Source organism: Oryx dammah, unplaced genomic scaffold, assembly GCF_014754425.2.
Source record: "Oryx dammah isolate SB20612 unplaced genomic scaffold, SCBI_Odam_1.1 HiC_scaffold_10, whole genome shotgun sequence".
NCBI lineage: Eukaryota > Metazoa > Chordata > Mammalia > Artiodactyla > Bovidae > Oryx > Oryx dammah.
The window spans coordinates 45,484,600-45,556,269 of record NW_024070194.1 but is presented as its reverse complement, the minus strand read 5'-3'; the positions used below and the strand labels follow the sequence as shown (position 1 = coordinate 45,556,269).

Genomic DNA, 71,670 nt, shown 5'->3' with positions numbered 1-71,670 from the left:
TCACGGCACCTCTCAGGAGATCAGGCCCTCATAGGGAGGCGAGAGAGGCAAGGACCTGCCCGGGGCTGTTTCATCCCAGAGCCCTGACTGGCAGAGGGCTCTGCCAGTATTGACCCGCCAGACTTGTGGATGGCAGACAGAAGATGCAGCCCAGGCCTGCCAGGCTCCACTCCAGGCTCTACTCCCTGGGAGTAGTGACGGGACCTGTGGGTGGGCTCTGTCTCTGCCCTGGAGCCCAGCAGTCCTGCCCCGCACTGTGGCAGCTGTGAGCAGCCTCTGCCCCAGTCGGCTGGCAGCGGGCTGGCATTTTGGAAGTGGCTTTGGTGGCTGACCCTGGCAGTCCTGAGGGTGGAGGGCAGCCCTGCATAATGCTACTCCCAAACCCAACCCAGGTCTCCCTAGAGGACATGCCTTCTCTTGCCTGCTGGAGGTCAAGTCAGGATGCGCTGCAGAGAAAGAAGGTGGCTGTCCCAGTCCTCCCACCACCCCCACTGCCATCAGCCACATTGTTGCTGCCATCCTCGCCCATCCCCAGCTTCCAGGGATGAGGGCACACTGGTGGTGCCCACCCCACCCGGGCCCTAGTCCTGGACACTGGCAAACATTCTGCAGGGTCTGTCGCCTCCCAGCTGAGATGCTTGCCCACCCCCTTCCCCCATCCTCACCACGAAGCCCCTGTACCAAGTCCCCCTGCCCCCTCACCCACTGCCATGGAGTAACTGCCATGGCACAGACAATGGGGCCCAATTGATTAGTATAATTCCTGGGCACCTCCGGCCCATCTCCCCGGGAGCTAGGACAATGCAGCTTTGATACACAGAGCAGACTCTCGGCAGGTGCTGGGGCTGGGGGAGCCCTCACACCCCCATTCTCCGCCTCCGCGCCCTTTGCACAGCTAACTCTTCCTGCTCCTTTGCCCAGTTGCAACTTTCTGTGTCACTTTTGCTGGTGTTTGTCCCTCTGGCTGGCTGTGCCTGCCCCTCCCTGGCACAGACCACTCAGCCCCTCTCGCCACCCCCAGTCCTGCCTCCCAGTCTGCCTGGCACCAGACAGCGGGCTGAGCCTCCTGGAAAACGACTGACCTGTTCTGGGGAGGAGGGGTCCTCAGGTCCCTGAGCCGCCGCCATCTTGGGGTGAACACTTGGAGTGGAGAGCGTGCGTCTCCTCCGCTCATTCACACCTCTGCCAGCTCCGGGCAACACTGACGCATCCCCTGCCTCTTCCACTGCCTGCTGGGCAGCATCGATTACTTTCACCTCATCTCCTCCCGAAGCTCTACCGACCCCTCCCCTGGCCCTCCCCCTCCGGCCAGTCCCCATGCAGCCCAGCGTGGATGCTCCACAGCTAGAGTGAGGCGTGGGGCTTGTTGTGTTTCTCCCTGGTTCCCAGCAAGTTGTTGGAACAAAACACACATGCACACACTCACAACCACAGGGTGGGGCAGAGCAGGCACAGAAGAGAGAGAGAGGGTGGCTCATTCCCTTTCTAGAGTGGGGTCTGGGGCCCATATGCTTCTGAGCATACAGGCCTGGCACTTGGTGAGCTCCTGGTAAAGAGGTTGGGTACCACTGGGCACTAGAGATGGTGAGGGGCAGGGAGAAGAGGACCTAGGCACAGGGCACTACCAGAGCATCTCCGACTGCACAGAGTGCTATGGCCTGAGGGTGATGGGCACTGGCGCAATCCCCCCAGGACTTGAGGATCTCCAGCCAGCCAAGATGGTAGAGTGTGTCCTCATAGAAGAATGTGACTGTGCAAGAGTTGTGGCCTGGTGAACTGCGCTGTCACCTGTCTGAAGAAAGACAGCATTAGCCAAGAGGGCAGCTGCAGAACAACAACTCTCGAGGATTAGCACTGTGTCACCTAGAACCTGAGGCGGTCCCTCTGGAAGAGAGTGCTGAGTGGTCTGGGTAGACTGTCACTCAGACCCTCAATCCCTCTTCTCTGAGGCCACACTCACTGGTCAGTCTCCAGTGGGTGCTGGGACACCAGAAACCAGTGACCAGGAAGGTAGGCACGAGAGTTCTGTCGTTGGGAGGACACAACTTCCAGTTTTTAGGAACTGATGGGTGGGCAAAGGGTTTAGTACAAAGTAGGATCTTAGTCACCTAAGATCAAGCATGAATTCTGATGTAAAGGACAGCTTCCCTGTGAGTTTGGTAAGTGTGCTGACGCCAGTGGGAACGTGGCAGGATGATACTATTTTAACCTTTTTTGTTATTATTATTTTTAAAATACTTATTGGGCTGTTTGGGTCTAAGTGCAGCACCTGGGCTCTTGGGTTGTGGTGCACGGGCTCAGTAGTTGCGGTGCAACAGCTTAGTTGCTCCGTGGCACGTGGGATCTTAGTTCTCTGACCAGCGGCATCGAACCCATGACCCCTGCACTGCAAGGTGGGTTCCTAGCCACGGGACTACCAGGGAAGTCCCAACATCATTATTTTTAAAGGGCAAAGTCTTTAGAGTCGGACAGGCCTGGATTCAAACCCCAGCGCTGGTGGATCTCCCTCTCTGTATCTCCTTAGGCAAGTTACTTTACTTGTCCGGTCTTAGTTGGTCTCTAAAATGGGGATCATATCTACCCATCTTTGAAGCTAGTAAGCATTATAAATAATAGTAATAGATAATATATATGAAGTGCTTACTGTGAGCCAGATGCTGTCCTAAACACTTCATATTAATATAAATTAACTCATTTCATCCTCCCAACAGCCCCTCGAGGTGGATATCCTACTATGCTCATTTTGGGAGAGAAGATGGGGAGTGATCTTGGCTCAAGCAAGTCTCCCAAGAGAATGGCCTCAGACCCTAGCGACTGAGCTGCTTCCAGGCCAGCCTCATGCAGCCAGGTCCCCAGACACTCTCTGCTGACTTCTGCTGACTTCCTGCGAGTCCAGACTGAGGGCCAAGCCCCTGGCTGGGCCACCAGCTCCAGGAAGGCCCAGTCACCCATGATGCCCAAATGCTCACTTCCACCCAGGCTGGGCTCTGGGCTTTGGCTGCCCTGGCCTGGACCAGGTGCCTAGAACAGGCAGCCCTGGCTGGACAGCTTTCTCTGGCTCTGGCCATATGAGGACAGCAGACGGCAGCAGTATTGAGGCCTCATTAGTGGGATCCAGCTGCTCTAGCCCCACTCAGGGAGGCTGGCTCCCCCAAGCCCGCCTCTGACTTTTCTTAATAAGAGTGGGCATTCCTCCAGAGGGTCAAGGAGTCGAGGGGCTTTGTTTGCAACCTGTGACTCTGACAGAAGGTCCTGCTGAGGCAGGACTGCAACTGTTGGGGTGGTGGGGCTGCTGGGAAGCTGTGTGAGGGGAGGGGAGGACACAGGGCTGAGTCAGTGGGCTCCAGGGGGGCCGGGGTGGGGTGGGAGGCCAAGTGGAATGGAGGGTAGGTCCTAGGTCCAGAGAGGAAGCCTGAGGAGGTTGGGTCTTTTCCTCTGGATCTAGATACTGTCCATTTCGCTGGGGAGGCTGTAGTTGTGAGTCTAGGATCATCCAGTCATTGTGCAGGCTGGCCTGGCTAGGACAGCACCTCCTCTGTGCTAGTCCTTGTCATATAAGGAGAGTGCCCACTGCGTATTGGTGCCTAAGATAGGAGAAGACCTACTGTGTGTCAAACCACACTAGGATGGCCCAAGCCCAGTGCTGGAAGAGTGCCCACTGTGTGCCAGCCCCATGCCAGGGAGCCCTGGTGGTTTGCTGGGTCCTGCACTAGATGAATGCCCCATGTATGCCAAATTCTGGGCCAGGTGAGGACCCAGGATATGGTCAGCCCTGAGCAGGGTGAGCATGCACTGTGCGCCTGGCACTGTGCTAGGTGAGTGCCCAATGTGTGCCACATCCTACTGGTTGAGCACCTGCCGCATGCCAGGACCCGGGCTGGGTGAGCATCCACTGTGCACCAGGCTCTGTGATGGCTGCTGCAGACAAGAAGTACCTGAACACTTTTGTCAAAGCATAACAGCACAGGTCAGGGTGGGACAGCCCCAGGGGGCCTGTGGTGCTTTCAAAGCCTTCTAGGACAGTTGAGATGCTCCAGCACCTGGAGCCCTAGCCTGGGTGACTCTGCTCTATTCATCATGAGGCTTCCCAGTAGCAGAGGCACCCAGTGCAGCAGAGATGTGGGGAGAGACCAGTAAGACTCACCAAGGCCTATCGGCCCAAGATGCTATACACATGGGGAGCAGGCACAGGGGAGGGGACTGAGTTGGACTTCGTGTGAGACTGCAGGGTTAAAGCTGATCCAGTGGGGCTCTTGGAGAAGGAAATGGCAACCCACTCCAGTATTCTTACGTAGAGAATCCTGTGGTCAGAGGAGCCTGGTGGGCTGCCGTCCATGGGGTTGAACAGAATCAGACACGACTGAAGTGACTTAGCATGCATGCATGCATTGGAGAAGGAAAAGGCAACCCACTCCAGTATTCTTGCCTGGAGAATCCCAGGGAGAGAGGAGCCTGGTGGGCTGCTGTCTATGGGGTCGCACAGAGTCAGACACGACTGAAGCGACTTAGCAGCAGCAGTGGGGCTCTCCTGTCCCGGGCTCCTCTCTACCAGCTCCCTGTCCTCTGAGGCCCAGGAAACCTGGCCCTACATGTGTATAAATAGAGGCACTAGGTCTCCATGAAAGGAACCACCCCCCACACCACCCCTGGTGCCGCCAAGCATCCCAGCTGCTCCAGGCTCGGAAGTGCCCTGGCCAGCTGGGTTCCTGCATGGCCCTGTCCTAGGAGCTGCTGAGGCATGAGGGAGGCAGCTGAGCTGGCCTGGCAGAGACCATCTGGGCTGGGAGTGGTGGGGAGGAACACGTGCGGCAGGCAGTGGGCCTGGGCACAGGCTGGGAAGTGGCTTGCCCTCCACGGGGCACCTGCCACATGGAGAGCCCAGCAGAGGCTCCAAGGGTGACAGTTGGTAGACACTGAGCAGCCCCAGGGGGCCCATGTCTTCACACCCAAGCCTGGGGCAAAGGGAGATGGAAGTGAGGACCTCGTGGCCAGGGCCAGCTGCCTGCTCCCGATACCAGGACACAAATGGCGACAGAAGTCACACACCTGGAGGGTCCAAGTGCCCCTGGTTTACACACATGGCCCTCAGCTCCCTCTGCTCTGCCCCACCGTGGCCTCTAGAGAAGGAGCATCCTTCATGATCTGCCCTTAGGGGACCACGGGCAGCTAATGAACTCCAGGTTAGCTAAGAGGGATGGCGCTCCTCTTAGGGGTTCTGGGATTCAGGCTCTCTGTGCTGCCCACGTGGGCCCCACATCACCCCTGCCTGCCCGCCCCAGTCCTTTCAGGGTCACTCCAGAGAAAGCAGAGCAGCCAGCGAGTCCTCAGAGGGTTTCTTAAGTTTCACGGGACTCAGATCTCCATGGAGGGAGGAGCAGAGCCGCACTCCACTTTCTGCTGCAGGCCCATGGCAATTCCAACACTTCTGGCAAGAAGGAAGCCAGTCTTGATCCTACCATGGCATCTACTCCCCCCTAGCAAGTATGCGGGTCTGGAGACCTCTGTCTCTGCCCACATCTGACCACTCACAAGCTCAGGATGGCTCAGGAATACTTTGAGAAGCCTAATTCATTCAGACTTGTTCCAATCAGGAGTGGGCCAGACCCGAGCAGGCCTGAGGGACTGGATGCTAGAAGTTCAGGACCAGGCAGGAGAGAGGGTCCTCAGCCTGGAGCCCAACTGTTTGGCTCCCTCCCCAACAGCATTTCTCTGAACCAAGGACTTAAGTGTCCCAGAAATCCCTGGTGAGAGACAGGGCTTGTTTGGAGAGGGCTCAGCAAGAGACTCTGGGTCAATCAGACTTTCACTGAATGAGAACAGCAACAGAAGAATCCCTGTGGGGAAGGAAGGAGCCAAGGGGAGGGCCATGCTTAGCCACTGGATTCCTCCAGGCAGCTGCCCAGTCTCACTGGTTCTTGAGGCAATTTCCCCAGAGAAGGAATACAACGACCACCCTTGGGGTATTTTCCTGACTTCTGATTCCAGAGCTGGCCAGCTCTGTCCATCCATGAGCCATCCATCCATGAGCTGGCCCTGCTCTTGCCCTCTGCTTCACACCACCTCTCCTGTGCTCTGAGGCAGGGGGCAGTGAAGAGCCGTGTCTTGGGGAAAGGGGAGAGGGATGTTTCCTGAAAGACCTCACTAGAGGAATCAACATGAAATGTTCTATGCTATTTTTCAAGTGGAAGAAGAGAAAAATCAGTCTCTGAGGACTCCTTGATCAGCCCCTACTGAATGCCCCCCACAGCAGGCAGAGCACAGGATGAGGATGTCAGGGTGTCAGCCACAGGACAGCCCTCCGGGCAGGATCCACTGCAGCTTGATCTCCAGGGTATCTTGTGATGAGGGTGGGGAGTGTGCTTCCTGCCTCCCAGCATGACTTTCAGGCTCTGTAGAATCTGCCTGCTGTGGGCTCCAAACCACACTGGTATCTAACCTCCTGGGTGAGGGGCTGCCTGCCTGAGCCTGCGATAGCCCTAGCACTCAGGAGCCCTGGCAGTGCCAGACTGGGGCCCCATGGAGCCTCCTCGGCCCTCCTGTCGGGGCCAGTAGCTGACAGCAGGCCCCAGAAGGGATGCACGGCGCTCATGACCCCCACCCCCACCTCGAGGCAGTCTGCTCCCTGTACTCACCAGCATCCCTTTGGCACCTTTTCCTACCATGGTGGTGGTGGGTTAGGGGCTCTGGAGTCCGGACCACACTCACAGGCTTTCTTTCTAGCACCTTTCAGAGGCCTCCAGAGCTGTGGAAAGAGCAGAGAATGAGGTGAGGATTTGGCCCGGGGAGGGCAGGGCAGGACATGTGTGGCTCTCCAGAACAGCTAGTGCAGGGCCCAGACCACCTGCTGCTCTTCCCTCCGACTTGTTCCTTTCTGGATGACCCTCAATCCAGTGCCTACCTCACTCTTCTCCCAACCCTTGCCCTGAAACCCTTGGTCTCCAGGCTTCCTGTCCCAATGGGAAAGGTTTATTTTTGATTCCCCAGATACCCAATTCTATAAAAAAATAAAAATAAAAAAATGAACGCAGAACTGGGACAGGGTCCAATTCCTTCATCGTCTGTGTGAATGGCCTTGACCTTTGCGCTGAAGGGGAGTCAGCTTGGATCAGCACATGCTCCCCTACCTCGCCCCAGCCAGGTGGCCAGGATGGGCCTTCCCTATCCTGGTGCCGCTCAGCCTGGGCTCCAGGCATCTGGCGTTACACTGACTTGGACCAGAAGCTCTGGGCACAGCAAACACAGCATGTGCGGCACGCCTCCATGCCCTTGCTCAGGTGGGCCCCTGCCAAACACCTTCCCTCCTGCTCCCCAGGTGAAAGTCTACAAACCCTTTGCGACCCCGCTTCAGTGTCACTTCTCTGTTGCTTTCCCTCACACGGACCCCACTCCACTCCAGAATGAACAAATTGCTTCCTCTTTTGTGTTTTGTGGTACCAGTGTTCCTATCAACTTACTCCAGACATATTTGCTTATGTCTGTCAACTGTGGGTTGGGCAGTTCCCTGAAGGGTTGGATGTGTTTTATCGACCCCTCTGTGCCCTGCTCAGCCTGCCCTCAATCTTTCCCAGCATAAGAGTCTTTTCAGATGAGTCAGCCCTTCGCATCAGGTGGCCAAAGTATTGGAGTTCCAGCTTCTGCATCAGTCCTTCCAATGAATATTCAGGACTGATTGCCTTTAGGTGGACTGGTTGGATCTCCTTGCAGTCCAAGGGACTCTCCAGAGTCTTCTCCAACACCACAGTTGAAAACCATCAGTTCTTCAGTGCTCAGCTTTCTTTATAGTCAACTCTCACATCCATGCATGACTACTGGAAAAACCATAGCCTTGACTAGATGGACCTTTGTTGGCAAAATATTGTCTCTGCTCTTTAATATGCTCTCTAGGTTGGTCATAACTTTTCCTCCAAGAAGCAAAGAAGTGTCTTTTAATTTCATGGCTGCAATCACCATCTGCAGTGATTTTGGAGCCCCCAAAATAAAGTCTGTCACTGTTGCAACTGTTTCTTATCTATTTGCCATGAGGTGTTGGGACCAGATGCCATGTTCTTAGTTTTCTCAATGTTGAGCTTTAAGCCAGCTTTTTCACTCTCCTCTTTCACCTTCATCAAGAGGCTCTTCAGTTCTTTGCTTTCTGCCATAAGGGTGGTGTCCTCTGCATATCTCAGGTTATTGCTATTTCTCCCAGCAACCTTGCTTCTAGCTTGTGCTTCATCCAGCCCAGCGTTTCTCATGATGTACTCTGCATATATATTAAATAAGCAGTGTGACAATATACAGCCTTGACATACTCCTTTTCCTATTTGGAACCAGTCTGTTGTTCCGTGTCCAATTCTGTTTCTTCCTGACCTGAATACAGGTTTCCCAAGAGGCAGGTCAGGTGGTTTGGTATTTCCATCTCTTTAAGAATTTCCCACAGTTTATTGTGCTCCACACAGTCAAAGGCTTTGGCATAGTCAAAAAAAGCAGAAATAGATGTTTTTCTGGAACTCTCTTCCTCTTTCAATGATCCAGAGCATGCTGGCAATTTGATCTCTGGTTCCTCTGCCTTTTCTAAATCCAGCTTGAACATCTAGACATTCACGGTTCACATATTGCTGAAGCCTGGTTTGGAGAATTTTGAGCATTACTTGACTAGTGTGTGAGATGAGTGCAATTGTGTGGTAGTTTGAGCATTCTTTCGCATTGCCCTTCTTTGGGATTGGAATGAAAACTGACCTTTTCCAGTCCTGTGGCCACTGCTAAGTTTTCCAAGTTTGCTGCCATATTAAGTGCAGCACTTTCACAGCATCATCTTTTAGGATTTGAAAGAGCTCAACTGGAATTCCATCAGCTCCACAATCTGTGTGTAGTGACACTTCCTAAGGCCCACTTGAAGTCACATTCCAGGATGTCTGGCTCTAGCTGAGTGATCACATCATCATGATTATGTGGGTCATGAAGATCTTTTTTGTACAGTTCTTCTGTGTGCTCTTGCCACCTCTTCTTAATATCTTGTTTCTGTTAGGTCCATACCATTTCTGTCCTATATGGAGCCTATCTTTGCCTAAAATATTCCCTTGGTATCTCTACTCTAATTTTCTTGAAGAGATCTCTAATCTTTCCCATTCTATTATTTTCCTCTATTTCTTTGCATTGATCACTGAGGAAGGCTTCCTTATCTCTCCTTGCTATTCTTTGGAACTCTGCAGTCAAATGGGTATATCTTTCCTTTTCTCTTGCTTCTCACTTCTCTTCTTTTCACAGCTATTTGTATGAGCTCCTCTGACAGCCATTTTGCTTTTTTGCATTTCTTTTTCATGGGGATGGTCTCAATCCCCGTCTCCTGTACAATGTCACAAACCAGAATGTGGTCCACTGGAGAAGGGAATGGCAAACCACTTCAGTATTCTTATCTTGAGAACCCTACGAACCGTATGAAAAGGCAACAAGATAGGACACTGAAAGATGAACTCCCCAGGTTGGTAGGGACCCAATATGCTCCTGGAGATCAGTGGAGAAATAACTCTAGAAAGAATGAAGGGATGGGGCCAAAGAAAAACAACACCCAGTTGTGGATGTGACTGGTGATATAAGCAAGGTTCAATGCTGTAAAGAGCAATATTGCATAGGAACCTGGAATGCTAGGTCCATGAATCAAGGCAAGTTGCAAGTGGTCAAACAGGAGATGGCAGAGTGAACATGGACATTCTAGGAATCATCCAACTAAAATGGACTGGAATGGGTGAATTTAACTCAGATGACCATTATATCTCCTACTGTGGGCAGGAATCCCTTAGAAGAAATGGACTAGCCATGATAGTCAACAAAAGAGTCTGAAATACAGTACTTGGATGCAATCTCAAAAACGACAGAATGATCTCTGTTCACTTCCAAGGCAAACCATTCAATATTACAGTGATCCAAGCCTATGCCTCAACCAGTAATGCTGAAGAAGCTGAAGTTGAACAGTTCTATGAAGACCTATGAGACCTTCTAGAACTAATAACCAAAAAACATGTCCGTTAGATTATACAGGAACAGAATGCAAATGTAGGAAGTCAAGAAACATCTGGAGTAACAGGCAAATTTGGCCTTGGAGTACAGAATGAAGCAGGGCAAAGGCTAATAGAGTTTTGCCAAGAGAATGCACTGGTCGTAGCAAACACCCTCTTCCAGTAACACAAGACTCTACACATGGTCATCACCAGATGGCCAACACTGAAATCAAATTGATTATATTCTTTACAGGCAAAGATGGAGAAGCTCTATAGAGTCAGTAAAAACAAGACCAGGAGCTGACTGTGGCTGGGATCATGAACGCCTCATTGCCAAGTTCAGACTTAAATTGAAGAAACTGGGAAAACCACTAGACCATTCAGGTATGACCTAAATCAAATCGCCGCTAGGTTCCCTTTGGCCTTTGCCCTGGCCACCAGGTGTCCTGCATAACCTCCTCAGCGCCAGGCAAGGCTCTGACTTGTGGCCGTTTCCCTTCGCTTAGTCACCCAGGCCAGGTTTCCTGCCTCTCTAGACGCCCCTGCTCATGGCTTTGGTCTTCTGGGCACAGGAGAAGAGGGAATGTGCCATACCCTTCTTCTCACTCACCACATCCCTCCCTCCAAGCTTGAACTCTAGACTTATTGTCTTCAAAGCTGTCACTCTTTGGCTAACAAAGAATCGTGACAATGATGACAGTAATGAAGCACAGCCACCTCGTGGCTTGGACATCGTGCCTTCTGGTCAGATGAGTAAACTGAGGACACTCTGTCCTGGAACTTGGCCTACAGGGTGATATCCCTGAGTAATGCAATATGGCCCTTGTGTTCAAGGTGCTTCTCTTTCTCGGTGGAAAAAAGACTGCTTGGCAGCTGCTCCCAGGACAATGAGTTGGGTGCAAAGCTTTGCTCCTTCTCCTGCCTCTGCTGTTTCTGTTAACTGGCCCCATCCATCTATTCCAAAGGTACCACCTGAAGGCCTATGATAAGTCAGGCCCTCTGATAGGGGTTGGGCATCCACATTACCCAGGCACCAAACCTGCCCCTCACCCACCTATGGACCACTGTTGACAAGCTGTCTATGCCATGACGGTCAGAGTCAGGTTGGCTTGTGATGAAGAGCTTGGACACTGGGACCTGGGAGGAGGAACTGACTCTGCCAACTCACTAGGTATGTGATGTCAGGCAAATTACTGAACCTCTCTGACTCTTGCTTTCTCCATCTCGAAGATGGGGCTAATTATACTTCCTTTGTAGCTTTTGAAGTTTCTGGTTAAGTTTCGACTCTACGGGGCCTCCACGTTCTCCTCCCCTCCAATCCATTCATCTCCCCAGTCCTAAAACCCTGATTCCCTCCAATAGTCTTCCACAGCCAACAGGATACGGCCTACATCGTTCAGCAGGCAGTTGGGGCTGGCCACAGTTCAATTCACGTATTCCAGAGATATTTATTTCGGGCTTGCTCTGGGCCAGGCCTGTGCTGGGCGCCATGAACTCGTCAGTCTCTGGCCTCCTACAGCTTCAGGCTGGGTGGAAAACAGAAACCAGTTAAACAGGTGACTCAAATACATATAATCAGAGCCTACGATGAAGGGTGAGAAAGCAAAAGATCCTCTGTAACCAGAGTCTACACCAGTGGGGCCTGGCCTTATCCGCGAGTTACAGAGGACATTCCTGAGGAAGTGATGTTTAAGAGTGAGAGGGGGATGATTGGGCAACAGTGAGCAACAGAAGAGGAAGGAGATTCAAGCAAACGAAATAATACAAAAAAAGACCAGGAGCCTGGGGCTCAGAAAGTGAGGGAGACAGTGCCCAAAGATGAAGGTGGATGCAAAAGTAGGGTCAGGGTCTTTGGGGCCTTGTTTTGATCTTTATCCTGAGGCCAATGACAGGCACTGAAGTCTTGAAACCAGAGTTGTAACTGAGAAGAGGAGCAATTGGTGGTGTGTGCATTTTGAAAACGCCAACCTAGATTAGTATGGAGAAGGGACTGGAGGGAAGGAAGAGGGGAAGAAAGGAAATGGATTAGGACTAGGCCAGGCCCGGCCAGGCCAGAGAGGGCCTGGCTCAGGAAGTGATGACGGGGTGGGGAGAGGTACGCAGAGTTGAGAAAAATATAGAAGGTAAGTTTGGTAGGCCTTGGTGATGCACTGGACTTGGGGGTGAGGGATAAGGAGGGGGTCCCTGGTTTCTAATGGTATAATAGGAAGAAGCCAGTGGCCGTGCCAGACACCAGAGACAGAAACGCTGGGGATGCTGCAGGTTTGCAGTGGGGAGGGGATGAGCTAGGTTGGGTGAGCTGGGTTCAAGTTGCCTGTGAGCCACCCAAGGGAGGATAGGGAGAGGACAGTCATAGGACCTGGTCCATCTTTACTGTCTCACTGCTCAGTCTTCCTCTCCTCCAGACAGGACTGTCAGCTCTATCGATTTTAAGGGTCCCTCTGGGCCAAGCCTTGAAGTCCTTACTGGGGATGGAAAGGTGACAAGGTTTGTTTCCCTGCCTTCAAGAACCTCACAGATTAGGAGGAAGATAGAAGAGGAAGCATAATTTCCCATTCACTGAAAAGGAGGGTGGGGAGGGGCTGTGGGAGTGGGGAAGGGGCCCTTAGTTCTGCCTAGAGCCAAAATCAGCTACCTCTAGCCACTTATGGCTACCTGTGGGCCATGTGGGACTATCCGGCATCCCCAGAGGGTTCTTGCCTTCACTCCGTGGCTTAGGCAATTCCCTCTTCCTTGAGCACCCTTGTCCCCATTTCCTTCTGTAAATACCCCACCCATCTTCAAAACCTGTTCCAAAGCCATTACCACCAAGAAGCCTTCCTTTCTCTTGCCTTTGCAGTCAGTCTTTCCACTGTGCCCCCGGTTACATCCAATGCACGCAGTGTACACCTGATCAACACATTCCTCACACGCAGCCATTGTGGCATGGTTACTTGTGTCCAAATCTCCCTTTCCACCAGCCGGAGAGATCCCAGGGCAGAAGTGTGATTCTTCTGCATCCTTAGAGCTGGGCACTGAGCCACAGTCTCAGTGTAGGCCGAGTTAAGGGGGCGTTTTCTTGAGTTGCTTGGAAACACTTGGGCATGCTCAGTGTAGCCCAAAGTCCCTTCCTAGAACCAGTCCCCCTCGCCCACTACCCTCCAATCTTCTGACACTCCCCCACTTGGGGGTTCGTTAACCTCTCAGGCCCTTCAATCCTTCTCCACTCTTCGGCCCCCCAACCTTTATCTTCTTGCAGCTGTAGCATCAAGCTTGTTTCAGCAAAGAAACAGACCTACGCCTTCTGAGAGCTGTCAGAGAGACTGGGACGCGGCTCCTTTAACAGTGGCCAGCGAGGGGGCGTGGCCTACGGCGAACTGGCCCGAAAGGGGGCGCGGCTCCTTTAAGAAGCGGCCGGTGGTGAGAAGAGGCCTCCGAACCGCAGGAAAAGGCGAGGTTGCTTTCGAAGCTGTAGCACCGCCTGGAGAGCCCGTATTCCTCGAAGCCGGCGCCTTCGTCTTAATCCGGGTGTGAGGTGTCCGGAGCAGCGGTGTCATCAACCGCCAAGTGTGGGCCTCTCAGCTGGGGTGGGGGTGGTAACCTCGCCCCTGGCCCCTGCCTTCGAAAATACCTGGGCGCCCGGGTACCCCCCGCCTTGCCCCGCCCCCGGGCGCGCTTGGGCCCCTCCCAGCCATCCCGGAATGTCCCCTCCGGCCAGAGCCGGCCTCATGGTCAGCTCCCGTCGACCATTGTCTGCGAGGTGCGGGGCTCCGGCTGGGGTGGGCGCCACAGGCTGCTAGGCCCCTACCCTCCCCTGCGGGGTGCGAGGCACCGGCTGGGGTGGGCGCCCCGCGCTGCTAGGCCCCTACCCTCACCTGTGGCCTCCCGGGCCCGCCCTAAGCGCACCTGGAATGAAGGTTTGGGGGATGAGAACGCGGAATCTTCCCGGGAGAGCAACAGCCAGAGGACACCGCGGCCTTGACACTTCCCAAAGCCCGGAGCCGCAGACAAGGGTCCGAGGGCACCGAGACTCCCTGGCACGGCTTCCGAGGACTTTGGGGCGCGCAGCAACCAGCACCCAATCGGCTAGTGGCGGGCAGACAGGGAGGCAGACCGGCTGGAGGTTCCCGGCGTCTGCAGGCCCCCAGCGCGCAGACCCAACTGGCGCCTCGGACACTAGTTGCGGCGCTACCGTTACTGCCACGTGCCCGTCGCTGGGGGCCAAACCGTCAACCGCACGCAGCTCCCCTCCTCCAGGAGCAGCCCCCACCCCCCGCCTCGCTGCCGCCGTTCTGCCTGCCTCAACTCCTTGGTGACAGCGGTGACACCCAGACGCACGCACCTACCAAACCTTTCTGGCGAGACAGACATCTCCACGCCTGTACCCACACTCATCCACAGATGCTCTCATGCATCCACGATCACACACACACACTCGATCGCTCTCTCTCTGGCTCTTCCTGAGGCTCAGCCCCGTGGAGCCACCAAACACCCAGACCAACAGCAGGATAGAGAGAGGCTCTGGCCTCAGCGCCCCCTTCCCTTAGCCCCCTTCCCATGCTGCAACCCCGGCCCAGGCGAGCTGGGTCCCCACCGCGGTGCGCCCAGGTGGCTTTCTTAAAGGGAAAGTTGCATCAGCCTCTTGAGGCTCTGGGCTGCCCCGAGTCTGCCCGCCCCACTGTGCTGCTTGTCGGTCCTCCTGAACTTGTGTTTTGGTTTTCGGGAGGTGGGGGCCACGAGTTTGCTGAAAGTTTGGATAGTGAAGAAGCTCTGGGAGACCTAGCCAAGTCCCTCCCCTCTCCCAGCAGCTCCCCTGGCCGCCCTGCCTGCCCCTGCCACCCCTCCACCCCATTCTCATCCCCAAGCCCACTGACTTCTCAGCCTCCTCCTCCCAGGGAATAAATCTGCAAGTTGCTCCAAGCTTTCCAGAGGTTGGGAGGGGTCCCCAAGACAGCCATGGCTGCCTGCATTCTTATCCCAGGACTTCCACTTTAGGACCTGGTACGTAGTAAGTGCTCATCCTCCTTCCTAGGGAAGGCCAGGATCCTCTCAGGGGCCCACCTGGCCCAGGAGCAGCTCCTGGCTGGCCTGAGCCTTGCAGGGATTTCCAGAATCTGTGCAGCCCCATCCCCACCCCATCCCAGTCTGCACTTGACTCCAGACTCCCCAGGAATCCTGGGCTTCCTGGCAGAGTTTCTTCCAGCGCCCCACACTGACATCTTGGAGCCCTGGTACCCTCTGGTGACAAAATCCATCCATGGCAGGTACAGCCTATCCTTAGGGCACATCTGTCCAGAAAAAGTGCTGTCTTTATGCCTTCCTCACATCATGTTTCCAAGTAGGAACTATCCCCATCTTCTAGAACTGAGGCTCAGGCAGGGTAAATCATTTGCCCGAGGTGAAAGAACTAATGTGGTAGAACCTGAGCTTGAACACAGGTTGGCCAATCTCCAAAACCTATGCTCTCACCCTGCGAACAATATACACCCACGGTCATGTGGTGACCCAGTCAAAGTTTTATGTGCCATACTGATAATTGGAATGCAGCGATGCTTGGGTGTGCGTTCATGGAAATTCTTCAGCTGTGAATACAAAATCGTGTGACTTGGTTTTGAGCACAGTGAGGTTGGGTGTTTGACTATGGAGACGTTTTGCGTGGCTATATGATTGTATTGTGTGAGTATAACCATAGTTAGACTGGTCATTTGTATTGTGTAAAATTAGCCATGGCAAAGTGCACCTCTTTGTATGTGTGTGACTGTTGTGGAGGGGTGTGGCTAGCGAGCAAGATTGTGTGGGGTAAGCTGACTGAGGGCCCCGAGTTCCCATCACCCTTTGCCTTTGTGGTCCCAGGACTATGTGTGCTCACCATGACACACTTGATGGGTGGCTCCACATGGCTGTTACACTCCCTTGGGCCTTGCAGTTCTTAATCCTCCCCTCTCCCCCGACATTTTTTGCAGGAAGTAAGGCAAATAGTGCTGCCCATGGAATTGGCTTTCCGTTTTTCCATAGGATATTTGTGAGAGAATTTAATGAACCTTTGAGTGATAACTCCATTAAAAAATCAATTAAAAAAGAAAAAGTAAATAGAGCTTTTCTAATTCTTTCATTTGAATTCAAGTGTCAGCTCTTATTCAATCTGCAGGTCTTGTTCACAGATCCTTGGGGGTCTCCAAGACCCTTCCAGGGGATCTACAAGGCAAAACTGGTGTTCATAATGCTACCAAATTGTTCTTTTCCATCTTCACTTGGTTGATATTTGCACTGATGACACAGAGCAGCAGCGGGGAGAACTGCTGGCACCCAAATAGGAATCAAGGCGTGGCTCCCAACCGCACCAGCAGGCTCAGTCTCTCTCTTTTTTTCCGTCACTGTGCCAGCTCAGTACCAAAAAAGAAGAAAAGGCCGATTTAGCTGTTGATAAAGCAACAAAATTATAAATTTTATTAAATCTCAAGTGCATCTTTTCAACGTTTCGTGTGACAAAGGAGAAGTGTGCATATAAAAGTCTGATCGTTATCTCCAGGAAAAGCACTCAAAACGATTGAGTTGTGAGCCGAAAGTCACTTTTCTCACCGACTGGCTTCTTTCACTTGAAAGAGCACATGACAAAAATAGTTACTCGGACTTGAGTTTTTGGCGTGATTTTCTCAAGTGGGTGACGTGAGTCTGTCAGTTCAAGGGGAAAAATCTATTGGTGCTTGTGGCCACTGATACAGTTAGAGCTTCCAAGTGAATATTAGAGTTTGGAAAACTTCCACCTGCTATGAGTATGAAAGTGTCCCAAGTTTGATGAGATTGGTAATGACATTAATGAATGTACAGGCTTTTTTGTTTGTTTGGATTTTTGTTTTGTTGGTTGGTTGGTTGGTGGTTATTGTGTATAATGAGATGTGTCAACATTTGGAAGAGCTGATAACTAACTCAGAGAAACAATAGTTTCCGAATGACCACGGTAGGAGTTCCAGAAACACGCCCGGATAAGGGAATCATACAAAAGCAAGACAGACCAATGGATTTTAATAGAGTATTACCAGTTCATTGATATAGTTTCAGATTCCACACTGTCACTAACGTTTAAGAAATGACATCCAATGAGTTTTGGTGTAGTATCAAAGAGGAATAACCACAGCAAACTAAAAGACTATAGTTGTTATTTAGTGGCTCAGTTGTGTCAGACACTTTTGTGAACTTTTTTGACTGTAGCCCTCTAGGCTCCTCTGTCCATGGGATTCTGCAGGCAAGAATACTGAAGTGGGTTGCCATGCCCCTCCTCCAGGGATCTTCCAGACCCAGGGACTGAACCCGGGTTTCTTCCACTGCAGGCAGATTCTTCACCGTCTGAGCCACACACATTTAAGGTGCTATACAGTGAAGGTCCTCAATTACTTTTCAGTGTAAAGGTTCCTAAGCTGAAAAAGTTTGAGAACCACTGAATTCGAGTTTTACTTTAAAAAGGACAAAACTGTGTTGAAAAACTTGCTAAGAAACTAGATCTAATTTGTCTCTATAACAATGATTATAATGATTTTTATTATAATGATTATAATAATTATAATGATGTCTCTATAATAATGATTATGTAAAACAATAGAGACATTAGCTAATGCTACAATGGCTATCACCTTGCAATATATAGATGTATCAATTAATATGTGGTCCCCTTGAATGTACACAGTGTTATAAGTTAATTATATCTCTTTTTTTTTAAAGGGGACTTTATTTTTTCTTGTCTTATTATTAATGTACTATTAGAGAATAAGTTGCTTTTACTGCTTCCATCACAATGCAAAGAAGTCACAGATTTTCAGCATTTTCACAGTGTGCCTGGTGGCATTCTCTCTCCCTTGTGGAATGTTCACCTTGTCACCTTCTCCCTGTACAGCCTGGTCTTCCTTCATGAGAAGAAAAATTGATCCCTCAGGAGCTCCTGCCTCCAGGAGCGCTGACATCGGCCAGTCGTCTGGCTCGGCTGTCTGTAATTACTGGCGCTCCTTCTCGTCCAGTTCCTCCTGTTTCTAAACATCCTTTTAAAAAAGCGATTATTTGTTAAGGACTGTGTTAACTTTATCTTTCTTTTCTCATTTAATCATCACAATGATTCTGCAGGTAGAAACTATGATTCTCCTTTTATAGGTAAGAAAACTCAACCTCAGAAAGCTTAGGAGAACCCTCTAGAAATGGAAATGACTTGAAAGCCCTTTTAATTCACACATTCGTAAAGTTGCCCAGCTGAATTCTGGTACTTCAACAATTGTTCTTAGTAATAAATTACCACTGACGGGAGACATGAGCACAGATCCGAACCCGAGCCCTAAGGATGTTTGGGGTCCGGCCTCTGAGACCCCCTGTGCGGAGAGCATGTCTGAGCCCTGCTGATGATGTCTTGCCTGGACTGTTTCCAGAAGCTTTATGCCGAGCCTTCACCCCCACCTCACCCCCACATCCTCTGCAATGGTCTCTCTGAGCCCTTACCTGGGGCAACCTGCTTGAGCTCCTCTCTGCATCCTGTATACCTGGGCCCTGTCATCCACCATCACATCAGAACCTCACTCCTAGAGCTGAGATCTGGGTGCGTTCAGACTCCAGGATGGCACCTTTTAGGCAGCAGCAGAAGAAGTGGGGGCTGGAGGGTGAGGGGAGTGGGTAGAGATGGAGTGTGAGCTGAGAGAAGCAAGCATGGAGAGGAACCTTGGGCTGTTGGCCCCCAGCCACAGCCAGGAATGTTCCCAGACAGTGCTGACCTCTCACCCCAGCCCTCTTCAGCTCATGATCCACAGCCCCCACCACTCCCACTTCAAGGACCAGCAGCCGCCTCTGGAGCGACTGGCCATCACCATAGCAACCAGGCCAGACAGGATGGGAGTGTGGTGGGGCTGTTTTAAAGTCTTTTATTGCTTCAAAACATAGGCCTGTTCCTCTCATCGTGGTCATGTTCAGGGGCCCTGAGGACTGGGAGATCCAGACCAGCAGGGACCATCCGCTCCCCTCTGTGTCTCTCGACTCAGGGAAGGAAGTTTCTGTGGTCTCAGCCAGGTCCTTGCCAACACAGTCCAAGGGGAAATTCAGGCTCTCTGTCCAGGCCCGCCCCACTCCAGCACCCTGGATGCTGGTGAACGTCTCCTCCAGGCATTCCGGAGGCGGAGCAGGAAGGGAGGCAGGGAGGGGCTGACCCCTTGCCTCTGCCCCTCTGGGCTGAGACGTATTAGGGATAGGACCTTGTCAGCTGAGTACCTGATGGGAGGAGTAGAGGAGTGACTGTGCAAGGCGGGGGCTGCTCAGGGCTCAGTGACCTAGACAGAGGCCTTGTGCAGGCGATGAGCTGTCACGCTGGGCCTAAGCTCCTTGCCCTCGGAACTCGAGCCTCTGCACCCCTAAGGCTAATCCAGAGGTGAGCGGGGGAGGGCCTTGATAGGTCCCCACTGACCCATGTAGCGTAACCAGCTGTGGCCCCGTGGGGGTCAGGCCTCTCTCCGGCCCTGTCTCTGTGAGTCTCTCTGCTTCTGGGACTCCTCTGCCCGCCTTGCCTTGGGTGGTGCCTCTGTGTTTTAGTCTCCCGACTCCTCGTGTATTTCGTGCCTTGTCTTTGTGAAGAGCTCTGTGGCCCTGACTCCCTGAAACCCTGGTGGGTTGACAGAGGGGCACGGACACCACCAGGAAATGGGCTACACAGGCCTCAGGGACAGGGCGTGGGCGACAGCAAGTCTTTGGAGACACAGACTGGTAGGTGATGTGAGGTCCTAGACGGCACAGGGTCTCGGTGGCAACGCGTTGCAGGTGGCCCAGGTTTGAGGGACGTTGGGCTGTTCGTACTTGACACACAGACTGGGTGAGTCTGAGTTTTTGGCTAACACAGGATCTGGTGACTCAGAGCGATTCAAAATGAATTCTTGGGCAGCTGAGCGACAGCAGTGGTTCTTGACTAGGGCAGTTTGTCCCTCCCCTCCAGGGACATTTGGCTGTGTGTGGAGACGCGTTCGGTCATCTCATCTGAGGGGAAGCTGTGCTATTAGTGTGTAACGTGTAGAGCCAGGATGTTGCTCCAGAGGCCACGTCACAGGCTGGTCCCGCACAAGGACCTAATTGTGGGGCCAACTCTGAAACCCGACTGCCAGGCTGAAATCCTAGCTCTGTGCTCTGCGACTTGGGTGAATCTTATGTCTAACATGGAGTACGCAGGCAGTACCCTTCTGGAGTGCTGGGATTGCTGACCTGACTCTTGTCAAATGTTTAGAATTGGGGCTGGCACACAGTAGGTGTTTTTTGACTCAGGCCTGGAGAGAACAAGGGTAGGTTTCAATTCAGTGACTCAAACGTTCTCTCCCTTTCTTGTTACAGTTTCTACTTCAGACAGCCGTCTTCCATCAGGAAACCCATGGCCAAAAGTGCTCCTGTCTTATAGTTACCGACCAGGGTTCTTGGTCTTCCTTGTGGGTCAGTCCCTAAGTCGTGTCCGACTCTTCAACCCCATGGATTGCAGCACGCCAGGCTTCTGTATCCTTCACTATCTCCTGCAGTTTGCTCACATCCAACTCATATCCATGGAGTTGGTGACGCCATCCAACCATCTCATCCTCCGGTGTTCCCTTCTCCTGCCCTCAATCTCCTGCCCTCATCAGGGTCTTATCCAATGAGTCGGCCCTTCATATCAGTTGGCCAAAGTACTGGCCTTCCTTACTCAAGAAAAAATAAGAGGCCAGACAAAAAATTCATGCAAGGACTTTACTGGGGCTTCTATTGCAGCAAGGGGAAACAAAAACAAATAAGTTTCCCTTGCTGGCTCCCTGAGTGGGGAGGGCAAGATGGTTCCGTATATGGGGTGAAGTTAGGGCTCTGTCCAGGGGTTGGGCCAGAAGGGTGGCTTGGTTGCTTTGCCCACCCTTAGGTGCTATTGAGGGCAGGTGACATGTGGAATACCCTGCTTTTGTTCCTGACCCCCGCTTTTGTTCCCAGCTCTTTAGAAGTGGCAGTTGGGTTTCTGGCCTTTTTATATCTTGTCCATAATTTGCCCTAACTGCATGTGACGCTTATTTCTCATGCCTTATCGTTTCTTTGTATTTTTGTTGCTCCAGGAACGTTTGTCCAGATGTAAGAACTGCAGCAAAGGGTCCCAGGTCCCAGATCTCAGCTGGTCTTTTCATGTCATGCAGATGTAGTGATTTCTGAGGAAAAGAGACAAATACCTATAAATCCCAAAGAAATGGCTCTGATTGGCTAACCCTGGGTCACCTGACCACCCACGTTTTGCAGAACGCCACATAAATAGACTAACTCTTCTATTCTCCATGAAGACTTCCCTGGTGGCTCAGCAGTAAAGTATCTGCCTGCAATTCGGGAGACCAAGGTTTGGTCCTTGGATTAGGAAAATCGCCTGGAGAAGGAAACGGTAACCCACTCCAGTACTCTTGCCTGGGAAATCCCATGGACAGAGGAGCCTGGAGGCCTATAGTCCATAGGATCTCAAACAGTCAGACACAACGACAAATTTTTCATGACAACTTTCTGGAGTAGAACTCTTACTTTCCTCTTTTAACAACTAAGGAAACTGATGCCCAGAGGTTCCGTAACTTGCAAACCCAAGATTGGATCAGGGCAGTCTGGTTTAAAAAGATGCACCCTTCTTTCACAGCCACCATCTTGAATGTTCATATTTAGATATATCAGGTTTTATTTTTAAATGTGCAAAAAGAAGCAACATTGTATATGTTCATAAGATGCATTCACAGAAGCATTTTCATTACAAGGAGTTGCTCATTTTCATCTTTCTAAGATAAAGCAATTGCATTAGTCATTAGTCATCTTGTTTCTAGAGTGGGCTAATGAGAGAATGCTTGTGATTTTCTTGGTGAGAGAAAACAATAAGGGCTGGTCCTGGGGTGGGGTAGGAGGGAGGAAGGGACCTTGGTGATGAGCAGAACTAAGCATAGATAGAATCTAGGCTTGTCCTTGTCCTGAGATAGGACTGCAATGGTTGACAAATTCTTTGTTTGGATGATGACCCAAGACGGGACTCAACCTTTCAACTTTCCCTGAAGCATTGACGGTCAAATCAATAATTCACTAATAATACATCTGCTGTCAGTTGCACACATCTTGAGGGAAAGAATGCCTGCCTTGTGAGATTTATCTTGCCCTAGGGACAAGGGTGCGAGACAAGGGGCATAGATAGATAGGTGTGCTACTTACATCCTTATTCATATCACCTAATGCTTCTTAGGTGCTTAGCATAAGGAATAACCAGAGGAAAGCATGTGAGTGGATTGACTAGGAAGAGGAAGTTTCTTTTGGGGAATTTGGCATCAGAGGTGAGGTTATAGTGCTCTCTAGTGGACACGTTGTGAATTTACACAATTTCAGACTGGATGTGGCAAATTTGGTTTTGGTTTTAACCAAGGGGTTCCTCTTCAGAGTGTTTGGGAAGCAGGCGCATAAGAAACACTCTGTGTGTGTGTGTGTGTGTGTTGGGAGCTAAGCATCTTCCCCTAACTTCACCATGCAGAAATCAGGAAATGGTTAGAGAAGAAAGATGTGGGAGTAGTTGATGGCAATAACCCAAGGATTTTATTTAAAATGTGAGAAAAATAAGGCTGTGGAGATAGGAACTTCTCCCCTCACTTGACGTGGACTAAGTAAGGTGATTTAAATAAGAAGGCACAGCCAGTAATTTTCCAAGCAGAACTGGATGACTGCCTGGGTGATTCTAGATGTTAGTTAAACTGAGAAATACTCCAATTCCACTGATTCCCCTGATTCACCCAGAACAAGAAATAAAAAGTGCTTTTCCATTATTTAAAAAAAAAGGGGGGGCAAAAGAAGAGAAGGACCAAGAGATAGTATGCCCACAGTAAGTAAAAGTACATTTTTTTGTCAGGATGAGAAAATAGAAGGGTTTGGGGGGACGGGCATGTAAGAGGAGATGAGTTAGAGATTTCATCTTAATGGAGAATATTTTTGTCTTTAAATATGTGTTTAACTTTTTCTCCTTCATAGAGGGTACCATACTCTTTGTTTCCAGCCAGAAACTGTCTTTGATCCAATTGGATTTAGAGCTAGTTGGTTAAAAATTAGTATCTGGGGATTTAGAAAATCTTCTGTTTGGTTGAATGGCTTCTCTTAAGTATGTAAATGAATTGCTCTACTATGAGCCTAAATTGCTCTTGGCAAAACTGTCTTTATGTGTTTAACTGGCCAAGGTATAATTTGTTTCATTTATGAACACAGTAAGACGAATTAAGAGACATTGAAAAAGCTGAGTTATTCTGATAATGATGTGAAGATGTTTTTGGTTTTGTGTGTGCAAATAATCGATTAGGTTAATAAAATTTAATTGAAATTGCTCATTAATGCACCATTATAACTTGAACACATCTGTGCAAACATAACTATTTCACTATCTTCAGGTTGTAACAAAATACCATACACAGAGGGGTTCAAACTTCAGGCATTTATTTCTAACATCTCTGGAGGCTGGGACATCCACGATCAAGGTGCTGGCATATTCCATTCTTGGTGAGAGCCTTCTTCCTGGCTTTCTGGCTTGCAGAAAGTCACCTTTTTGCTGTGCGTACACATGGTGGGGAGGGACAAAGGGAGAGAGACAGGGAGAGAACGATGGACAGAGAAAGTTTTTGGTTTCTTCTCATAAAACACTAATCCCATTACGGGGGCCTCACCTCATGATCTCATCTAAACCCATGCATGTACCTCCCCCAAGCCCCACCTCATAATGTAACAGAGAACAAACCTGACTCCATATTGGAGCTATTGCTTTAGCTCTAACCTTTGTGCTCTGTTTCTTGTGCTTACTCATGCTAGCTCTGCACCCTGGAAAGGAATGCCGCCTACAGCCTGAAACACACATCCTAGCTCCTTTTCAGGGCTCTGACTCCCAGGCTGGACTATTCAAGATATCACAATTTACATTCATCTAGAGATAATTTTTCTCTTTTGGAGATTTATAGGAATATGGTGACGAGATCTAGAGTGGACAAGACCAAAGCATATCACATTTCCTCTGGGGTCGGGTCAGCACCAAGAAGTTTGCGACAACCAGCCACATCCCCTACCCTTTCAGTGTAAAAGAAGCCTGAATTCTAGCTCGGGTAAGATGGTTCTTTGGGACACCTGTCATGTGGTGAGCTGTATGAGCTTAGACTCGGTAACAATATTATCATATTAGGGGTTAGGGTTTCAACACATAAATTTTAACACATAAACACTAAACTGAACATAAATTTGGGGGAACACAAACATTCAGTCCATACACTAGCCATCCAGGAAAGATGCTCCTGATCACTACCTTCTCTGTCCTTCCCAAAGCAACCATTACCCTGACTGCTGATCCCCCACAGTAGATTTGCTTGTTTTTGAACTTTTTATAGTTAGAATTATACAGTATATATACTTTGTGTGTGTGAGATTCACTCATGCTGTTATGTGTAAAAGCAGCTTATTCGTCCCTATTGCTGTATAGTATTCCATTGCATGAATACACAACTATTTATTCATTCTAGTTTTTCAGTTTTTGATGACCAGAAAATATAAATATTTTGGTACACATACCTAGGGTTTGGATTGCTGTTTCCCAGCATTTGCATACATTCAACTTTTACAGATATCATCAAATGGTTTTATAAAGTGGTTGTGGCAGTTTACACTCCTACCAACAAATTGTGAGAGTCAGCCATGGTAAAAGTATTTACCCCACAGAAATTGGCAACTTCTACAAATCACACTTTCTTTCCTAGTGACCCAGTTGTTAAATAGTTGCCATTATACCACTGCCAATACACACTATCACAAAAACTTCATGTTTTTCAATTCTTGGAATTATCAGTCCTTTTCTCCCCTCAAAAGAAATAATAGAAGATATTTTAGTTCAAAATTTTAATTGAATGTATTTTAACTCTAATATAAGACAGAATTTACAGGTACTATTTTTATTTTATTATGATCAAAACTCATATAACTTTGTAAATCAACTATTCTCTAATAAATTTTTTAAAAGATCAAATATACAAGCAATCAGATATCTTTTACTTTCTATACACATATACCCCTCAAATTTAAAATGATAAATTTATTTTTCAGTCTTTTCAAAATCATACATACTTTTATGAAAATTTTAAGTTTTATTGACTCAACTAGGGTTTTCTTTTGCTCTGCAGCATGCGGGATTTTCATTCCCCAGCCAGGGGTTGAACACCATTACCCTGCATTGGGAATGCAGAGTCTTAACCACTGGACTGCCAGGGAAGTCCCAAACCACACATCTTAAAGTCAAGGATGAGGAAAAGCCAGGACAACCTTACATTGTTGGTGCAAGTGTTAACTGGTACAATAACCTTGGAAATCTCCCGCAATATTTCCTACAACTAAACATACATATACCCCTGACCAGCAATTCTCCTCCTGAATATGTGCCCAATGGAAATGAGTGCTTCTATCCCCTAGAAGGCATGGGCAAAAGTGTTCACAGCAGCTGTCTTCATGATAACCCACTCTGGAAACAACTCGGAAGTCCAGCAGCAGTAGGAGGAAATACATTGTGATGTGCCCATACAGTGAAATATTACACAGCAATGAAAAAGGAACAAAGTATGGCAGTATAACCACAGAGGTGAACCTCAATGATTTTGACAAAAATAAATCAGATGCAAGAGGCTATACTGTATTATTCCAATTATAGGAAGTTAAAAACTGGCACAACTAACCAATACAGTAGGAGCGGCCAGGTAGAAGTCACCCATGGAAGTGGTACTAACTTTTAGGAACCATGAGAGAGTCTTCTGCAAGGCTGGGCTATTCTATTCTTGATCTGGGTGGAGATTCTATGGGATATATGTATTTAAAACTGATATTGTACTCATTACTGTATCTAAATTTTATGCCAATAAGAAGAAAAAAGTCATGTGACTGCCTGCTATTAAGAGAGATGTTACTGAGTCAGATCTTTACGCCAAGTGCAGCTTTAGTCTTATGCTATATTTTGTTGACATTGCAGTGTAACATGAAAATACTCTTTGTGGTTAAGTGTGAATAATTCTTGATATCATGATTGTGGAAAGATTCTGAAATAAATGATCATTAAAAGACATATGTTCCTCATAAAAATTAATGCAGAAAGTACTAAAAAAGTTTTTTTTAATTACCCCAAATGCCACTACCCCAAAACAATCATCTTCAATCTACATCAATATCACTTCTGACATCCTTGAACTTGTGTGTGACTCACTGTGTATATTTCTATCACATCTTGTCAACCTAACAATAGTAGCCACATTACTTGGATTGATTATTAGTGTCTGAATATTCATTTACAAATGTAAGAGTTATTTAAGATGTAATTCAGTGAAAGTATACTTCTTTTGCTTTATATGTTGAAATTCTATCAGTCAGTTTGTCGGGAGCCACATTAGACATTACTGACAAAATGGAGGCATGGCCCCAACCCCCTCTCCTCATCCCGCAGGCACGGTCCCAGGATGAAGGAGTTAAGTTTTGTGATTCTGCCTTATTCTTTCCTTTCTTCCCTTGAGTTGGCTGGAAAGAATGTTAAGGTGCTTATTGTTCTTGAGAGAAGCATGAGAAAGCACAAAGCCTTCTGCAGTTGTGCCCAGAAAATAATCTATAAAGTAACCATTGACATTTGTTCAAGGATCTTTACAAAGAATGTTCCAGGATGAGCATGTAGGTCGCAGCTTGAGGCCATGGGAAGGATTGTTATCTGAGACCTGTTTGTGAGGGGAATATTTATGGCAAAGGAAGCTTGCTGAGCTTAGGGTTTAGGAATAATTAAGAATAGCTAGAAGCCTTTTTAGGAGATAGTGAGCTTAAGATACTAGGGGCAAGCAGGATTTAGAAAGATAAGAAATAAACTGAGGAATGTGGTATGCAGCCCAGACATAAGCATGAGTTACAATGTTACCACAAGTAAACATGATTCTGAGAGAATCGCTGAAACAGGAACTCTGTTTGAAGGGCAACAAGGAGACAATAAATCTGGGTGAGGGGGAGCTGAAAATGTAAAATCTCTGACCTAATGCTTTTTTCAAAGTATAAAAGAAGACCTGATGCTTGAAATAAACATGTGTTCCCATACCTCGAGTCAGAGGCTCCATCATTCTTTGCCAACACCGCTCATCCTTTCAGGCTGATTCCCTGGCTGCTGGAGCTGGACTCCAGCATCAGTTGAAGTATAAATATATATGTCATTTTTCATGAGTAAAATGCTATAGTAATTGATGATGGTTTGAAAGCTGTTGATTGTGTACAAAAACACTGACAAAGAACTTTCAAATAATTTAATTTGAAAATAGGTTGATAGTTAATGTCATTTTTAAGAGAAAGTATGTTAACTAGGTATCTTTAGAAAGAACTTTATATTGTTTAAAAGACAAGAACTGTTATGGTAGTGGCACAAAAAGAGACACAATAGATAAACAGAACAAGATAGAGACACCAGAAATAAACCCACACACTAATGGTCAATTAATCTACAACAAAGGAGGCAAGAACATACAATGGAGAAAAAACAGTCTGTTCAATAAGTGGTGCTAGGAAAACTGGAGAGCTACATATAAAACAATGAAATCAGAACATTCTCTAACACCATATACCAAAATACACTCAAAATGGATTAAACATCTTAAGACAGCATACTATAAAACTCCTAGAGGAAAACATAGGCAGAGCACTCTTTGACGTAAATTGAAGCATAATTTTTTTTTGATCCACCTCCTACAGTAAAGGAAATAAAAGCAAAAATAAACAAATGGGACCTAATGAAACATAAAAGCTTTTGCATAGCAAAATAAACCATTGACAAACTGAAGACGACTTACTGAATAGGAGAAAATATTTGCAAGTGATTTGATCGGCAAGGGATTCATATTTAACATATGTAAACAGCTCGTACAATCTGACATCAAAAACAAAAATCAAACAACCCAATTCTTCAGGCAGAAGACCTGAAGAGACATTTTTCCAAAGAGGAAATGGAGATGGCCAACAAGCACATGAAAAGATGCTCAATGTCACTAATCAGTCAGGGAAATGCAAATCAAAACCACAGTGAGATATCATCTCAAATCTGTCAGAATGTCTATCATCAAAAAAGAACATAAATAAAAAATGTTGGCAAAGATGTGGAGAAAAGAGAATCCTTGTACACTGTTGATGAGAACGTAAATTGGTATAGTTCCTGTGGAACACAGTATGAAAGTTTCTCAAACAACTAAAAGTGGAACTACCACATGAACCAGGAATTCCTCTCCTTGGTATATATCCATCCCCCAAAAAAATAATACTAATTTTAAAAGATACCTACATCCCAGTGTTCATAGCAGCATTATTTATAATTGCAAAGATGGGGAAGCAACGTAAATATCTCTCAACACATGAATGGGTACAGAAAATACCACATCTCAGCCATAAAAAAGAATGAAATTTTGCCTTTTTTCAGCAACATAGATGGACTTGGAAGGCATTATGCTAAGTGAAATAAGTCAGACAGAGAAGGGCAAATATTGAATGACACCACTTATAGGTGGGATCTAAAAAACTACAAGAGACTAGTGAACATAAGAGAAAAGCAGACTCACAGATACAGAGAACAAACTAGTGCCAGTAACACTGTCTGTAAGAGAGCCGGAAAAGAGCAGTTCATACGCCCATCGGCCACAGAGTGGATAGTTTGTGGTGTAGTCACACATGGAATACTACGCAGCAGTGAAAATGAAAATGATATTCCTTTCTGTGCCACAACATGGCTAATCGTCATAATTATAATTTTGAGTGGAAAAGCAAGTGTCAAAGGACTACTCTTTTCACTAAGATCAAAAGCAAATAAAACAAAACAATATGTTATTTAGGCATCAATATATGTGATAAAACCATCAGATAATTGTGACCTCTTGGGGGAGGCATGAGTATTGGATGGAAGAGGAGTGCATGGTAGACCGAAGTTACTGATAATAGTTGAGCTCTTGGGATGAGTACCAAACTCATGGGTTCTCATTATATTATTTTAAAAAATGAAATCAAGAAATGAATAGTCCTCAGCATATCATCCTTTACTACTCATAGGATCTTCATTGCCTTCAAACTCAACCAGAGAGGATGACCAATCTCACCCCTAAGGATGCCAGACTCTCAGTCCCTTGAGTGTTTATTGCAACTATTTTGGTGTGAATCACTGTATTGGTCAAAGTGATTTGCGCAAACTACAGAATCTAATACTCAGTTTAAAAAGAAAGGAATGTATTACAAGGTACTAGATACTGTGTGGGCTTCCCTGATAGCTCAGTTGGTAAAGAATCTACCTGCAATGCAGGAGACCCCGGTTAGATTTCTGGGTGGGGAAGATCCTCTGAAGAAGGAATAGTATTCTAGTTCCAGTATTCTTGAGCTTCCCTTGTGGTTCAGCTGTTAAAGAATCTGCTTGCAATGTGGGAGACCTGGGTTGGATTCCTGGGTTGGGAAGATTCCCAGGAGAAGGGAAAGGCTACCCACTCCAGTATTCTGGCCTAGTGAATTCCATGGACTATACAGTCCATGGGGTCACAAAGAGTCGGACCCAACTGAGTGACTTTCACTCACTCACTCACTCAGGTACTGGGCAAAGCTGAATTTTTGAGGCAATAAATTGTGGCTGATGCTAATAATGAATAACAAGAGGCTCTCATAGGGTGGGGTCCCTAGAACAGAGTCTGCAATGGAGATTTTTTAAAATATTTTTTATTACTATTTTTTGCTGTGCTGGGTCTTTGTTGCTATGCGTGCGCTTTCTGTAGTCACAGAGAGTGGGAGCTACTCCCTAGCTGCAGTGTGCAGGCTTATCATTGCGGTGGCTTCTCTTGTTGTGGAGAACGGGCTCTAGGGTATGTGGGCATCAGTTGTTGCTGCACATGCACTCAGTAGTTGGCACGGCTTGCACGTTTCAGAGAATAGGCTCAATAGTTGTGGCCCCGAGGCATTTGGAATCTTCTTGGACCAGGGATTGAAGAGGTGTTCCTTGCTTTGCAAGATGGATTCTTAACCACTGGACCACCAGGGAAGCTCTAGAGGTTCTTACTTAAGATTCTTATTTAAGAGATTTATGTTACATCTTAATTTAAATTCATCAAGACATTAATTTAAGATTAATGAATCAATCTTAATTAACAGATTATTTATTTATTACATTTATTTAAGGAATGCTCCTGGGAGTAGATGAGTGAGGAGAACGAGACAGGACAAGAGGAAGAAAGTTAAACATGAATCTGGAAGTGTTCTCATCTGGAGACTATCCTCAGCCTGGTTCTCAGGGGAGCATCAGAGCATGATGGTACCACAGAACTGACTTCCGCTTCAGGCAAGTGGGATAGGCTAGCCTTTTGTACCTGAGAGAAGGTGCCTAGCTTCCAGAGGAGTTGATTTCCATGTGGCTGGGAAGGGGCCACCAGCTCTGACAGTTGGGTGCACTGAGCAGGGCAGAGCCCTGGAAGTGACTCAGCACCAACCTGACCTCACTGGGAAGGGTGGAGGAGATCTGGGATGAGGTCAGGGGTGGAGGAGGGCAGCGAGGTGGGGAGAGCAGAAGAGGGGCTGTCTGTGCACCCTGGAAGTGCAGCCTGAGACCTGGAGGCTTGGCCTTGCGAAGCAGTGATCCATTGTTCCCATGGGGACGCAGAAGGACAGGCCAAGCCCTCCCCTTAGCTTCTCATTCCAGAGAGTGCCAAACACGTCATCAACCCACCCCGGTCATCAGTATCACCCTTCCTATCACTCAGGCAGAGAAAACTAGGCTACTCGCTTAGCAACCTGCTTCCCCCTCCCTCCTCACTACTCTCTGCAGCCCCAGCCTTGGCCTTGATCTCAGGCTTTGAAGGTGCTCAATGTGATGGCTGATTCATTGGGTGATAGGCAGTTTCCCCCCCAAGCTGCCTGCCTCAGTCTGGAGTGGATCATTCTGGCCTCATAGGAGGGCAGACCAGGAGGCATTAACCCCTGCTCTGCTATCTCTAGGGCCAGAACCCAGGATTCTGGAAATTTTTCTCGCCAAGGTGGCACCAAAGGGAGCCGTATGGAGGGCTTTGGCCACTCCATATACTTCCTCATTCTCACCCAGGCCATCCTGGAAACACTTAATCTGAATATAAGGAGTGTCCCCTGGCCCGCCCCTCTTTGAACACAATTGCCACCTCTGCCCTTATGTCTATACTTTCTGGAGCCACCTGTGCCTTCTGCACACCATCCCCTGCCACCTGCTCCCGGGGGTCAGCCCCCACCTTCAGCAGAGATTTATACCTTTCCAAATACTCACACAGGAAGCCAGAGCCACCACAGGCTGGTGCGGGAAGTTCAGAGACTGAGACAGGCCTGGGTAGGAGCTATTTCAACATTCCGGTTCTCCCATCCTTCCAGGTGGCTGGCGGATGGGGGCATCTTAGCAGTGTGGGGTAGGGGGCCTGAGCAGGGGTGGGAGGTTTCTGGGAGGGGCCTTGAGCAGACGAGGTTCAGCAGGATCCCCCCAAGTTGGTGGTCCCTCCTGCACTTAGTCCTGTCTTGAAGGTGCTAAGGGAGAGGATGTAATTTATGACACTATTAATCTTCTGTAATGATGTGTGGTTGTCTTGCCAGATACCTTTGTTTAGGGAGATGCAATAATCCATCTCAGCACATTTATTCACTGTCTACAATGTATTTTGGAGCATCTGCATGGAGAAGGAGTAATTTCTTATTTGGCTAAGCAAAAAAAAATACTTTTGGACTGTCAGCAGAAAAAAAGAGATGCCTATAGGCAACATAAAAATGTTTGTAAAGATTCTGGTTTCAAGTAATTTCTGTTTCCTAGGATGTGACACTGCAGATACCCGAGTGCACATTTATGCACAGGAGAATATGCATATGTGTATTATGGGACATTATATTATGGTAATTGAGATCATTAATAAACTTGTAAACTCTCCCTTATCAGCACTGCACTCTGCCTGAGACATAGAGTATGTTCAGTAAATGTGCGTCTGTGCTCAGTGGCTCAGTCATGTCTGACTCTTTGCAACCACATGGACGTAGCCCTCCAGGTGCCTCTGTCCATGGAACTTCCCAGGCAAGAATACTGGAGCGGGTTGCCATTGCATCTCCATGTGATCTTACCAACCCTGGGATCAAACCCCCCTCTCCTGTGTCTCCTGAATTGCAGGCAGATTCTTTACCACTTGAGCCATTAGGGAAGCCCCTCAGTAAATGTTAGGTGAGTTCATTAATCAACTGTTGAACAAGGAACTGCATGGTGACATTTGATTTTGCTTTCGAAGCCCAACCCAGGAGTGCAATCTCTGAGTGCAAAACTCTTAAGTGACTCAGCCAGGACACAAGGCAAGTGTGCTATGCAGACGGCCCTGGCACCCTGCTTCTTGCCCATGACCTCTATTGCTTCCATGCATCTCCATGCCTGGCGTCCAAAAGCCCACCAGCACCTGCGATTCTTGGTTGAGAGCTGTCCTGAGCCCTCCCTTCTGGCCAAGCTGGTGGGTCAACACTCAGCTCCCACACCCTCGGGCAGTGTAACTGAAGACCGAGTTCCACCCCGTCTCCCAGAGCCCCCAGGTATGGGGGCTGAGTGCCAGCCGCCCACAGTGCCAACCCACCTGGTAGCGCCTCTCCTCTCTGATGCCCTGCTGCCTCCACCTCTGTCTCCTGCCCTCCTGGTGCTTCCTGGGGCCACGTCCCCAGAAATGACATCAGATCCTTGCTGCAGGGTCAGCTTCTTGGGGAACCCAAACTGAGACAGACACCTTTAATCACCTGACTTCTAACAAAGCACCTCTCATGCAATCGTGTGCTTGTGCCTGAAACACGGTGAAAACAAGCTGATCCATCACCTGACATGTTTCAGGTGTGAAATCCAGACTCTGATCCTCTAATGAGCCCCGCGATCCCCCAGGACAAAGGGCTCGTCTACTTTCTTAAATGAGCTCAGCTCAGTGGCCGTTAGCAGGGCACTGTGTCCTGAGCGAGGCTGGCCCACCTGCAAGCCCAAGGCCCCTGTTAATCAGACAAAGGATGTGCAAGCAAAGAAAACGTTTTAATTAAGGCTTCATTGGTAAGCCAGATGGGCCAACCATGGTCTAATCCAAAGGACCTTGTATCCTCACCCTTGTAGCCTCTGTTCTAAAACATCCAAGCATATGTCTACAGGGGCCCAGAGGCACCTCCTCCCAGTTAGCTCAGGCACTGGAGGATCCCTTCTCTCACAGTTTCTTCTTGTTTGCCTTCGTCTTTTCAATTGTGGTCTCCACAATGACAGCAGTCTCTTCGTATGTCTGGATGCTCTCAGTGGAAAACTTCTCTATGGATTCCATCACCTCCACCTTCTCGTAGGCCAGCTTCCTGGGAGGGCTTCTCGCTGGCCGGCTGCCGCTCCGAGCCCCATGCCCCTCAGACCCACCCAGAGTGACCTGAGGCCCTTGAGACCAGGGTGTAGACGGCCCCTCTGGACCAGGCGCCACCATGGGACAGGGCCCTCTAGCCCCCTCCTCCTCCTTCTGGTCATCCTGTTTCCCCTGGAGGCCCTTCAGTTCTTTGGCATTTTTCTCATCCCCTTTGTCTGCAGGGTGCGGGGTGGGGGGGCGTCCATCTTCTTTCCCTGGCAGGGGCCCCCCTTCCTCCTTCTGACCATCTCCTTTCTCCTTCTGACCATCTCCTTTCTCCTCAGGGGGCCCCCCTTCCTCCTTCTGACCATCTCCTTTCTCCTTCTGACCATCTCCTTTCCCCTCAGGGGGCTCCTCTTCCTTCTTCAGACCGTCTTCTTTCCCCTCAGGGGGCCCCCCTTCCTCCTTCACACCGTCTCCTTTCCCTTCAGGAGGCCCCCCTTCCTCCTTCAGACCATCTTCTTTCTCCTGGGGGGGCCCCTGTCCGTCCCCCAGAGGGGGCTCAGGCTGCTGGGGAGAGGGTTCCACGCCACTGTCAGGAGGCACAGAGTCGTCCCCCTTAGACACCACCACACCCCCTTTGGCTGGGACGGAGAAGGCACAGAAGCCAGGATCCACGAAACTGGCATCTCCGGAGACCATCACGTACCGCCCTTTGGTGTACAGGTCGGCGGGGGGCTCGGGTTCTTTGGGGCCTTTCACCTTCTCCTTGATCATCTTGCCTAGTTTCTCAAAGGCTTTGCTTATCTTGCCTCCATCTGGGACATCCTCCGGAGCCCCTTCCTGGGTCGGGGGACTTGCTTCTTCGTCTCCCGGTTCAAGCTTAGACTCACCCTCTTCTTTGAGCACCACCCGCCCCGGCTTCGCGTCCTCTGGACCTCTCAGCAGTGTCTCTTCCAGAATTTCATCTGCTCTGTCTTTCGCTACCATCTCCTTCTTCCTCGGAAGGTTCTTGGGGAGGCCTTTGAGTCTTGGTTTCGCTGCAGTTATATCCTGCACAGCCCTGGTGAGATCTTTGAAAAAAGAAAAAAGGAGGTGGGTGGAATGAGTAAAGGCCAATGACAGAGGAAGAAAAAGTATTTGTTGAAAAATACATGCCTAGCACTGAGGTGGGCTTTACTGGTTGGCTGGTTGGCAACAGGGTAGGATCCCTGGGTCCTAAGCATTCAAGGCCCACACTGAGGACCCAGCCCTGCCGGCCGCTGTGTGACTTTGAGACAAGTCACTTGGCCCCTCCGGGTTTGCAGAGCAGAGGGGAGGCCCCTCCAGTTCCCTTCACACTGGGTACAACTTACTGAGATCCGTGTCTCTCCTGCAGTAACACTCTGTGGGAGCAGTGCCTCTGCCCCACCCCAGCACCCTCACCTCAAGGCCACAGCGGACACTTGGATCCAGACCAGACCAGGAAATCCAGCCCACAGAGTCACTGTCACCCCAGGCTTCCCCAAAGGAGCAACTCAGAGTCAACCCACCTTCCTCTGATGGGTTTGGAATAGCTTCCAGGCACACCCTTGTCCCCCTGCACCCCAAACCAGATAAACACCACCAGTCTTTGCTCACCATCCCCTTCCTCCTGTGCAACAAGAGGAAATGATGCCCTTAAACCCAGAATGGGAATCTCCTGGGCCAGAGGCCACATTCACTGCTTCAGACCAGCCAAGAGGAGAAACTTAAAGTTTCAGAAAACACAAAGTTTCACCCTGTCTCATCCAAAAGGCTGGCTTTTAGTTCCAGGTGGCACTAGTGGTAAAAAAAAAAAAAAAAACCCGCCTGCCATTGCAGGAGACATAAGAGACACGAGTTCAATCCCTGGGTCAGAAGGATTCCCCTGGAGGAGGGCAGGGCAACCCACTCCAGTATTCTTGCCTGGAAAATCCCACGGACAGAGGAGGCTGGCAGGCTAGAGTCCATGGTGTCGCAAAAGGGTCGGATACATCTGAAGTGACTTAGCACACACACACACATCCAAAAAGCTTTCAAGATTTACTAACACAGTGATCTTTTAACTTTTTCACTCCAAAGTCTTATCCAGCTGCCCTCCTCCCTTTGTTAACCAGAGGACTTGGGTTCACAGAGCCAGGGCATCCCCCAGGGGTGACCCTCAATGGCAAAGCAGAGTGAGCAGGCATGGCAGGTGCAGGTCATGAAGCCATGGGGGAGGGACATGACAAGGGGGACATGTCAAAGCAGGTGGCCAGAAGCAGGTGTGCAGAACGGGGTGCTTGCAGGACCAGCTGCTGAATTTCAAGGCCTGATGTTCAAAACTGTGAAGAATTTCCAGACTGCGACAGCAAAGCATCAAGCCCAGCACCCTGCACACAGCTACAGGCCCCGGGAGCCAGCCTAGGTGTCTGGGGACCCCTGCCCCTTCTCCCATCTCCACAAAGCCCTCTGAGCTTTCTGAGACCCTGGGATTTGACAGCACTGTAAGCCAGGCTTTCCTTCCTCCAGGCACCGTTCTGTTTGGTCCTGAATGGGGAGACTGAGCCATAAGTGAACATCTCACAAGGGCAGGAAACCGTCCCCAAAGGACCAAGTGTTGAAGGCAGAAGCTCCACTGCCCACCAAGCTCTTCCTGCTCAGTTTTGAACGGAAGAGAAAACAAAGTTGAGCATCTACTCTGCTCCTGATGCTAGATTAAACACCTTTGCTTAAAAGAGTTCATTTCACTGGGGGAGGGGGAGGGTGGATAAGATACATTTCATTATCTATTTCTTGCCAAAGTAAATGCTATGATTTTCCTCCCCAATTAAATGCCTCCTGCTCATGGATGGTGGCCTCTCACATGGCCTGACTTTCTCCTTGTAAACTTTTAGACTCAGTCACTCGGCTTCAGTGGGAGGACATCAGCAGGGCAAGGAGGGACCCCCACGTAAAAGCACTGAATTTCCAGCTGGATCAGAAGGGAGCATGAATGTTGCATTCAGAGACAAAGTCGCTTGATTTTTTCCATTTTCCTAGGACAGAAAAATAGAACAAGCCAGAGTTGGGGACTCACCTTTCCCACCGTGCCGAGGGCTGAGGGTGGCCCCGTGGCTCGCAGTGTACAGGGTGACTGGAGTTTCAATGAAGGCAGAGCTCAGCCTGGCAGGAAGAACCAGAAAGAGGGAGGTCACCATCGTTAAGTCACCAAGGCAAACAGAATGGGGTTGAGGGGGGGGGGTAAGAGGGAGGCTCTAGTGTCCAACAAAAATGAACAAGGCTTCTTCTAGATCCAACAGCTCAAGAATCACAAACGTACTCACACATTGCATAATGATGGGAAGGTCATGTCATAAACTGTGAAACACACATAAAAAATGGTAAGGTAGAAATGACTGATAATCTTCATATGCCACTTTTCTGTTGAACAGGAGTTCTCTGTGTTTGGGTTTTTTTTTTTTAATAAGAGAAGGTTTCCCAGGTGGCTCAGTGGTAAAGAATCCACCTGGCAATACAAGAGCCACAAGAGACGTAAGTTTGATCTCTGGGTGGGAAGGATCCCCTGCAGGAGGCAATGGCTACCCACTGCACTATTCCTGCCTGGAGAATTTCATGGACAGGGGAGCCTGGTGGGCTCCAGACCTTAGGGTCACAAAGAGTCAGACACGATTGAGCATGCATACCACCCCTAAAATAAGAGAATGGCCAGCCCAGGATAAATCATTTAGGGCAACCAGGATATGATTCTCCAACTTGTTTTTTAAAGAATAGTTTCTATAACCAGAGAGAGCAGGAAAATAAAAGGAACTGAGATAAAATGTAAACAGCTAGTGAATCTAAGAGGATTCAGAATTTCCTTGCTCCGTGCCTGCAACACGTCTATCAGTGTGAAATTATATCAAAATTAAGAGTTCTATATAAAAATACAAAAGCGGTATCCAGTTACCTTTTGATGAAGTCCTGCCTCCAAAACAAAACTTTTCACAAAGACATTTAAATACCAGTTCAAGCCATTTTGTATATGTGTTCATGAAGCATTCACTGTGACATAAATATAATTGAGTTCAGCACAATACATTGACTGGAACTAGAGAAAACAAAAGAAAATCTTCCATTTCCTGCAACACATTAGAGCACTCATATGCCAAGACAGAGCCCCAGAGAGAGGATAGAAGTGTCCCTGGGGGAACACCCAGGTGTTTCTCTTTTATCTCAATCTAAACCCCCCAAATGCACTCACACATTGCATGATGATGGGAAGGTCAATCATAAACTGTGAAACACACACAAAAATGGTAAGGTAGAAATTGCTGATAATCTAAATATGCCACTTCTTTGTTGAACAGGAGTTCTCTTTGTTTGGGGTGCTTTTTAAAATAAGAGAGGGCTTCCCAGGTGGCTCGGTGGTAAAGAGCCCGCCTGCCAATACAAGAGCCACAGGAAATGTAAGTCCAACCCCTGGGTTGGTAGAAAGATCCCCTGGAGAAGGCAGTGGATACCCACTCCAGTATTCCTGCCTGAAGAATCCCATGAACAGAGGAGCCTGTTCCCATGAAGAATGTCCACTTAGTAGAGAAGCAGAGTCCTTACACTGGGAGGCTGGCCTCAATCCATTCTCCACACATCTAGGGCTATAGGTACACAGGTGGATACAGTCATATATGTAGGCATGGGTATGGATAGGAATAATGGAGACACCACGGTAGACGTGTATGTACATAAAGACAATGCAGGTGCCAATGGTTTATACATGTACCTAAAGACGACAGAGGTGTAGACAGTTTATGCATGTACATAAAAATGGAGATGTAAACAGTTTATACATGTACATAAAGATGACAGAGACGTAGACAGATTATGCATGTACATAAAAATGATGGAGATGTAGACAGCTTATACGTGTATATAAAAACGATGGAGGTATAGACAGTTTATGTGTGTACATAAAAACAGTGGAGGTGTAGACAGTTTGTACGTGTACATAAAAATGATGGAGATGTAGACAGCTTATATATGTACATAAAAATGATGGAGATGTATACAGTTTATACATGTACATAAAGATGATGGAGATGTAGACAGATGAAAACCATGGAGGTATAAGGGTTAGTAGAAGGAAAGAAATCTTAAAAATTAGGGCAGAAATAAATGTAAAAGAAACAAAAGAGACCATAGCAAAAATCAACAAAGCCAAAAGCTGGTTCTTCAAGAAGATAAATAAACTTGACAAACCATTAGCCAGATTCATCAAGAACAAAGGGAGAAGAATCAAATCAACAAAATTGGAAATGAAAATGGAGAGATCACAACAGACAACACAGAAATACAAAGGATCATAAGAGACTACTATCAGCAATTATATGCCAATGAAATGGACAACTTGGAAGAAATGGACAAATTCTTAGAAAAGTACAACTTTCCAAAACTGAACCAGGAAGAAATAGAAAATCTTAACAGACCCATCACAAGCATGGAAATGGAAACTGTAATCAGAAATCTTCCAGAAAACAAAAGCCCAGAACCAGACGCCTTCACAGCTGAATTCTACCAAAAATTTAGAGAAGAGCTAATACCTATCCTACTCAAACTCTTCCAGAAAATTGCAGAGGAAGGTAAACTTCCAAACTCATTCTATGAGGCCACCATCACCCTAATACCAAAACCAGGCAAAGATGCCACAAAAAGAAAACTACAGGCCAATATCACTGATGAACATAGATGCAAAAATCCTTAACAAATTCTAGCAAACAGAATCCAACAATATATTAAAAAGATTATACATCATGACCAAGTGGGCTTTATCCCAGGGATGCAAGGATTCTTCAATATCTGCAAATCAATCAAAGTAATATACCACATTAACAAATTGAAAAGTAAAAACCATATGATTATCTCAATAGATGCAGAGAAAGCCTTTCAACAAAATTCAACATCCATTTATGATAAAAACCCTCCAGAAAGCAAGACTATAAAGAACATTCCTCAACATAATAAAAGCTAAATATGACAAACCCACAGCAAACATCCTCAATGGTGAAAAATTGAAAGCATTTCCCCTAAAGTCAGGAACAAGACAAGGGTGCCCACTCTCACCACTACTATTCAACATAGTTTTGGAAGTTTTGGTCACAGCAATCAGGGCAGAAAAAGAAATAAAAGGAATCCAGATTGGAAAAGAAAAAGTAAAACTCTCACTGTTTGCAGATGACTTGATCCTCTACATAGAAAACCCTAAAGACTCCACCAGAAAATTACTAGAGCTAGTCAATGAATATAGTAAAGTTGCAGGATATAAAATCAACACACAGAAATCCCTTGCACTCCTATATACTAAGAATGAGAAAACAGAAACAGAAATTAAGGAACCAATTCCATTCACCATTGCAACGAAAAGAATAAAATACTTAGGATTTTATCTACCTAAAGAAACAAAAGACCTATATATAGAAAACTATAAAACACTGGTGAAAGAAATCAGAGGACACAAATAGATGGAGAAATATACTGTGTTCATGGATTGGAAGAATCAATATAGTGAAAATGAGTATACTACCCAAAGCAATCTATAGATTCAATGCAATCCCTATCAAGCTACCAACGGTATTTTTCACAGAACTAGAACAAATAATTTCGCAATTTTTATGGAAATACAAAAAACCTTGAACAGCCAGAGCAATCTTGAGAAAGAAGAATGGAACTGGAGGAATCAACCTGCCTGACTTCAGGCTCTACTACAAAGCCACAGTCATCAAGACAGTATGGTACTGGCACAAAGACAGAAATATAGATAAATGGACCAAAACAGAAAGCCCAGAGATAAATCCATGCACCTATGGACACCTTATCTTTGAAAAGGAGCCAAGAATATACAATGGAGAAAAGACAATCTCTTTAACAAGTGGTGCTGGGAAAACTGGTCAACCACTTGTAAAAGAATGAAACTAGAACACTTTCTAACACCATTCACAAAAAGAAACTCAAAATGGATTAAAGATCTAAACGTAAGACCAGAAACTATAAAACTTCTAGGGGAAAACATAGGCAAAACACTCTCCAACATAAATCACAGCAGGATCCTCTATGACCCACCTCCCAGAATATTGGAAATAAAAGCAAAAATAAACAAATGGGACCTAATTAAAATTAAAAGCTTCTGCACAACAAAGGAAATCATAACAAGGTAAAAAGACAGCCTTCAGAATGGGAGAAAATAATAGCAAACAAAGCAACTGGCAAAGAATTAATCTCAGAAATATACAAGCAAATCCTACAGCTCAATTCCAGAAAAATTAAAGACCCAATCAAAAAATAGGCCAAAGAACTAAACAGACATTTCTCCAAAGAAGACATATAGATGGCTAACAAACACATGAAAAGATGCTCAACATCACTCATTATCAGAGAAATGCAAATCAAAACCACAATGAGGTACCATTTCACGCCAGTCAGAATGGCTGCTATCCAAAGTCTACAAGCAATAAATGCTGGAGAGTGTGTGGAGAAAAGGGAACCCTCTTACACTGTTGGTGGGAATGCAAACTAGTACAGCCACTATGGAGAACAGTGTGTAGATTCCTTAAAAAATTCGAAATAGAACTGCCGTATGACCCAGCAATCCCACTGCTGGGCATACACACTGAGGAAACCAGAATTGAAAGAGACACCCCAGCGTTCATCACAGCACTGTTTATAATAGCCAGGACGTGGAAGCAACCTAGATGTCCATCAGCAGACGAATGGATAAGAAAGCTGTGGGTACATATACACAGTGGAATATTACTCAGCCATTAAAAAGAATACATTTGAATCAGTTCTAATGAAGTGAATGAAACTGGAGCCTATTATACAGAGTGAAATAAGCCAGAAAGAAAAACACCAATACAGTATACTAACCCATATATATGGAATTTAGAAAGATGGTAACAATAACCCCATATGTGATACAGCAAAAGAGACACAGATGTATAGAACAGTCTTTCGGACTCTGTGGGTGAGGGCAAGGGTGGCATGATTTGGGAGAATGGCATTGAAACACGTATATTATCATATGTGAAACGAATTCCCAGTCCAGGTTCAATGCATGATACAGGGTGCTTGGGGCTGGTGCACTGGGATGACCCAGAGGAATGGGATGGGAGGGAGGTGGGAGGGTGGTTCAGGATGGGGAACACATGTCCACCCGTGCTGGATTCATGTCAATGTATGGCAAAACCAATACAATATTGTTAAGTAAAAAAAAAAAAAGAAAAAAAAGAAAACCATGGAGGTATAGACAGTTAATGCATGTACATAAAGACAATGGAGATGTAGACAGTTTATGCATGTACATAAAGACGATGGAGACTTACATACTTTATGTGGAGATGAAGTGCAGGCTTAGGTGATAAAGATGTGACTATAACCATAGATAATGTAGATACAGGTGTATGTAGATACAGATGTAAGTGATATAGATGTGGATACAGATGATCCACAGATGTGGGTGGAAGGAGAGATGCAGATGTAGATGGCGTAGAGGTAAGCGCAGGTGTAAAGGTAGGTGGTGCAGGCATCAGCGTAAATAACAGAAGTGTTGAAGATGGTGCAGGCACAGAAAATGCAGCTGTGGAGTAGACGCACATGTAGATGATCCAGACAGACGCAGATGGCAGAGTAGGTGTCAGAGGTGGATGCAGATGGTGTAGGAGTAGGTGATGCAGAGGCAGGTGTAGGTGCAGATGATACAGATGTAGGTAAGGTGATGTGGGTGCAGCTATAGAGAACGCAGGTGTCGTGTAGATGTCCACATACAGACGCTGTAGACTCAGATGTGGACATAAGTATACATGTAGGTGCAGACACGGTCACACAGATGAACATGGAGGAAACAGAGAGTAGCTGATGCAGGTGTAGATGTGAACGAGGCTGAGACAGACAGAGACACTTGCCAGCTGACGTCACGTCCCAATCCATCATGCAGAGGAGACCAGACAGCCTGCTGGCAGCCACAGTACTGACTGGCCAGGTGCTCAGAGTCACCACGGCAGCAGCAGTAATAACACCAACTGCTCTGAGTGTTGGTCCAGTTCCAGGTACTGTGCAGGCATCTCATCTGTAGCATCTCAATAACCATACCTGGTCATCCTTTCAGCTAAGACATTCCTGTCCCCAGAAGCCTGTGGAGCTGAAAGGCACCTTGACATCCAAACACGCCCATGGTCATATTCATCACCTCTCCCCTCCCCCCACCATCACTCACGCCAGAGCCCACGTCTCTGTTGCAAACCCATCCATCCTCTGCCTCCCCCACTAGCGTTCCAGCCCCATGAGGTCCTGGATTTGGGGGTCTCTGTCTGGTGGCTCAGACGGTAAATAATCTGCCTGCAATGGGTGGGGAAGATCCCCTGGAAAACAGAATGGCTAACCACTCCAGTATCCTTGCCTGGAGAATCCCATGGACAGAGGAACCTGGCAGGCTACAGTCCAGGGTGGGTCACAAAGAGTCAGACACAACTGAGCTACTAACACTTTCACCTTACTGCCACATTCCCTACAGCCTGGAACTGGCATATGGAAAAACGTGGAACAAGTAAGTGGTTCTGCGCCCACAGGCTCTGCCTACCCTGACCCCACCTGTTGCCTTCATTCTCGATGATGCGATGATACCGGTCCAACTCATTCCTCAGGGTCTGCTGGGCGACCACCAGCTGCCGGCAGTCATAGGATGATCTCTCCAGGCTCCTCTCTGCCTCTTCAATCTCCTTCCGCAGGGTGTCGATCTGCTCGTTGTAGAGCTGAATCTCATCATCATAACACTCGTGGGCGTCTCTGATGGCTTGTTCCAGGGCCGCGGTCTGCGGGCAGAGACACGGTCAAGAGAAAACCCAGCCACCCTCTCCCTTCAGACACAGACGCAGCAGGGGAGAATCCGGACGGCGTACCCAGTTGTATTTGTTTTGTTGGTTTGTTTCTCCGTCCGGAGAGAATCTTTAAGCCACAGAAGGATGTGACAACTGAACCCCTTCCCCTGATGCTTGCTTGTATCAGCACCCCTGGAAATCAGCCTGTAGTGGAGCCCCCGAACCAAGGCAGTAGGAAGATGAGAAACTCAGAAAATAAAAACTGCCATCCCTGGACTAACATGTACAACTCAGAGTACATCATTCATACTTTACTGAGTTAGCATGAAAAAGTAGTAAAAAGAACATGGACTAAATAGATAAGATGCTATAATAATTAAAGGGGGGGGGGGTTTCCTTGATCTTATTCAATCACTACAGCACTTTAATTTTCTCCTGGTTTCTGACCAGTAGAGTTACATATATGTTTTGACAGCTAAAATGTGTGTGTTTGTGTATGCTGGCACTTATGTAAAATAACTTCAGATAAATGCTATTTATATATTAAAGCAGGACAAGTCAAAATTAAGGTAGGAAAATGAAAAGAGGTTCCTCGTCTTCACTTTTAGAGCTATGACAACGCACAAGCAGCCACAAGCTGCTTACTTATTTACAAGAGAACTTATTTATAAGCTCGGTACAAGCTCACTTTCCCACGGAGAAAAGATCTAACAGGCGTGGCCAGTCCTCAAAAGCAAAATAAAACATGTAGACGGAAACCCACTTCATCTGGAAGAGCACTTGTCAAACCTCAACACGCATATGAACCACCCCGAGGATATAGTTTTGCTCAGATTCTGACTCAGTAGCTCCAGTGGGCTGGAGGGGCTGGGTTTCTAAGTGGCTCCCCCACAATGCCCGTGGCTGTGGCTCTGGTCTCCCGGCCACATTCTTTGAGTCATGGGGAACTAAGCGAGAATCTGAATCTATCCTCACATATGTGCATCACAGGATGCCTGATACATGCAGCTTAATGAACACATGAACAACACAGAGGGTGATTATTCCTGAGAGCCAGACTCTTCACTCTGTACAGATAAGATCATGAGAAGAGAGATGGGCAGGAACTGTCCCAGACTGGAGGAGGCTGAGGAGACAGGACACCTAAATGCAGGCAGGAGCCAGGATCAGGCAACCTGTGAACAGGGTAACAGGTGAGATTTTAGGCAAGTCTCTTCCCAGTCTGGTCTGCTCACCAATGTCCTGGTTTCTACCTTGGTGCTTTGCTATTTGGATGTTGACTTTGGGGGAACTGAATGAAGAGTATGGGAAAACTCTGAGCTATTTTTACAGCATCAGAGAAGTCTAAAATTATTTCAAAATAAGCAAAGAGAGTTTGGCCAGGTTTCTGTTCCTCATTTAAAACTGCCTCCATTCAGGAAACAATCTAGATGTCCATCAACAGATGAATGGATAAAGAAGCTGTGGTACATATACACAATGGAATATTACTCAGCCATAAAAAGGAATGCATTTGAGTCTGTTCTAATGAGGTGGGTGAACCTAGAGCCTATTATACAGAGTGAAGTAAGTCAGAAAGAGAAAAACAAACATCATATACTAATGCATATGTATGGAATCTAGAAAGATGGTACTGATGAACCTCTTTGCAGGGCAGCAGTGGAGATGCAGACGTAGAGAACAGACTTGTGGTCAAGGGGCAGGGAAGAAGAGGGAGAGAGTAGCATGGAAACATATATATTACCATAATACGTAAAGTAGATCACCGGTGGGAATTTGCTGTATATGACTCGAAATAGCAACCCACTCCAGTACTCTTGCCTGGAAAATCCCATGGATGGAGGAGCCTGGTAGGCTACAGTTCATGGGGTCCCAAAGAGTCAGACACGACTAAGTGACTTCACTTCAGAGCTCAAACCAGCACGCTGTGACAACCTAGAGGGATGGGATGGGGTAGGAGTGGGGCGGGAGATTCAAGAGGGAGGGGACATATGTGTACCTATGGCTGATTCACGTCGATATTTGGCAGAAACCAACATAATACTGTAAATTATCTTTCAATTAAAAATAAATGAATTTTAATAAATAAAATTGTCTCCATTCAAACAGTCTCCTAGGACATCAAACACCAAGGCACAGCCTCTGACTCCTGGTATGGCCACACCCTCTTAACCATACCGGCATCCACACACTCCAGGAAAGGCATCCATGAAGGGATTCAAAGGACCCCTCTAGACCTGAATCTCAGAGGCAAGAAGCCATCCAGGAGTGGGTGAATCCCCACGTAAGACTCTCCGTTTCCATGGAGCGGTCCTGAGAACAAAGCCTGCAGGTCACAGACCGGTGTGGCTGGGGTCCATCAACCCCAGAGTCAGCTGGGCAGTAGGAGAACATGAGAGCCAGACACACTTTCATCAAAGGTCACCCTTCTACCTCATGAATAGGAAAGAGCTGTGCCCGCAGCATCCACGTGTTAAAGCTCAATAACTGAAACCTCCTCCATCAGAAGGAGGGGTGCTCAGAAAGAAACAATAAAAGCCTCCCTTTTGGCAGCTCAAAGGGGGCTAACGAGATGTCTCTGAGGGGACTGACTTCCATGTGGGCTTCAGATGCCATCTAGCACCAGGCTGACCGTAGGAGAAAGAGACCCTCCTTCCTGGAGCCACACTCCAGGTTGGCCACAGGGTCAAGCACAGGGTGTCACAGAACCCACGGAGAGGCCCAAGGTGCTGTGGAGGTGCAGGGTTCGGGGCATCACGGAAAGCTTCCAGGAGGAGGTAAGGCCAGTCCTGGGCACTGCAGAAGCCAACGGCCTTGCAGAGAGAGGCGTGAGAAGCAGAGAGGCGGGCGCCAGGTCTGCAGGGGTGGTCAGGAGAGGAGAGGAGACGAGAGCTGCCCACTGACAGCCCCAGGTCACTTCAAGAACAGCAGTCAAGCTGATACAGGGGGCAGAGGCAGGTGGCAGGTGTGGGCCTCGAAGCAGCCTGAACTTCACTGTGAGCCAGGTAACTGGGCATTTCTGCCTGGACCATTTGGATAGACCAGCTGATATTCATCTCCCCATTTGGCTGCAGGCAGGAGCCCAGCCAAGCTCTGCTTGGTGTTCCCGGACCTCACATGGGGCTCGCCAGAAACATCTGAGTGAAAGACAAGTGTTCTAGCACAGTTGTGGGGCCTGCCTCTGCACACACGGTCCTCAGGGATCCTGAGCTACGCCTCACGTGAGCCCCATCTGGAGGGGTGACCTCTTGCCTCAGTCCTCCTAGGCCCCTGGACTCCTTTGGGTCCAAGGTCACTTCAAAAAGGAAAAAGAAACCGTGTCCTTCCCAGATTACATGCCATCTTACCAAAACCTGCCACCAGATGGTGCTAAAGGGCTTTCACAAAAAATGACATCTGGGCAACACACTTGCAAAAATCTGCATGTTTTCACTTCCTGTCACAAAAACTCACCTGACACAACTTAGAGAATTTAGAGAGCCTGTCCTTTCTCGGGCACCTGGAATAAGTACCATCTCATGCATGGCCCACATTCAGGGGTCTCCTGCGTGGTCCACGTTCAATCTCAAAAGCAGGGGCCCCCGGCTCCAATCGTGGGTGCTGTTGCGGGCAACCTGCAGACCAGTGTTCTCAAAGCTGGCAGAGCCACCTGGAGGGCTTGTTGAAGGAGATGCTGGCCCCTCGCCAGAGTCCCTGATTCCACAGGTCTGGGGCGAGCCTGTGAATGCCCTAACCATAGGCAGAGCCAGCCGCCACAGCCCTGCTGGCCGGAGCCCTCAGGCTGCAAAGAGCACTGCCCCACACCGTCCCCACCACATCCCCAGCCCAAGCCCTGGCCCCACTGAGGGGCTATGCTGACCGGTCTCCCTGGGAACATACAGCTTAGCTACTCCATCCGGAAGTCATGGCAACATTTCAAAATTAGCAAAAAGCCAGCTGTGAACATCTCGTGAATCAGGCTGCGGAGGGCCCAGGCCAGAAACATGAGTGGCCCAGATGTAGAACATCCTGGCCCAGGATGGGATTCCCATTGCCCCCCTCCCCCACCCAAATTAGTGACCTCCAAGTGTGGTTCCTGGGCTAGCAAGCAGCACCTGGATTTCAGAAAGGCAGGCTCTTGGGCCACAACCCAGACCTACTGAGTCAGAAACTCTCAGGTAGGTCCAGACATGTGTGTGTTTTAATTTGAGCTAATCAGGCAGACTTTTGGCCCCGGTGACTTTTACCCCTTAGCTTCTGCCCAAGACTCTGTGGTGTTAGTTGGCAAAGGGACTTTGCAGATGTAAGCAAAGTTCTTAAGCAGTTGAGCTTAAAAAATAGGGAGATTATTCTAGATTATTCCCGATCACATGAGCCGTCAAGAGCAGAAATCAAAGAGAGCAGATGCATGAGAAAGAGTCAATGTCCCTGAAGATGAAGGAGGCCACCCACCAAGGAGAGTGGGCAGCATCTGGAATGACTACTGGTAGTAAAGAAACAGGATTCTTGTTCCCACAGGCACACAGAATTCCGCCAACGTGACTGGGCTTGTGTCCACTTCTCCAAATGCTTAGTCACACACACAAATGTACACACACACACACGTACACACACATACAACTTATACACACATATATGCGTACACACACACATACAAAAATATTCACACATATTATACACACATGTGCACATATACACACACACACACACACTCAAACCCTCCCTCCATCCTCTCAGAGCCTCAGAGAGAACCACATACTCATCAAGTCACCAAATCAACGTGTCTGGTCCTCAAGCCACAGTTCGTCACCAGAGCAGAACGAGTTTTAAAGGGTCTGTGCAGCTGGTGTCTCTGCCCTGGGGACCATCTGCAGACCCCCATGTGCTTTCCGAAGCCCCTGAGTCACTGCAGAGTGAGGGGTGTGTGGTGCGTGGGGATGGAATAGAGATTCTGGACTCAGGTCCTGACATTTAGTAACACTGAGAACCCACGAAAAGCACCACATCCCACAGGGCTCCAACATGTGATTCCTCTGTCGGCACGGGGGGACTTCAGTTCAGTTCAGTCACTCAGTCGTGTCCGACTCTTTGCGACCCCATGAATCGCAGCACGCCAGGTCTCCCTGTCCATCACCAACTCCCAGAGTTCACTCAAACTCATGTCCATCGGGTCCGTGATGCCATCCAGCCATCTCATCCTCTGTCGTCCCTTCTCCTCCTGCCCCCAATCCCTCCCAGCATCAGAGTCTTTTCCAATGAGTCAACTCTTCGCATGAGGCGGCTCAGGTATTGGAGTTTCAGCCTCAGCATCTTCCAATGAACACCCAGGACTGATCTCCTTCAGAATGGACTGGTTGGATCTCCTTGCAGTCCAAGGGACTCTCAAGAGTCTTCTCCAACACCACAGCTCAAAAGCATCAATTCTTCAGCGCTCAGCTTTCTTCACAGTCCAACTCTCACATCCATACATGACCACTGGAAAAACCATAGCCTTGACTAGATGGACCTTTGTTGGCAAAGTAATATCTCTGCTTTTGAATATGCTATCTAGGTTGGTCATAACTTTCCTTCCAAGGAGTAAGCATCTTTTAATTTCATGGCTACAATCACCATCTGCAGTGATTTTGGAGCCTCCAAAAATAAAGTCTGACACTGTTTCCACTGTTTCCCCATCTATTTCCCATGAAGTGAGGGGACCAGATGCCATGATCTTCATTTTCTGAATGTTGAGCTTTAAGCCAACTTTTCACTCTCCTCTTTCACTTTCATCAAGAGGCTTTTTAGTTCCTCTTCACTTTCTGCCATAAGGGTGGTGTCATCTGCATATCTGAGGTTATTGATATTTCTCCCGGCAATCTTGATTCCAGCTTGTGTTTCTTCCAGTCCAGCATTTCTCATGATGTACTCTGCATAGAAGTTAAATAAGCAGGGTGACAATATACAGCCTTGACATACTCCTTTCCCAATTTGGAACCAGTTTGTTGGTCCATGTCCAGTTCTAACTGTTACTTCCTAACCTGCATATAGGTTTCTCAGGAGGCAGGTCAGGTGGTCTGGCATTCCCATCTCTTTCAGAGTTTTCCACAGTTTATTGTGATCCACACAGTCAAAGGCTTTGGCATAGTCAATAAAGCAGAAATAGATGTTTTTCTGGAACTCTCTTGCTTTTTCCATGATCCAGCGGATGTTGGCAACTTGATCTCTGGTTCCTCTGCCTTTTCTAAAACCAGCTTGAACATCTGGAAGTTCACCGTTCACGTATTGCTGAAGCCTGGCTTGGAGAATTTTGAGCATTACTTTACTAGCGTGTGAGATGAGTCCAACTGTGCAGTAGTTTGAGCATTCTTTGGCATTGCCTTTCTTTGGAATTGGAATGAAAACTAACCTTTTCCAGTCCTGTGGCCACTGCTGAGTTTTCCAAATTTGCTGGCATATTGAGTGCAGCACTTTCACAGCATCATCTTTCAGGTGGAGTAGAGACAGAGTAACATATAACGTTTAATGGTATACGTAGAGGCGTAGATTTTTAAAATTCTTGTTCTCTTGTCCTTTACATGTACTTCTCAAATCGAACATCAATTTACTTTTGGATTTGGGAAATGTGGTCAAACAGGAAGGAGCGTGTTCTAACCCAACATCCCTGTCAGAACAGCCAGATACATGGAACCAGAGAAAGAAACTGGAGGAATCACAGAGGTGCCCCACAAAGCTTGTGAACCAAAAAAGAAGCCTGTAGAAACAGGACTGAGCTTTTCTGGTGAGTTCAGTTTGCAAATTAAGCTTCACCAAGAAAAGAAAAGGGGTGGGGTGAAAATGCAAAGTTTCCACTAACAAATTCTGAGCAGGAGCAAATGCAGAAACAGCCCCTCTCTCCAGGGCTGCAGTCAGATTCCAGAGGAGAGAGTTCAGGTCAGAAGAAGGAAACACAGATTCAAGTGAGTGGAGGATTAAAAACCCCAATCTGTGACCATTTCTTATTTTTAACAACAATTTTAAACTGGGCAAAATGGGTTGGTTATGCACAGGTAAGAGCTTACCCTTGGTGGGGGAGGGGGCCTGAGGGAACCTCTTGGGAGCCAGAAATTAGTGGGATCTATTGTCTCTGCTTCCCTGGTGGCTCAGACAGTAAAAGCATCTGCTTGCAATGCGGGAGGCCTGGGTTTGATCCCTGGGTCAGGAAGATCCCCTGGAGAAGGAAATGGTAACCCACTCCAGTACTCTTGCCTGGAAAATTCCATGGATGGAGGAACTTCGTCGGCTACAGTCAGTGGGGTCGCAAAGAGTCGTGCACAACTAAGAGACTTCACTTTCACTTTCTCTGTCCCCTCTGGCCCAGGGCCTTTCCAGTCTGAGCAGGAAGGGCAGTGTCCTGGGCAGCCCTCCGTCTATGTGGACAGCTGGTCACACCCCCCAGGGATGCTGTCTGTCACTTGAGGGCTGGGCACACAAGTGTGCCAAGTTTGTAAGAATTTACAGTGAGACAGGGCTTCCCTGGTGGCTCAGTGGTAAAGAATCCATGTGCAGTGCAGGAGATGTGGGAAATTTGGGTTCGATCCCTGGGTCGGGACAATCCCCTGGAGGAGGGCATGGCAACCCACTCCAGTATTCTTGCCTGGAGAATCCCATGGACAGAGGAGCCTGGCGGGCTATATAGCCCATGGGGTCACAAAGAATTGGACACAACAGAGGGACTAAACAATAACAAAACAACACAGAGAGACAAACGTGTGCACATCTCTGCAGGCACGTGACACCAGAATGAACCTGCAGACGGAGGGTGGGGCGCACCTGGGCCTGTAGCTCGGTTCTCTGGGCCTGCAGGAGGCAGACCATCTCCCGGCCGTCCTCTAGCTGGCACTGCAGGGCGGCGGCTTCCCGTTCCGTCAGGAGCTTCTCCTGCACAAAAAAGCCAGACTCAGCATCACACACTTGTCATGGGAGGAAACACACAGAGGAGCGGAGAGGCCTCCTGTGTTCTACACATTCACATCCCCCCCTCAGATTCACAGGCTGAGGCCCTGACCCTCTCCTGCCATGGGAAGGCATCTGGGCTGGGACTTTGGCAGGAAGGGAGGTGGAGATGAGGTCACTAGAGTGGGGCCCCCATGGTGGGATTAGTGCCCTTTCAAGCAAAGAAGGAGGCACCAGGGCCTAAATGTGCTTTGTAAAGTGCACATGAATCCCTGAGCATCTTGCTGAAATGGGGATTGTGACTCAGTGGGTCTGCTAGGGGGTCTGGCTGGAGATTCTGCATTTTTCTCAAGTTCCCGGGTGATGCTGAGGGTCTCTGACAATCACTGATGCCATCAAACTAGGTCTAGACAGTTCTACGTTCCTACAACTCAGACAAATGGGGCTATAAGGAAACAGACTATTATGATTTTATAAGTGTGCTCTGATATAAAACACCTTTGAATTAAAGGGAAAAGTGTTTGCAAAATACAATAAAGTGTCGGGAAAGAAATCTCTGACAAAGAAAATTATGTTTTAGGAAAAGCTGTGTTTCAGACCAGTTCACTTGTGACTTCCCAGGTGGTACTAGTGGTAAAGAACCCACCTGCCAATGCAGGGGACGTAAAGAGATGTGGGTTTGATCCCTGGGTTGGGAAGATCCCCTGGAGGAGGATATGGCACCTTTACTCCAGTATTCTTGCCTGAAAAACCCCATGGACAGAGGAGCCTGGTGGGCTACAGTCCTTAGGGTCACACAGAGTTGGACACAACTAGGGCTCCAAAATCACTGCAGATGGTGACTGTAGCCATGAAATTAAAAGACGCTTACTCCTTGGAAGAAAAGTTATGACCAACCTAGATAGCATATTCAAAAGCAGAGACATCACTTTGCCGACTAAGGTCTGTCTAGTCAAGGCTATGGTTTTTCCTGTGGTCATGTATGGATGTGAGAGTTGGACTGTGAAGAAGGCTGAGCGCCGAAAAATTGATGCTTTTGAACTGTGGTGTTGGAGAAGACTCTTGAGAGTCCCTTGGAGGGCAAGGAGATCCAACCAGTCCATTCTAAAGGAGATCAGTCCTGGGTGTTCTTTGGAAGGAATGATGCTAAAGCTGAAACTCCAGTACTCTGGCCACCTCATGCGAAGAATTGACTCATTGGAAAAGACTCTGATGCTGGGAGGGATTAGGGGCAGGAGGAGAAGGGGACAACTGAGGATGAGATGGCTGGATGGCATCACTGACTCGATGGACATGAGTCTGAGTGAACTCCAGGAGTTGGTGATGGACAGGGAGGCCTGGCATGCTGCGATTCATGGCGTCGCAAAGAGTCGGACACGACTGAGTGACTGAACTGAACTGAACTGAACTGAACTGAAGGCAGCTAAACACACATGCACACAGTTCACTTGGGGTCATTGGTGAGCAATGTGGACAAGAATATCCCCATTAAGGCCAAAAAAAGTAACCCTTCTGCCTCTCAGATGTTTCTTGGCAGGGTTCAACTATGTCCCAAAAGCAAATTTGGGGATTTCTTTAGATTTGATATAAAAAGTTAGGTTCAAATAAACATAAAGCAGTCAGCTACCCTTGCCCACTGGTTCTGCAGGGTGTGGGCTTAAACAGACTTCTATCCTAAGTCATCTTTGCAGAAAAACACAGAATCTCATCAGCTGAACAGTCCACAAAACCCTGCCCTCAGTTTAACACATCTTCAGAGAAAGCCCACATGACATTTCTGTTTTAATCTGTATCCTTCTCAGTCTATTTCTACACTTACCATATCATGCATCACAAAATCCCATAAACCACAGTAGGAAAAAATATAGGTCAATATCCTGTTGAACTATTAAAGAGCTGAGGAAGGAATCTGGAACATTATACTGGGAATACAGTTTTACACCCAAATCCCAAAACAGCTTCAACCATCTCTAACCTGTCCTGACAGTTTTCACAGAGTCACTCACTATCTTCAATTTTCTGGATTCAAAATTATGGTCAAATGGATAAGGGGAATAAGAAAACAAACAACTCAATAGTATATATATATATATACAAAAGACTTGGGTCTTGGTCCAACAAAGAAGATACGTGAATCATAGATACATGGATGGCAGATAAGCATCCATATGTCTTGACTGAAAAGATACTCAACAAGGAATTCCCCTGTGGTCCAGTGGTTAGGACTCAGTGCTTTCACTGCTGAGGGTTCGATCCCTTTCAGGAACTAAGATTCCTGCAAACCATGTGGTGTGGCTAAAAAAAAAAAAATGCTCATAACAAGATACACAACACAACTATTAGAACAGCAAACAGCAAAATCAAAATAAAAGCCCAACATCCCCAATGCAGGCAAGAAAGCAAAGCAACGGAAGCTCCCATCTGTGGCTGGGGGCAGGGATGCAGCAATGCTACAGAGTTTGGGAGGTAGTCTGGTAGTTTCTTATAAACTAGACAAGGAAGAATAGCCTGTGATCCTCAAGAGGACAAACACCTAGGAAGACGATCAGCAGCAGAGTTTATGTCCTCAAATGTCTAGATACCCTTGTTCACTTACAGACTGAAAGAGAAGAATAAACTTGAATATGAATGCTCAGGTTGGGTTGGGGGCCCCAGACAGTCCAACCTGATGCCTCTCCCTAGGCCTCTGGGCACCAGCCTTGGTGCTGCAGGACCAATGCCCACGTGTGGCCTCCCTGCTGATAGGGCTCCTGCTCTTACCTCCCGCATCCCACTCGTTATGGCGGCTGCCTGCGGGGTGGTCTGGATGATCTGCTGCAGGATGGTGACATAGGTCTGAATCTCCAGAAGATTCTGTCGGGGAAGGAAAGAGTTCTCATTAAAACCTGAACTGCCTGAGTTTCTCCCTCCAGTCCAAGGTGACCCTCGGGATATCAGACAGTGACCTGCTCTGAGGGCACCTGATGCCTCCTTTTATCTACACAAAAGCTGCCCTCTGCCGCCTGGAGCAGGTCCCGAGGAAGAGACACAGACACTGAAGCTGGAGGGAGGCCAGGTCCCTGGAGAGGTCAGCCCTCGGGTCTGCTGTGCTCAGATGACACAGCTGGGCAGGAAAGGAGTGTCTGGCACTTGCATTTTCAAGATGCACAAGCTCAGAGAGGTTAGACCACTGGCCTTAGGTTACATAGCTCTGGGACTGGACTTTCCCAGAACACCAAGCACCCCCACCCCACCGCAGCATGAGGCTATGAGAAGCTGGCAGGGCTGAGGGCAGAACACAGCAGTGCCTGAGAGGAGGCTCCCGCTATTGCTGTTTAGTCGCTCAGTCGTGTCCGACTCTGTGCAACCCCGTGGACTGTGGCCCACCAGGCTCCTCTGCCCGTGGGATTTCCCAGGTGAGAATGCTGGAGTGGGTTGCCATTTCCTTCTCCAGGGGGCTCCTGCAGGCCACATGTTCCTTCAGAGGCAGCAGTGAAAATTACAGTTTTTGCATTTTCTCCATTTTCTGATCTGAACCAGTTGACAGGCAACAGCCTGACCAAGATGGATCCATGTGCAATCAATCACTCTGTGGACTGTAATGTTTCCCACAGATACTGGCTCCCACCCCATCCCCTGACACACACACCCCAAAACCACCTCCCCCTCTGCACGTCTGGTTCACTAAGCACTGTCCAGCCCAGTTCACCTGGGCAGCCCACTCCACCTGGGCAGCCCACTCCAGCCGTCTCATTTTTCAGCCACGAGAGCCCCAGACTGGTTTCCAGTGGGAAAGTGCTGCAAGAGGGGTTGTGGTTACCTTTTTGTACCTGTCCCTGGCTGCACTAATGTCATCCTGCAGAAACTGGGCTTCAATCTGAAGACGCAGGTTACGTAGCAGGGCTTCATCTGCCTCCTGCAATGAAAGCGTCACAATTCCGACTCGGAGAGGCTGTGGGGTGGGTGTGAATCTGAATACACAGACCACCAGGGGTCTGGTTAACATGCCGACGGCTGTTTGGTAGGTCTGGGACAGCGTCTGGGATTCTCCATTTCTAGCAGAGCATTGGGTTAGCCCACTGGATCTGGTCTAGCACAATAGCTCTCAGGCAGGGGTGATTCTGCCCCCGGGGGACGTTTGGCACAATCTGGACACAATTTTAATTGTCACCACTTGGGAGGTGGAGTGCTACTACCTGGCATCGAGTGGGTAGGGGTCACAGATGCTGCTAAACATTTCACAATACATAGGACAACCTCACACAACAAATAAACCTCCAGTCCCTAATGCCAATAGTGCCAGGGCTAGGAAGCCTTGATCTAGAAAGATAAGGGAAAAACAGTATGCTTGCATCCCAATAACCTTAAAATTGCTTCCCTGGTGGCTCACATGGTAAAAATCTACCTGCAGTGCCCACGACGCAGGTTCAGTCCCTGGGTAGGGAAGATCCTGTGGAGGAGGAAACGGCAACCCACTTCAGTATTCTTGCCTGGAAAATTTCATGGCGAGAGGAGCCTGGTAGGCTACAGGCCATGGGGTCACAAAGAGCTGGACATGACTAACACACTTTCGAATTATGGTGCTGGAGAAGCCTCTTGAGAAGCCCTCGGACAGCAAAGAGATCAAACCAATCAATCTTAAAGGAAATCAACCCTGAATATTCATTGGAAGGACTGATGCTGAAGCTCCAAAGCTTTGGCCACCTGATGTGAGGAGCCAAATCATTGGAAAAGACCCTTATGCTGGGAAAGATTGAGGGCAGAAGGAGAAGGGGGTGACAAAGGATGGGATGGTGGGATGGCATCACTGAATCAATGGACATGAATTTGAGTAAACTCCAGGAGAGAGTAAAGGACAGGGAGGCCTGGTGTGCTGCAGTCGATGGGGTCACAAAGAGTCAGACAGGACTTAGCAACTGAACAACAACAACACTTATGCAACCTTAAAATCTCACACATCTGTATTTGTTCTAGAGCCTCTCATCAGTGAGTTGAGTTTCTAAGAATAAGAAACAGCTTTCCCTTAACACTGAAACCTTTACTTTAGAATGAAGTTAGAGCCCTATTTTATATCATTTAAAAACGAACTCTAAATGGGTTAGCTGCTACTGCTGCTGCTAAGTCGCTTCAGTCACGTCCGACTCTGTGTGACCCCATAGACGGGGGCCCACCAGGCTCCTCTGTCCCTGGGATTCTCCAGGCAAGAATACTGGAGGGAGTTGCCATTTCCTTCTCCAATGCATGAAAGTGAAAACTGAAAGTGAAGTCACTCAGTTGTGTCTGACTAGTGACCCCATGGACTGCAGCCTACCAGGCTCCTCCATCTATGGGATTCTCCAAGCAAGAGTACTGGAGTGGGGAAATGGATTAGAGACTTAAATAATTTTATACTGAAACAAAACTCCAAGAAGAAACAGGAAAAAACCTCCCTGACATGGGTGTTGGCAATGAGTTTTTGGACATGACACTTAAAGCACAAGCAACAAAATAAAAAATTGACAAGTAAGACTATTTCTTGCTGCTGTTTAGTCGTTCAGTCACGTGCCATCTTTTGCCACCCCACAGATTGTAGGCCACCAGGCTTCTCTATCCATGGGATTTCCCAAGCAAGAATACTTGAGTGGGATTGCAATTTTCTTCTCCAGGGGGATCTTCCCAACCCAGGGACCAAATCCACATCTTCAGCGACTTCTGCACTGCAAACGGTTTCTTTACCACTGAGCCATTGGGGAGGCCCAAGCAAGACTATATCAAACTCAAAAGCTGTGTACAGCAAAAGACACCATCAATGAAGTCAAAAGACAAACTATTGAGTAGGAACCCTTAATTTTAATAGTTTTCTCCCAAGGACTGTTGACACTTACCTTGGGACCACTCATCTTGAATACAAAATGAATTTTTTAGCATGAATGCTGAGGTGAAGAGTGTTTGCTCCTTTAAAGTTGGAAATGACACAACAGAAGGTCGAATGTTCTTACCAAACTTTCTGATAATTCACCAACTTTTATCTCATCAATCTTCCTTTGACCAACCAAACAGGTGTGAAGTATTTGTGCTCTTAATAAGAAAGTAATATGATGTGTGGAATTGACTTAAATGCTTCAACAATTCAGTGATATGTTACAGGGCCAAGGACCTTGTTCCTCTCCCAAGACACCTCTGCCTTGCATTTCTACCAATACCTGAGGCCTTGCTAAGTGCATTTTTACTGACTTCTTAACGGCGTGCTGTGATTCATGGGGTCGCAAAGAGTTGGACACGACTGAGCGACTGAACTGAACTGAACGGAATGACTTGTTAAAAAGCACTATGAATGTTAGCAACAGGCTCTAATCCATAGAGGCAGAATGTGGTCTGCTAAAATATTTAAGATATTCTCCACCCCTGCATGAACAGAGTTAAGACAGTCAAGGTATGTGGACAGGACAAGATATTCTGAGACCCTTGCCCTCCTGGTACTAATAGGGGTTAGGTTCATCATGCTGAATTGTCCCTGGGAGAGCACAGCATTACTGATGGTCTCATGCAGACACTCCAGGGAAGGCAGGAGGCCCCTTGGAGGTCCTGATGAATGGGCTTCTGAATTACCCAGAATTGTCACATAACCTGTGGAAGCCTCTTCAACAGAGAAATGCTGAAGGAAAGGAAGCCCGGTGTCTTCCCAGCAGTGGAAAAAGGCTGAGGAGCCAGAAAGATCCCAGGTAATCTACAGACTCCAAGGGAAAAAGAGTCAGGCCTCAGGAAGGATAGAAACCAGGGCAGTCCAAAGCAAGTAGCAACTGGCTGTGGCCTGGACACCCAGGATGACCAGCTCCAAAGGCACTTATCTCTGCCCCTCAGGAGTGACATCGCTGAGAGACAGCTGTGATTGGCCCACATGATCATGTGACTGTTATCTTGCTGACAGTCCTACCAGGACCACACTGATAGGAAGGAAGGACCAAGGGCTCAGGGGTGCAGCCCTGCCCACTTCAGGCAGGGTGGTTCCTGGTGGAAGTGACTCTCAGCCCCAAGGAGCAGGCCCTGCTTAGTAGAAACAGCTAACCCTGGGGGCAGAGGCGGGGCAGTGCTGGCTGCAGACTTGTGAGCCAGCCCTTTGGGATGTTTTCCTACCTGCCCCATCCCTCGACCCCTCAAGACTGCTGAGGATGGGGTAGGATAGGGAATTCTCAAACATCTGAAACTTTCACCAAAAATTCATCCACAACTGATACACAATTACTGGAGCTGAAGACCTTTTGTGTTATGACTTACAAAGGGCTATCCCTTCATAAAAACTTTAGAAATAGAAGGGACCCTAGAGGCCATGGGTCCTCAGACATTTTGTAGCCCCGTGTGTGTGGCTGCAAACAAAACATCTCAGGGAAGCCAACATATAGAAGCAAAGCAGAGATGTGCTTCTTAAGGGACATGATGGTTGGGCGGAGGCGGGCGCAGATAGGAACCCTGATTGTCCGGCAACCCTCCTCCATCAGACGCCCTTCAAGGGCTCTGCCAAAGACAGGTCAGAAACCATAGAGTCTCACCTTACAGACAGGGAGACATGGAGCCAGTGCGTCATCAGCTGATTAACAGAAGTTAACAGGAGCTAACAGGCCTGGGGTCTGTCCTGGACTTCCCTCTGCTAGTCAGGAGTTGAACGCTGAGTCCTGACCCCACCCTGCAAGGTGCCTTCTGCTCTTCCCTGACCTTCGGCTCAGGGTCAAGCCCAATAACCCCTTAGGTCCCATCAGCCAACTTTTAAACCTGCTCAGAATGATAACAAAAGGCCAACCCACATTTGCCCTTAAAAGAGAGATTAATCAGATGCCCTGCAAGCACATTCTCTTGCTTTGAAGACAATCATCTGATAAACTGCCTGGAAAAACTCCCAAAGGTGAGTGGCTGCTGCTGGAATGTGCAGCTGCTGGTAGAGAGGGGGGAGAATTCTTTTGGAAGTGTTTTCTTTTGTTTGCACCAGAATTCAGAAATGTGTGGACGCTTGTGTTTTTATTATGCTTTTGGATGCTGTCAGCTGCAGTTTCAAAAGCTCCACCAGCAGAAGCGTCTAGATTTTTCCAAATCAAGACTCTGAGCCAAAAGTCTAATTTTAGAAAATGCTCCAACCCTGATCCTGTGTATGTTTTACATCTAGGCGAGTGGTTCGCAAAGTGTGGTTCCTGGACCACACGATCTGCAAATGATTTGAAATATGAAAGATCTGGTGGATCCCAGACCTATTGGATTAGAATTTCTGGGGTGAAAGGATGAGGAATCTGTTTTAACACACCCTCCACATGCTGCTGATGCTAGACCATCTTTCTTCAGGGGGGCTTCTCGAGTAGCTCAAATGGTAAAGAATCTGCCCACAATTCAAGAGACCTGGATTCGATCCTGGTTCAGGAAGATCCCCTGGAGGAGGGCATGGCAACCCACTCCAGGATTCTTCCCTGGAGAATCCCTTGGACAGAGGACCTGGGAGGCTACAGTCCACTGAGTCGCAAAGAGTCGACACAACTGAGCGACTAACACTTTCACTTTTGAGACCATGTTTTAGAAAGGAACTGGAGAATTAACTGGAGTCCATCATACCCTTGAAAAATCAACCTTGCCAACTCAGCCACAGAGATGCTGGAAATCCATTAAACTGTCTGTCAGTTCAGTTCAGTTCAGTCGCTCAGTCATGTCCGACTCCTTGCGACCCCATGAATCGCAGCACGCCAGGCCTCCCTGTCCATCACCAACTCCCAGAGTTCACCCAAACTCATGTGCATCTTGGAGAAGGCAATGGCACCCCACTGCAGTACTCTTGCCTGGAAAATCCCATGGATGGAGGAGCCTGGAAGGCTGCAGTCCACGGGGTCGCTGAGAGTCAGACATGACTGAGCGACTTCACTTTCACTTTTCACTTTCACGCATTGGAGAAGGGAATGGCACCCCACTCCAGTACTCTTGCCTGGAGAATCCCAGGGACGGAGGAGCCTGGTGGGCTGCCGTCTATGGGGTCACACAGAGTCGGACTCAACTGAAGTGACTTAGCAGCAGCAGCAGCATGTGCATCTAGTCAGTGATGCCACCCAGCCATCTCACCCTCTGTCGTCCCCTTCTCCTCCTGCCCCCAATCCCTCCCAGCATCAGAGTCTTTTCCAATGAGTAAACTCTTCGCATGAGGTGGCCAAAGTATTGGAGTTTCAGCCTCAGCATCAGTCCTCCCAATGAACACTCAGGACTGATGCCCTTTAGGATGGACTGGTTGGATCTCCTTGCAGTCCAAGGGACTCTCAAGAGTCTTCTCCAACACCACAGTTCAAAACCATCAATTCTTTGATGCTCAGCTTTCTTCACAGTCCAACTCTCACATCCATACATGACCACAGGAAAAACCACAACCTTGACTAGAGGGAACTTTGTTGGCAAAGTAATGTCTCTGCTTTTTAATATGCTATCTAGGTTGGTCATAACTTTCCTTCCAAGGAGTAAGTGTCTTTTAATTTCATGGCTGCAATCACCATCTGCAGTGATTTTGGAGCCCAAAAATATAAAGTCTGACACTGTTTCCACTGTTTCCCCATCTATTTCTTGTGAAGTGATGGGACTGGATGCCATGATCTTCGTTTTCTGAATGTTAGCCAAACCCAACTATTTAAAAATCATCAGCTCAGTTCTAGTAAGTTCTAAGGGAGCATAGCCTATGCAAATACTGAACCCTATGCTGTACACCTAAAACTAACATAATATTGAAAATCAACTATTAGTTCATTAAAAAATTAAAAATTAAAAACAAAACAATTAAATGCTAATGGAAAAAATAAAGGAAGACCCTGTCCATACCTACCAAGGGTGAACCCTGTCCATACCTACCAGGGGCTCTGAGTCATTTCAGTGAGGGTGAGCTCCTGCCCTGACAGAGAGGTGACATCCCACCTCTTTTTTTGGTTAAAAAAACCCCAAAATCCTCAAGGCTGTTCTGAGGTTCCGAGAGCTGGTGCAGGGACCTCTCCATTCACCGCATCTACATCCTGTGTTCGTGATTTCTGACACATCCAAAATCTACTATTCACCCTGTATTCTTTTCCAGTTGATTCATGTTTATTGACATGTATTTAAAAAGAAATTTTTTTAATTTTTAAAGAAATTTTTTATGTCATCCACTATAGAGAAAAGGTAGTCACAAAAACAAATTCACAGCAATTCCAAAGCTAATCCCTCCACACACTTCCACTCCACCAGGGTTACACAGCCGCATCTGGAGAGAACTAGGCTGGTGTCCATAGTATCAGGTGACCTACAGTAACAACTGTAACAGGCAGGTCACATCTACGATTGTGTCATTGAACCTTCACCAGCCATGCAGACAAACACCTGCTCTTGAGGTGGGAACCGGCATTGTTCCCATTTTCCAGATGGAGAAACTGAGGTGCCGAGAGAGGAAGCCATTCGCCATGGAGTGAGGGGTCCTAGTAGCAGGTCACCCTCCTGCTCTAGACGGCACAGCTCTCACGGGGAGCAGGGTCTCCCCTGCACCTGAGAACAGCCATGCCGAATCCTGTGTGGCCCCCACCCACCCTACTGCCTGGTCCCATCCTCCCACAGAACCTTCATAACATCCCCACTGGACTCAGATCCCAACTGTCCACATGCTACATCACAGAATGAAGGGGGGGAAAGGGTGGAATGCCTTTCCCTTATTTTCCATTTTCTATTTCTTATTTGTCTACTGGGAATACGCACTGCTTTTGTAATAGAAAAATTGAAGGTTTGAGCTTGTTTTTAAGTAGTGTCACTTGCCACCAAAGGTTAAAAGGACTAAGTTCTTTCTCTTGCCTCTTCGAGGAAGGCCCAGGGCAACACTCTGCAGGGCAGGCAACAACCTCAGTCCAGAGGGAGCCCTACCTGCGGTGAGGACAATCGCAAAGCAGAGCAAGCCATTCAGGGGGCGGAAAAGGGCTGAAAAGTGCCTAAAGCTGAAGGCGGTCAGCTTCCTCTGTTCCCAGAGGCCTCGGTCTGTGGGAGCAGCAGTCCCACCTGGGAGCCTGGAATTTCCGCCAAAAACAATGGGGATGAGCCATGGGTGTCACTCGAACTGCTGAGTGAAGTAGAAGGCTAATAAGGCCCAAATCAAGTCAGACTTCCAACCCAGCTCAGCACACGGCCAGTCACTGAGCTGTGTGCACAGGACCCCTCTGCAGGACACCCTCCCTGCCAACTCTGGGCTCACGTCTGGGTGCCCACCTGCCCAATCCAGTTTCTATCAATCGACCTGTGTGATTACTAAAATTTCCTTCACTCAGTGACTTGGACAACATGTCAGACATTCACACATGGACAGACACAGAAGAATCACACAGTGGGTGATATCCACGAAGCAACACTCGGTGTCCCAAGTGTAGTTCTGACCCTCCCACCAACTGGCAGAATAGTCCTGGACAACAGAGATCGGACAAAGCCAGGGGACTAGTAACCAACACCCTGAGCAAACCCTGACAGTCTGAAGTCCTTGCCTGGAGCTCCATGTGGAGAAGAATCTTTTTTTAATTTATTTTATTAAAGTGAAGTTGATTTACAATGTTTTGTTAATTTCTGCTGCATAGCAAAGTGACTCAGTTATACACTCATAAATATGTTCTTTTTCATATTCTTTTCCATTATGGTTTATCCCAGGATATTGAATATAGTTCCCTGTGCTCTACAGCAGGACCTTATTGCTTATCCATTCTCTATACAATAGTTTGTATCTGCTAATCTCAGCCTCCCACTGCATCCCACCACCACCCTACTCCTCCCTGACAACCACAAGTCTCTACATTTGAGAGTGTGTTTCTACTGTATAGATAGGTTCATCTGTGTCATAGTTTAGGTTCCACACATAGTGATTCATATGATATTTGTCTTTCTCTTTCTGACTTACATAATTAGTATGGTAATCTCTAGGTCCATCCATGCTGCTGCAAATGGCATTATTTATTTTTTATGACTGAGTAATGTTCCATGGTATATATGTGTGAACATGAAAGTTGCTCAGTTGTGTCCAACTCTTAGGGATCCCGTGGACTATACAGTCCATGGAATTCTCCAGGCCAGAATACTGGAGTGGGTAGCCTTTCCCTTCTCCAGGGGATCTTCCCAACCCAGGGATCAAACCCAGGTCTCTCGCATTGAGGATAGATTCTTTTCCAGCTGAGCCACCAGGGAAGCATCTTCTTTTATTCATTCATCTATTGATGGCTATTTAGGTTGTTTCCAAGTCTTGGCTACTGTGAACAGTGCTGCTTATGTACATAGGGGTGCATGTATCTTTTCAAATTATGGTTTTGTCCAGATTATGGTTTTGTCCAGATTATGGTTTTTCCCAGGAGTGAGTGAGATTGCTGGATCATATGGCAACCATTTGGAGAAGACTCTTAAGGCCACATCTGGGTGCAGCAGGGAAGGGTGACAGATTTTATCAGCAATGAGGTTATGGGTGGGGAAGAGGAGAAGGTGAAAGCAGCCAGGTACCCTGAATAAGCAGCCCTTCACCTCATCAGTCCCCGTAGGTCCTTCCTTCTGACATTTGAGCTCCAAGATGATCAGCAAAGGACCATGCTCAGACCTATTGGCCACGGATAACCTCTGCAGTCCAGGATCACTCTGCTATCTGGTAGTCGAGCTCTCCTGGCTACAGCAGAAAGATCCAGTCAGTTAGGAAATGCTGGAGGATCCAGAAAAGGAAACTGCCCCGGCAGAGAACAGTTCCCCCTAAGCTCTGGTACCTTCCTCGCAGAGACAGTCCATACTTCGAGAGTGAGGAATTTGAGGGGAAAAGGAGATTTCGTCCTCTGTTCTCCTGGGACTTTCCCCGGGGAGGAGTCTTCTCAAGACTCTTAGCCGACAGGATACGGTAGCACTGATCCAAGTAACCAGTGCCTGGAGCAAGTCCTCTCCCAAGTTTGCTGCAAACCACAGCCAGCCTCTGTGGCACTGACGTCCTGATGGCCGAGCAAAGCAATGAGCTTCATTGTCTAGCGATCTCTCACAAGCTCGTGTAGCTTGTGGGATAGGAGTGCATGGGGGTGTGTGCACTCACTCACAAAGATTTCATTGAAGTTACAAAGCCATGAAGGAGGGCGGCAGACAGACATAGAGAACAGACTTGTTGCTGCCAAGTTGTGGGGGGAGGGGAGGGATGGATTGGGAGGTTGGGATTTGCAGATGCAAATTATTATATGTAGGAAGGATAAACAACCAGGTCCTACTGTACAGCTCATAAAACCATCAGTTCAGTTCAGTCACGCAGTCATTTCTGACTCTGTAACCGCATGGACTGCAGCATGCCAGGCCTCCCTGTCCATCACCAACTCCTGGAGATTACCCAAACTCATGTCCATTGAGTCAGTGATGCCATCCAACCATCTCATCCTCATCCATAAAACCATAATGGGAAAGAAGATGCAAAAGAATGTACATATATGTATAATTGAGTCACTTTGCTGTACAGCAGAAATTAACATTGTAAATCAATAAATAAATTGATACTTCAGTAAAACTTTTTCAAAAGGGAGAGTGACCTCAAAAGACATGGAGGAGTCTTGAAAGAACACAAAAAGGAGGCGTGTGGAACAACAATCATTCAGCCGCTTAGCTCATCCCACCATGAATCTATTCAAACCCCAGGTCGGGCTCTGCTTACCTTGTTGAGTCGTTCCAGCATCTCCTTCAGCAGCAGTTGACACTCACACTCATTTTCATACCTGTAGACGGGACACAGAAGGCAGAGTGGGGCATTCAGTCAGCCTGAGTCCTGCACCCTCTCTTTATGGGAAGCTGGAGCTGATGCTGTCTTTCGGAGCCCACTCACCCTTTCCCAACCTTCTCCATGGTATACATAGGGGGCGCCATACATGGAGACCCAGCCCCAAGCCCCCAGCACCCCCTCCTAGCCACCCAAGGATGCAGGAATCAGACCTCAGCACAGCTGTCACCCCAGGATCGCAACTGCAATCCTGGGGGCTGCCCTAAGGTTCTGCCCCAAACACCACTGCTGACCTTGCCTGGCTATCCTATACTATTGTATTCATCCACCTGAGACAGCTTTTCTGGATTGTGTCCTTCCATCCTTACAAAACCCTGGAAGAAAGCAGTTGCTGTTACCCCACGTGAAAGATGGAGAAACTGAGGTTGAGAAACTGGCCCGAGGCCCCTGTAGATGCCCTGGGCACTTCACTCACAGCACCAGCATCTCTCAGAATTGTTCTGCACACCCAGAGCCTCCCCTGGGCTGGGCGGCAGGGCAAGCCAGACAGGCCAAAGAGCCAGTCCGCCTGAGAGCAGCCTGCAAGCTCCAACAGGGCGAGTGGGGACACACACACGGCCCGGCTCCCTCCCTCCCAGCTGGGACCACAGGCGCTCCATCCCACAGGTGGGCGCCAGTGGCCACCGAGGTAACTTGCTGGATAAGGCACCGCTTGGTCTTTCCCTGCCTCCCTCACTTCCCCACTCCCCAACTGCTGCTCCCTGACACCATCCCCCAAATAAACAACTTTCTCAGGCTCAGCTCCTGGAGGATTTCACACATAGAGGAGTTAGTCAGGATTCAGACGTGAGCCTGCCACATCTACCACGCTGCCTGTGTAGAGCAGGGACACCTCCAAAGTTATAAGCATGCACAAGATTAAGAAAGCAGTTGGTGCTAGGAGCACATGTATTTTTTTCTCCTAGTCAGCTTCTTCCCTGGAGTCCTAAAAAAAAAAAAAAATGCTAAAGATCAAGGAAGCAGAGAAACACCAGAAACCATTCTGGTCAGAACAAGGTTCCCTCTAGGGGGAATTTCATCCCCTGAAGAAAAAGAGAAAGCCCCTTCCCCAGTGACCCCCACCTCACTCCCTGTAAGCTGTTCCCAGTATCCATCCTAATAGGAGAGAGGAAGCCATGTTTGGAAGCCACAGGGCTGCCTAGAATAAAGACTACATTTCCCAGCCTTCCTTGCAGCTCAGTGTGGCCATGTGACTCAGTCCTGACCAATGGGAAGCAAACATGCCTGTGGCCACTTGAAGATATCTTTGGTAAGAGATGATGTAGGTATGTCCTTCTACATCCCTTCCTCCATCTTGTCCCTTGAAACACCAGTGCTGCCTTCTTGAAGGCCACACACAGCCTTGTGGGCCTTGATTACCATAGGGTGCCATACTAAACTGCTAGCCCAGACCTTACACAAGAAATAAACAATCTTCCACTTTGGATAAGCCAATGTTAACTTGGAATTTATTTGTAGTTGAAACGAATCCTACTTAGCACTTAGCCCAACCTACAAAGCCTGGCTTTCTGTATCCCTGCACACCCATGCCACAGGTTCAAGTTAGGACTTTACACTGACAGGTGCTGGGAAACTGCAGCTCGGAATCAAAAGTCCTGACCTCAGGGAAGAACACTGTTCTCAGTGTCCCCATTTCCAGAGCCATCCAAGAAGCTCAGCTGTAACCAGTAAGCAAAATATATGTGCATAAGCTTTTCTTTTCACACCAGGATGTCAGATTTAGCAGTTTGTTTTCTGTGTGGCTCTAATGAAGCCAGAAATGATTTTTTTTAATAGTTAATTCGCTTTAAAAATAAAACTGTTAACAAAATTTAATTTTCTTAATGCTTTTTCCTGCTAGAAACATCCAAGAATTTCTATACCTTAAAAACATATTTAGGGATTTCCCTAGTGGTCCAGTGATTAAGACTGCACACCTTCAGTGCAGGGGACCCGGGTTTGATCCTTTGTGGGAGAACTAAGATCCCACATGCTGCACACAGCCAAATACTTTTTTAAAAATAATTTTTAAAATGTTCAAAACATATTTAATAAACAAGATATTAACCGAGTTTCATACTGTAGACAAGTCTAGGTATTATATTAAAGACAGGCAATCTCATTATAAAGAATTCATGGTAAGAATTCATAAAATATTCACATATTCATAGAAGTGAATTCATAAGGTAGAAAAAACCACTTTGGCTTCAATCATCTGACTGACAGAATTATTTTTAGCTTCCAGCAATTTGGTTAATTGATTTATTAATTTATTTAATATTATTTATTAATTTATTAATGTATTTATGCATCATTGTATTTATAGTATTTTGGTAGTTTTGTTTTTATTTAGTTTTTATTTTATTTAGCCTTTCTTTGATGTGCTAAAGACCTGATTTTGAAATTATACAACTATCCAGGTAAAGAATATGCCTAACAAGGCTGCATATACCTTCCTGTTTCTGCATTAATTTCACCTATTTCTGGCTAGTCATCACCACACCTTTGGAATTAAACCAAACTCAGTGTATGTCCCCAGTGTATTACAGATGTGTATAATTTTTACAATGATTTTCTAATCTTACTACCCAATTTTAACTATCAAAACTTCTCTAAGGGGGCACTGGGAGGGAATAAACTAATGAGAATTATCAAATAAATCAGAGAGCCTGAGGGGCCAGCTCCATGATGGACACACAACTCAGAATCAAGTAAAATCAGGAAAACTCAACACAGCCACCCTCTATTGAGGGCTCCCAGGAGTCATGCTTGCCCAGCCAAATCACAGCCGACTGTGACCCAAGGTATCCAGATGACCCATGGAGCTGCCTTATGTCAACCAACATTCACCTCCATTGCTTTAGGTAACATGAACTTTATATGAGTGAAGGCCTCACTCCACAGGCATCCAAGGAAGGTTTCTCTCCAAGACACAGCATTCTGGAAAGCTTGTGGGCCTCCAGGCGAAAAACCCAAGATCAAGTCCTGCCATCCACAGGCCCTCTGCAAGCCTCAGTTTTCCCTTGAAGAGCTATAGGGATTTTCAGGTGCCTTCTTCCAAGATCAAAATCATAAACAGGGACTTTCCTGGCAGTCCAATGGTTAAGAGTCTACACTTCCACTGCAGGGGCCAAAGGTTCAATCCCTGGTTAGGGAACTAAGATCCTGCATGCCACACAACACAGCTAAAAAAAAGAAAACCAGAAACAGCAGGACTGATGGAATGAATGCTTATGATCAGATAAACAGGCTCGATATACAATGCTGAATAACCTGGTCACGTCTGGGGCTGAGAATATGGAATACAAACACAGAGCACATTTGAAGAAAACTCTCCAGCTACCCTAGACCAGAGATCCTCAAACCTGGCTGTTCACTGAAATTACCAGTGGAGCTCATTAAATATGGAAATCCTGGGCTCCACTTGAGGTCCCGGATCAGGTCTACCTCTGAATTTTTTTCATTAATTTATATAATTTTTAAACAGATAAATCTCTTACATGGTCAGAGAATTTTTTTAATGACATCAGAAGATGTTAAGTTAAAATTCTTGTTCACCCTCCCTTATCCTCACAGGTAAGCAGTGTTGTTAGGTTTCTGTGTGTGTGCTTGTGTCCTTTTGCAAGCAAAAAATCTCTATGCCTCCCCCTGTCTTTTTAAAATAGATAATAATAACACACTATTTTTTAATAATTGCATAGAATTCCATTGCATGAATGAAGCACAATTTCATAACCTGACTCCTATTAACAGGCATTCAGATTGGTCCCAGGTCTTAGTTACTGAGATCATGCCACAGGGAATATCCTTGTAGACATGTCCTTTGTCACCTGCTAGAGTATCAGAGGGGGCTGCCCAGTGGCGCTACTGGTAAAGAACCCACCTGCCAAATGCAGGAAACATAAGAAATGCGGGCTCGATCCCTGGGTCAGGAAGATTCCCCAGAGAAGGAAATGGCAACCCACTCCAGTATTCTTGCCTGGAGAAGTCCACGGACAGAGGAGCCAGGCGGGCTACAGTCCATAGGGTCACAGAGTCGGACTACACTGAAGTGACTTAGCACACACACACACAGAGTATCCAAGGATAAATTCCCTGGAGCACCCAGCTGAGTCAAAGTGCACACTCATTTATAACCTGGAAAAATGTTGACAAATTGCTGAGCATCTTTTTTTTAACAGCTTTTAGGGTGATTTTAAAGCATTATTCATTCTATCAAAAGGGGGCACATTACCCAGGACCAGGACTTCTGAAACTTCAGTGTTTAACTTAAATGCTGAATCACCTGGGGGGGTCTTGTTAAAGTGCAGTCAGATCCAGGAGCTCTGGAGGTGGGCCCAAGAGTCTCCTTTTTTAACAAGCTCCTGGGTGATGGGAAACTGCTGGTCCATGGGTCACACTTTGAGTAGCCAGACCCTAGAGGACACAGGTTGAAACAATGTCCAGGTGTCAGCTGTGATATAGTGAAAACAGTTAGACTTTGCATGTTCAAGACCTGAATTCCAATCCTGGTGCAGCACTCACCAGCTGAGTGACCTTTCCCCTAAATCAATACATTGTCTGAACCCCAGTCTCCTCATCTGTGAAATGGGTGCAATACTCTCTATAACAGGATGAGCCTGGAGCATTAATAAACTTCCATCATGGGGTGTCAAAGTTAGCCTCAACTTAGCAACGAACAAAAATCTCAAAAACACTATGCAGAACAGAAGGGGCCAGACACACAGAACATGTCTAGAAGATTCTATTTTTTGTGAAATTCTAGAACAGGCAATAGTAACCTATGGTGACAGAAATCAGAACCCTGGGTGCCTCCGTTGAAGGGACTGGGGAGGAGGAACCAAAGACTGGAAAAGGGCAAAAGGGAACTTTCTTGGGTAGAGGAAATATCTTGTTTAAGTAGTTAAATGGGTACCTACGTTTCTCAAACTCATTACACTATGCTCTTGAATGTGTGCGTTTTATTGCATGTAATTATATCCTGGTGGCGCAGAGGTTAGGGCGTCTGCCTGCAATGTGGGAGACCTGGATTCAATCTCTGGGTCGGGAAGATCCCCTGGAGAAGGAAATGGCAACTCACTCCAGTATTCTTGCCTGGAGAATCCCAGGGACGGAGGAGTTTGGTGGGCTACAGTCCACGGGTCGCAAAGAGTCGGACACGACTGAGCGAATTCACTTTCAAGATAGGTTAAAAAAGTAAATTACACCATTTCGTGTTGTGTGACACAGCATCACAATGGAAGCTAGCCTTAGCTCAGGGAAATGCACACGTGCGTGCCTCCGCGGAGATGAAGTCATCGGTCGCCCTGGGATCAGAGACGGCCCTCCCAGCCCAGTGGCCGCGCGCTCCCGGCCCGCGCCGCCTGTCACCCTAGAGGCGCCGCTTACTTGCTCCGGAACTCGTCGAGCGCGCGCTGCGCCTCTGCGCCTTGGCGCTCCAGCCGGGTGCGCTCGGCCGCCAGGTCCCGGGCGCGCTGGCGGTTGCCCTCGACGTGGCGGGCCAGGGCATCCTCGGGGCCGGCCAGCTCATCCAGGCGCTGGAAGGCGTCCAGCTGCCTCCGGAGGACGGCATGGCGCTGCTCGAGCGCCCGGGCCCGTTGGACGTGAGCGGCCACGCGCTCGCCGAGCCCCTGCAGCGCCGCCAGGTTCGGCGCGGCCGCTCGGCCTTCCGCCAGGCGGTCGGGCTCTGCGGCGCGCGGCGCCTCCTCGGCGCGCTCATACTGCTCCTTGCGGGTCTGGAAGACGTAGCTGCGCCGGTACATGGCTCCTCTGCGGGCGGGTGCACGGCCGGCTCCCGGAGGCACCTCGCCGAGCCAGCAGTCCGCTAAATAAACATCGGAGGCCCAGGGCGCGCAGCTGGGACGTTCCAGAGCGTGTCAGCTGTCTCTCCACGCGGCGCCCAGCCTCGGGGAGAACAAAAGAGCGGCGGGCGCCGCTTTTGTGCGCTGGCTTAGCGGCCCATACAGCTCTCGGGGTTGGAAGGTTACCCAGCGCCATGAGGGTTTTGTTCCGGGATTGTCGAGCCCGTTGCTTTTGAGTAAATGGAGAGTCAGGAGGACAAAAGAAGCATGCCTTTCTTCTGACTTGCTTCCACTGTGGAATTGCGAAGGAAGCCCAAGGGGACTTGTTAACCTTGGTCTAGCTGGAGAGCCCAAGGACCCCTGACTTTGTCTCTTCTCTCTCTTTCTGTCAAGCTCTCAATTCTAGAGCTTTTTAACAATACCTTTTTCTTTTCTGATTACTTAAGCAGCTATTTTTCGTAATTACACCATGGCATTAAAGAGTCCTCTTTATGTTAGTGGTTCTTAACTTTGGATGCAATATCAAATGGCACTTCTCAATAAATTGTGAGGTGTGTGGCAAGTTCTTACTGATACTTGTACGTGTTTGTAAGGAATCTCTTCTTTGCACAGAAACTCAGAAAACCTTGCACAGTTGTTGTTACTATTAATACTATCCTGAGGCTCATGGATTCTGACAGCCTTTCTGGAGTAGGAGATGCAAGCCGAGCTCCATTAGGACATTGGCATAATACATTCTTCCAACCAAAGAAAAAATTCTTACGGCCTAAAGATTTGATAAATTGGCCAACTCTAAATTAGATATATAAAGGAATTTGTGTCACTATGTTTCATTTTAATTTATATTAAGGAAATAATAAAGCTAGGCTTTGACAAATTTAAAAGTGAATTATGGGTGTTGAAAGAAATGAATAGCATTTGATGAGACTGTTCCTAGATAGAAATGTTTTGTCCTCCAATTTAAAAAATCATTATCATAAGCCTGTTTTCATAAAAAGATTAGCAGTACCATATAATTAACAACTCTGTTGATTGTATATGCTGCTGCTACTGCTAAGTCGCTTCAGTCTTGTCCGACTCTATGCAACCCCATAGACAGCAGCCCACCAGGCTCCCCCA

General features: G+C 47.8%; 2 protein-coding genes across 2 annotated transcripts in view; both read right to left on the bottom strand.

Annotated features, from left to right (window-relative positions):
• Positions 1 to 1,269, bottom strand: part of LOC120868994 (sodium- and chloride-dependent glycine transporter 1-like) — a 20,270-nt gene extending 19,001 nt beyond the window's left edge. Inside the window, 2 exon segments of the mRNA XM_040248009.1 lie at positions 1,083 to 1,142; positions 1,145 to 1,269. Of these exon segments, the coding sequence (XP_040103943.1) occupies positions 1,083 to 1,142; positions 1,145 to 1,174 (90 nt within the window). The 5' untranslated portion in view covers positions 1,175 to 1,269.
• Positions 1,270 to 33,005: 31,736 nt separating this feature from the next.
• BFSP1 (beaded filament structural protein 1) lies at positions 33,006 to 71,102 on the bottom strand. The gene is made up of 8 exons (XM_040248008.1): positions 70,139 to 71,102; positions 64,649 to 64,709; positions 54,821 to 54,916; positions 53,782 to 53,874; positions 50,899 to 51,006; positions 42,905 to 43,125; positions 36,369 to 36,454; positions 33,006 to 34,383 (listed from the first exon to the last, which is right to left on the bottom strand). The coding sequence occupies exons 1-8, from the start codon at positions 70,510 to 70,512 to the stop codon at positions 33,191 to 33,193; spliced, it is 2,232 nt and encodes a 743-aa protein (XP_040103942.1). The 5' UTR covers positions 70,513 to 71,102; the 3' UTR covers positions 33,006 to 33,190.
• Positions 71,103 to 71,670: the final 568 nt, after the last annotated feature.

Coding starts and splice junctions, on each gene's coding strand:
- BFSP1 (XM_040248008.1), bottom strand. CDS start 70,512: ATGTACCGGCGCAGCTACGTCTTCCAGACCCGCAAGGAGCAGTATGAG. Junction 53,875..54,820: donor CCAGGGACAGGTACAAAAAG/GTAACCACAACC, acceptor CTTCCCCGACAG/AATCTTCTGGAGATTCAGAC. Junction 51,007..53,781: donor TAACGAGTGGGATGCGGGAG/GTAAGAGCAGGA, acceptor TTTTTTGTGCAG/GAGAAGCTCCTGACGGAACG.